The sequence below is a fragment of the Eumetopias jubatus genome, unplaced genomic scaffold, assembly GCF_037043125.1.
Source record: "Eumetopias jubatus isolate StellerSeaLion01/CBP00866 unplaced genomic scaffold, mEumJub1_p1.0 scaffold_6, whole genome shotgun sequence".
Taxonomy (NCBI): domain Eukaryota; kingdom Metazoa; phylum Chordata; class Mammalia; order Carnivora; family Otariidae; genus Eumetopias; species Eumetopias jubatus.
In genome coordinates, this window is record NW_028274812.1 from 103,843,715 (window position 1) to 103,915,803 (window position 72,089).

The following is a 72,089-nucleotide window of genomic DNA, read 5'->3' on the forward strand; positions in this document are numbered from 1 at the left end:
ATGCATTCAAATCTCCTAAGAACCTCTGAATTTATACTATTTCCTCCATATGATAGGTTAGTAAACTGAGGTATGGAAAGCCTGAGAAAATGTCAGAGGGCATCTACTTGATAAATGTCAAAGCTGGTCCCTGAACCCTGGGCAATCTAGCCACAGTGCTTGGGTCCCATGTACCTTGAGAAGGTACATTTTCCCACCTTTGACTAGCTGTCAAATAGAGGATGCCCAGTTAAATCTGAATTTCAGAAAAACAACAAATAATTATGGACAATGAATAGTGTCTCAAATATTGTGTGGCACACACGGAACACTAAAAAATTAGTCGTTATTTATCTGAAATTGAGTCTTCCAACCTTATCCCAGAAGGGGGTGTATGTACCAAGGAAGCAAAGAAAACATTTTGATTAGTTTGAGCTTTGGTCCCAAACCCCAGAGTAGAATTCAAATCACAGGCTTGGCCTCAGCACCAAACTCCTGTTTCCTATCCCAGAACCAGTCTAGAATAACAACTCTTAAACCTGCCTGGAGGTCAGCATTCCTGGCTGGGCCTGGCCTGTCTAAGGTTTAGTAGGGTTTAGGGTGGGAGGGGGGCACCTGTATTTTCTAATGAGCTTCCAAATATTTTCTTTTCTCTCCCTCCTCTTCCTTCCCCACCCTGTCCCCCTCTTCCTCCTCTTGTTTAGAAATACAGCTATTCGTGATTGGCCTACAGAGCAGTGACTGGGAATCACAGGTCTGAAACCCTGACTGTAAGTAATAATTTACCATTTCTAGCAAGTCCAAGGAGACAGCCCAGAATACACCCTCCACCTGGGAGGAAGAGAGGCCAAGAGTATGAGAGAGAGTTTCCTCACAATGCCCAGGCTGTCATCCAGGCCTTCTTGAGTTGGGTTTGCAGCCTCAAGCCTGGACAACAGGAGGGAGAAAGAAGGTTTTTTCAGAGAGAGAGATATTGAGAGAAATGATTGAGAGAAAGAGCCATAAAAGGGCCAAGGGCCAGGCCTTCCATTTGGAAGCAGGCCCTGGCTCAAGGAGAGGGTAGGTCACACCCACATTCATGGTGACGGTTTCCTTCTTTGAAAGCTCCAGCACTAAAGACCATGGTCCAAACAGTGCTCAGTGTCAGGAACTGACATTAAATAGTTTTCCCTGGAAGTAGAGAAAAAGAATGGGGTTGGAAAGAGACAAGTTTCCTCTGCAATGTGGCTGCACTCAAAGAAGGTATTGGTAAATTAATTTAGTAGGATGTGACAATTTACCAAAACCAAAACAAAAAACCCTCCACCCAATAAAATAAAAACAAATATTTATATTACAAAGCTGTAGTGATAAAAACCAGTATGGTACAGACGCCAAAAAACAACAACAAAAAAAGACACATAGATCAATGGAACAGAATAGAAAACACAGAATTGAACGCACAACCATATGGTCAATTAATCTTTGACAAAACATGAAAAAATATCCAATGGGAAAAAGACAGTCTCTTCAACAAATGGTACTGGGAAAACTGGGCAGCCACAGGCAGAATGAAACTGGACCACTTTCTTACACCATACATGAAAATAAATTCAAAATGGATTAAAGATCTAAATGTGAGATAAGAAACTGTAAAAATCCTTGAGGAGAGCACAGGAAGTAACTTTTTTGACATCAGCCATAGCAACTTCTTTCTAGATATGTCTCTTCAGGCAAGGGAAATAAAAGCAAAAATTAACTATTGGGACTTCATCAAAATAAAAAGCTTCTGCACAGTGAAGGAAACAATCAACACAACTCAAAGGCAACCTATGGAATGGGAGAAGATATTTGCAAATGACATACCCGATAAAGGGTTAGTATCCAAAAAATATAAGAACTTATAAAACTCAACACCCCCAAAATGAATAATCCAATTAAAGAATGGGCAGAAGACAGGAATAGGCATTTTTCCAAAGAAGACATACAGATGATCAACAGACACATGAAAAGATGCTCAACATCACTCACCATCAAGGAAATGCAAATCAAACTACAATGAGATATCACCTCACACCTATCAGAATGGCTAAAATCAACTACACAGGAAACAAGAGATGTTGGCAAGGATGTGGAGAAAGGGGAACCCTCTTACACTGCTGGTGGGAATGCAAGCTGGTGCAGCCACTCTGAAAAACAGTATGGAGGTTCTTCAAAAAGTTAAAAATAGAAGTACCCAGGGGCGCCTGGGTGGCTCAGTGAGTTAAGCATCCAACTCTTGGTTTCAGCTCAGGTTATGATCTCAGGGTCATGAGATCAAGCCCTGCATCAGGCTCCACACTCAGTGGGAAGTCTGCTTGAGATTCTCTCCTTCTCTCTCTGCCCCTCTCCCTGCTCTCTCTCTCATAAAATAAATAAATAAAATCTTAAAAAAATAGAACTACCCTACAATCCAGAAATTACACTACTAGGTATTTACCCAAAGAATACAAAAATACTAATTCAAAGGGATACATGCACCCTGATGTTTATACCAACATTATCTACAATAGCCAAATTATGGAAACAGACCAAGTGTCCATTGACTGATGAATGGATTAGGAAGATAAAAGAATATAAAAGAACGAAATCTTGCCATTTGCAATGACATGGATGGAGATGGAGAGTATTATGCTAAACTGAAATAAGTCAGTCAGAAAAAGACAAATACCATATGATTTCACTCATATGTGGAATTTAAGGAATAAAACAAATGAGCAAAGGGGAAAAAAGAGAGAGAGGCAAACCAAGAAACAGATTCTTAACTAATAGAGAACAAACGGATGGTTACCAGAGGGTAGGTGGGTGGGGAATGGGGGAAATAGGTGATGGGGATGAAGGACTGGGTGTTGTAAGGTAGTGCTGAAGCACTGTATTGTACACCTGAAACTAATATTACACTGTACGTTAACTAACTGGAGTTTGAATAAAAACTTGAAAAAAAACCAAGTAGAAATATCTAAGGGCACGTGTCAGAAAGAATTAAGTTCTGTTTCACATAATTGTTCTGTTGTTTAACTCTTCTGTTATTTATACATACACACTGATACATTTTATTATATGTGTGTGTATGTATGCACATTATAAAATATATTTCTTTTTATGGGTCCTGATCAAAATGTTTGAAAAACACTCCTCTGTGGATAAATGTCCATCACTTTTGGAAAGCACAGAGCTGGCTAGAGGAAATAGGACCCAGAGCAGATGAGTTTTGAGAAGCAAGATCTAGAAGAACAATCTGGAGCACAGGCTGCTGCCCAAAGTTAAATCAGTAGATTTTTGAAGGAGCTTTGGCAAGCAGGAAGGTACGGACAGGAGAGGACCATTCACCTAAGGGGAGAAGGGAAACACAAAAGTTGTATGTGTTTCATTGCTTACTTCTCATGCTTCCCTTCTGGAAAGGGTCTCTGCTGACATGTACACCAGGTGAGTGGTAGTCTTTACCCTGTCTCTAATGTCTTTTTTCTTTTCTTGCAGATGAGAGAGCAGAGTGTGGGGCAGTGCTGTCAGGCATGGCAGGGTTTTATGAGGGTTAAGATATACCTGGAAAACAAGGGAAGGCCTGGGAGGGAGGGTCCAGCTCTGTGTTTTCTGTGCTGCTAACCGAGGACATTTATTTTAATGGTGGGTTAGTGAGTTTGGGAATTAGAGTTTTTCATCGTTTCCCATGGAGATGTGAAAGAACATGGAGAGGCCATAGGGACGTATTCCTTCATTTCTGTCATTGCTGTCCAGTACAACTTTTCAAAAAGTGTGGTTAAAACCCTCCATAACGCAGAATGTGCCATCTTAACCATTATTAAGTGTGCAGGGTCAGTAGTGTGAAGTATATTCACATTGTTGGACATCAGATCTCTGGAACTTTTTTGTCTGGCAACACTGAAACTTATACCCATTAAATAACAAGTCCCTGTTTTTCCTCTCCTCCAAGCCCTTGGCAACCACCATTCTGCTTTCTATTTCTATGATCTTGACTTCTTTAGATACTTCATAGAAGTGGAATCATACAGGATTTGTCTTTTTCCGATTGGGTTCTTTTTTTTAATCTAATGTCCTTGAGGTTTATCCATGTTGTATCATGTGACAGGATTTCCTTCTATTTTAAGGCTGAATGCTATTCCATGCCTAATAAAACTTTTGGCAATAATGTAAGTGTTCTGGGACGCCTGGGTGGCTCAGTCACTTGAGTGTCTGGCTCTTGATTTCGGCTCAGGTCATGATCTCAGGATTGTGGAATCGAGCCCTGTGTCCAGGTCCCCACTCAGTGCGGAGTCTGCTTGAGACTCTCTCTTTCCTCTCCCTCTATCCCTCCCTCTGTGCACTCTATCTCTCTCTCTAAATAATGAATAAATATTTAAAAAAAATAATGGAAGTGTTCTGTGTCTACACTGCCTGACATTGGTAGCCACTAGCTACATGTGGTTATTGAGCACTTGAAATGTGGCTAGTGTGACTGAGAAATTTCATTTCTTTTCATTTCATTTTATTGTAATTAAAATGAAAATTTAGATTGCCACATGTATCTGGTGGCTACTGTATTGGACAGAACAGTTCTAACTTATTGTGATATTTTTTGTTGATACCAAATAACCTGGGTGTACATGATTAATTTTGTGACCACGACTACGTGCTGAATTTTGTCCAAATTATTCTGACATAAGCATAACTTGAGGATAATTTGTTGATATTTACATCAACCATAAAGAAAGAAATCTGCTGGGTTGGTTCATTATTATTTTTATGCTTAAACACTCTGATTCCATCCTTATATTCATGGTTCTAAGGATCTTTGGTTATTTTAATGTTTGTTTTTACTGAAATGAAAAGGAAACCGTGAAATATAAAAAGGCTGGATGTTAAATGCATTTGGTTGCAAAGTTAAGCAAGTCATGATTTTAAAATAGCCTATGTTTAGTCAAATGTGATCATTGAGAAAAGAGAACTTACTACTTCTGCTACCGGAGTGGAAGTAATGGTATCTCAGGCTACATAGGTGAAGTGGAAAAATCATCAACCACTCAGGGCTTCTGATCCGCTCAGTTAGCCCTACCGCTGTGTACATTCTTAAATTTTGGCTTGAATGACTTGTTTTTGTGCCTCAGCCTTGCATGGTACATCTGTTGTCTAGCCACAGACTGTGGCCCCAGTTGTTTACGTTGAGTCTGGGAGAAGGAGCGAGGCCAGCTGAAGATGCAAGTCTGCGTGCTCTGGCTCATCTCTTTCTTCACCCTCATTGAAGGCCAGGAAAGCTTCCTGGGGGTGAGTTGGCATATGTCCCGTTTTCCCTCTCTACCACCTCTCTTCTCTCCCTCTGCACTTTGAAAACCCGTCACTGTCTCGGCCACTGAAACTACATAATTTAATAGACTTGGAATCAGAAGTCCTGGATTCTTGTCTCAACATGATCCACATTAGCTATGTGTAGCCTTGGACAAACAGTTTCATCTCTTGAAATTTAGAGGACCTAACTGCAAAATAAGGAACTGAGCCATCATGGAGATTTCCTCTAGCTCGGTACATTCCTTCCTATGGTTTCTTTGACTAAGGAAAGGCATAAAGATTGGCATGGCCAATCCTTGGACTCTCTTCCCTAACTACACTCACTTTCTTGACGCTTTCATCTAGGATCATGGTTTTAATGTTCTCTATACTCCGATGGCTCCCAAATTTACATCTGCATCTTGACCTTCTCCCCTGAACTCTACACCCACGTATCTCCTACCTCCGTGGTATCTCCAGTTGGGTGTTGAATAGGCCCCTTAACCTAATATGTCCAAAAGTAAATTCTTGATTTTTTTCCTTCACCAAACCTGCTTCTCCTTTCCCATCTCAGCAAGTGGTATCATTGTTCTTTGCGATGGTTGGGCAAAAAACTGATTTTCATGTTTGACTCTTCCCATAATCCCTATCTAAACCATTGGCTCTTGTTTTGTTTTGCTTTATCTTTAAAATACACCCAGAATTCAAACATTTCTCACTACCTCTATGGCTACCACCTTGATCCACCCCTTCAGTATCTCTCACAGTATGTCTCACCCGTGTTATTTCAATAACTCCTGAGATGATCTCATTGCTTCTGTGCTTGTCTATTCCTAACATGGCTGCAGGATTGAGCCTTTCAAAAAGTAAAGTAGAGCACTGTCACCTCTGCTCAGAACTCTTCGGTGGGTTCCCATCTCACTCAAGTAAAAACTAAGCCGTTGCCCTATAAAGATCTACACAGCCTACCTCCTTGGAGATACTCTCTGATCTCACTTCCTGTCCCTCTGCCCTTACCCACTCCACTGAGTCACTCTGGCCTCCTCACTCTGTCCTCACACGCCAGGCATATTCTTTCCCCAGGGCCATTGCACTGCCAGGAAAGTTCTTTCTCCAGGGATCCTCACTTCCTCACCTCCTTCAGGGTTGTGCTCAAAAGTTGCCTAAGGGAGGCCTTCCCTAGCCACCTCTCTGCCATCCCTGACTTGGATTTTAGATCCATAATTTCAATTCATCTGGGAGAGCCAACAAGGCCTAGGAAGTACATCTTTATAAAACCTTTCCATAATTATTCTTGTTTTCTTTCAAACAGAGAAATGAAGGCATCAAAACAAAAAGAGGACTCAGTGTGAATAAGAAAAAGCATCCAGGTGAGTCTCCCTTAGGGAGTGTGGTGCAGTAGACCCTGGTGCCAAGGGACCAAGGTTCCAACCTCAGTGGTGTTTCTGACTGGTTGTATGATCTTAACACTATTAAACACGTCGAATCTGGGAAATGAGAATAATAGCAATCCGTACAAACAAAACATTTGTGAAGATGAAATAATACATGAAAGCATAGTATCCCGTACTGTACCTGGCAAGTAGCTATTCCATACTCTTCTTTTCCTTCCTTATCTTAATCCTAACAGTGTTAATTAGTGGGCACAGCCCTTAGTCTAGGAATAGGTTGTGTTCTGAAATTTAATTTGTTGTTCTGATGTTTCAAGCACTGACTATATTTCCTCATGGAGACAATGATGCACACAGATGGTTGTTAGGTTCCTGGATCAGTCCACAAAAGCTTTTTTCCAGGGCAGTGATCTGTCATACAACAGTGTGCTAATAGTGTCATTAACCTTACCACCACGCAGTCCTGCAATTCTTCAGAAAATGAAATAAAAATTCAACTTGGAATGCCATGAAAACATTTTTCCTGACAGTAAAAATACAGTTAGTATTTAGTGAGCTGTTCCTAGGTGCCAGGCACTATTTTAAGTGCATTAGATGAATTAAATCCTCACAATGACCCTCTGATTTAGGCACAATGGTCATCTTTATTTTACAGATGGTGAAATTAAGACACATGGCTAGGGGGCAGGAGGAATGATTCAAACCTAGTTAGTCTGGCTCCAGAACCGGTGCCATGAGCCTCTGACACCGACCGTTCCCGCCCCCCCCCCCCCTCCGCTTCTTACGTGCTTGGGCAGTGGGAGCAGGAGTCCCCTTAGCTTTCCCTACTTGGTGTGGCTCCCAAGACCTGGGACAGAGGTTCCAGGCAGCAAGGAGAGGGAAGAGTACGAGGCAGGGCTGAAGTTCTATTCAGTGAGATGGTGGAAGTTATGGCAGACAGGAAGCTCTTGTGCATGTTCTGGGACATGTCAGACTCAGCCGACTTCCTGCTACCCTCTTGACTGCTTTCTGAAGAGTCTAGGGATTGATCCGCTGGTTTCCTTCTCTATAAGTTTCCCTTCTGCCTGGCTCCCTGGGCTCCTAAGAAATGGGAGAGTCTCAGAGAAGCTCCCCATCTCATCTGTCCCTGCAGAAAGCATGGATGTCTTGAGAAATCTGAGACTTCTAAGAGATGTCACTGCCAGTGGCAATCAAAGGAGACCCAGGATAAGAGTTCACCTCTTCCCTCTTTTTCTCTAAGGTCCTTACGTTCCTAATCTGGGCTGCATAGATGAGCTTGGGACAGTCTGGAAACACCATGAAATCTTGCACTATGTTTTACGTGAATGTGCCTAAATGGGTTCTGGGAGGGAGACTACTCCTAGGATTCATAGTCTCCTGAGCCCAGGACACATAACAGCCTCTCCTTAGGGAAACAAAAGGTGCTGCTCAGGAGTGATAAGGTGGAGACGAGGATGCAGAAACCCCAAGAAAGGTTTGGTTTGGTTTTGCTTTTGCATTTGCATTTCCTATAACGTACTCAAAGTTGGCTATTTATTGAAACCTCTTCATAGGAGAAAAAAAGGCTCTTTGGAGAGGAAAGTGTGAGACTGGGGGTTTTATACTGAACATCCCTCAAGGAGACTGGAGCTGGGAAAGCAAGAGGGAAGAGTGACTAGGATTTTCTCACTTCTCTCCCTTGCATCCTGAGGCATGAAACTTGACCTTGGATGTGTCCTGAGGAACTGTGTAAAGTAGGAGGGTGGTTGATGCCAGGATGGGTCAGGGAGAGCAGGAGAAGCTGTCCTGGCAGAATGCTAGAATAGACATAGGGCCAGGCACACGTGGGGCTATCTGCAAGTGTTCCTCTGGAGGCTCATTTTTACTTAATGTCTGGATGAGCAGAAGTCAGTAACAAGCCATGTGGCATAGCCCATGACCCCTAGACAACATGTGATGAACACTTCCTGGTGGTTTCCTTGGCAATATTTCTCTCCCAGACTGAAAAAGGAGGCTCCTGACTATCTTCCTCTCTTTAGGCCCAGTCCAGGAGTATGAGCTGCTGCTTCAGGTGGCCTATAGAGATTCCAAGGAGAAGAGAGACTTGAAGAATTTTCTGAAGCTTCTGAAGCCTCCATCATTATGGTTACAGGAACAAATGAAGATTATTAGAGCAAAGGCCACTACCTGTAAATCTGCCCTCGGGGACTGGGAGTGGAAGGGGGAAGGTGGGCAGCAGTTGGGATAGGTTAGGTTATGCTATGGAGACAATCATCTCCACAATATGTGTGGCTTGAAAGAACATACGTGTTATTTCTTCTTCCTGCCACATCTCTATTGCAGGTTGGCAGCAGGGTTGTGTTGGTGTGGTCACTTGGGAATCCAGGCTAATGAATCACACACTAGCTAAAATGTACCCAGTTGGAGCCTAAAAGGAAGAGAACACTCAAGCGTTTCACATTGGTAGTTGAATTCTCCAACTTAGAAGTGACACACATGAATTCTGCTCATAACTTATTGACCCAAACTGGTTTCATGGCCCCATTCAACCTCAGGAGGCCAGGATATGTAATCCGACTATGTGTCCAGAAAAGAGCTAGAAGTAATTGACAAACAGCACTAAGGATTACAATGCTGGCTTTCAGAGACATTAAATGATTTGTCTAAAGCAGTAGTTCTTAAATTGTGGTTCCCACGTTAGCAGCAGCAGCAGCAGCAGTATCAGGGATCTTAATGGAAATGCAGGGACGCCTGGGTGGCTCAGTTGGTTAAGCAACTGCCTTCGGCTCAGGTCATGGTCCTGGAGTCCCGGGATTGAGTCCTGCATCGGGCTCCCTGCTCGGCGGGGAGTCTGCTTCTCCCTCTGACCCTCTTCCCTCTCGTGCTCTCTATCTCTCATTTTCTCCCTCTCAAATAAGTAAATAAAAAATTAAAAAAAAAAAAAGAAATGCAAATCCTTGGCCTCATCCCGGACTTACTGAATCAGAAACAAGACAAAGTTTGAGAATCATTCACTATATATCATAATGCATATTTTCACAAAGATGTCTGGTGACTTCATCCCAATTTTTTTGTCTATTATAAAGGAATGCCTCTTGATGGGTGTTTTACGTCAGTCAGTAGGGAATGAGCATACAGAATTGGCTGATGGAATTTTTCTTCATGATTCTCAAGAAAAGAAATTCTGTCAGTGTTTGCCATCTTGCTTATGGGACCTACCCGAGAATGGTGATAGGTGGATGGGAGGAGCTTCCAGTAAAACAGTGGAAAAATACCTTCTAGAACTCTCTTAAATAACTGTCAGGTTAACACACACTCTTCTGCTTCTCTTTCCCATTCCAAGGGCTATCTACTGGGCATCCATCCTTCTTTTGGATGCTAGACCCAGCCACTTGATTTTATGTTTGCTGGTCTGGTATCAGACTCAGAATCTATTGAGTTAGACATATCCTTACCTTAAACCTATTGCCATCCTAGTTTAATCCTTCTAGCTCTTGATGAGACACACTTGGTTCAGATTCTAAGTAAGAGCCAAGGATGAGAACTCAGCGTTGGTCAGTTTATAAACCAGATCCTGTGAGACCAAGCCCTGTTTTTCTGTGCAGACTGTGGCAACCAGAATGGGGTTTTGCACTGTGCCTGTGAGGACGGCTACACCTGGCTTTCTCCCTCATGCCTTGATCCCCACAAATGCTACCTTCACACGGCTGGAGGGCCCCAGAGCTGTCATTGTCATCTCAGCAACCTCACCCAGAGCATCAATTTCTGTGAAAGAACAAGTAAGCACAGAAGGGTGCCAGGAGGAGAGCTCTGGTGGGGGTGGGGGGAGGGATGCCACAGGGAGGGAACTCTAGCTCCTCACCCATGTGTTAACTCTTTGTCTCCCTGAACAGAACTAGTATTTGCAGGGTCATCAAAGGACAAGAAAATATACCCTACTAGGCTTAGCTAGACACAGCGAGAGCTTCACAAGTGCAGAAAATTAAGAAATGTGAGTTGATGATCACTTCAACCTTCATCCAGCTCAGCTCTGCAATTCTATGATTTTATTGAGATTGAGGGGGATTTATGAAAATCTCAAGTAGGGGAACTGCTTGAGTAAATACAGTTTTTTTTTTCCTGCCTTCTTTTCATGGCTTTTGCCAACATCTATTTCCAGAAAAGAGAAGTCTAGAGGTGTGAGAGCAGGGAGGAACAGAGGGTGATTATACTGAAATGTATGTTCTAGATGGCCAACAAGTATGTGTACTGAATGCATCACCAAAACAAAAGAGAAGTTAAAGGTCTAGCTTAGGAAACCAGTGGAAGCTGAGGGAGCTAAATTTCCTTAGGTTTATGTTCAGTGGACGAAGAAGTGAGCCAAATGACGTGGGCTCCAGGGCTTGAAGGGCTTTAGGAAGGTTCCTCAGAGACGACTCCAGTTATCTTGAAGCTCTGGATTCTGGTAGAGCAAAGAGAGGGAGAAACTGAAATAACCCAGCTTTCCTGAACATTCCTGGCTCCCCTTCCCAGGACCATGCCAATTCGTGATGGTCACCCATATTTATTGAACACCATCTTTATACCCAGATCTGAGGCAAGTTCTGGGAGGACACAATGAAGCATTTCCCTTTCTCTGAATTAGCAGCCTAGCTGGGGAGGCTAGGCTGTAATACAAGAAAGAAGACAGTGTAATTTCTTCAACAAATTTGAATGAAAGCCTACCTTTTGAAGGGTGGTCTGTGTCTGATGCATCTTGAGGAGATACAAAAATGGATCAGACAGGGATTACACTCACAAGGGTCTCCCCAAAGTGCAGTGGGGACATATAAACATGAGAAATGTTCACAAACAGATATGTTGGTACAAGAGGTTGTAAAGGGATATGAAAAGAATAGGAATTTAGAGGAGGGAAAGAATCTGCATTTGGAGATCAGGGGAGGTCTTGCAAAGGAGGTACATTTGACTAGGTCCTGAATGAAGGATAATTGGGGTTTGTCCATATGAAAATGGGCAACAACCTGTCCCAGCACAGAAAAGCACCAGCGATGGGCAAGCAAGGGGTATATTGGAATTAGCAAGTAGTGTTTTAAGGACGGTGTTTCAGCTCAATGCCTAGATCGGCACACATTTCAGTGTTAAGTGACTGCCTTTCTTAACCACATGTGGGTGGCCACACATTTACCTACTTATAAGGTTGTCTTGATCACCAGCACCTTCTCATTATATTCCAAATCCACAACTGAAAAGTCTAGTTTTGTGTATGCTTCCTATATTATTTAAGGTGAACATTCATTACAAGAAGTAATTGAAACACTGCTGTTGAATAGATGGGTTTCAAATGTACTTCTGTAATTTTATGCTGTCATAAATTCAAGTGAGTAATTATTATATCTATAAACTTCTTTTTATTTCCCATAGAGGTTTGGGGCACTTTCAAAATTAATGAAAGCTTTGCCAAAGACCTTTTGAATTCATCTTCTCCTTCATACTCCAAATATGCCACTGGAATTGAAATTCAAGTAAGCTTTCTACTTACTACATAAGAAATTGTTGGCTAGACATAAGTTCAGATGTTTTCAATTCAGCATGTTTATTTAATACATATTCTTAATTATTCACGTTCAATGAGTTATTACAGAGCAGTTAATCTCATTGCCCACAACTGACGTATGTTGAACATTTTCTTTCTGGGAGAGTTTTAGCAGTTGACTTCTTTCAATTTCTCTTAGGTTCACTTTTGCTCATTTATGCGAGTCATATTCTAGCAAGGCTTCTTGGTTATTTTCTGTTTTTTATTTGTCAAAAGAAAATTTTTCATGCTCTGAGCTCAATTGTCAGCATTTGGGATTCGTTCCATGAAGAAGCCTCGCTTATTAGGGGCTAAAAAGAATTACAGAGCAAAATTCTGGACTATGTAATGAAGTCTCAGAAAACCTAAATCAGTGTCCGGTCTGCCTAGGATGTTGGTTCAGGTGTCATTTTCACTGAAGCCATACACACAAATACTTTCCAGATAGATTCAGTTTAAATGCATATGGAAATGTATGGCTTATTTTTGTGAAGGAGAAAACAGATTTTGGATATATTTATATTATCTGGCACCCAATCCCCTATTCTAAGCAATTGGTTCTTCCATCTTTATTAGCAAACTCAAAATAAATGACGTGTGTTTGTGTGTGTGTGTGTGTGTGTGTGTGTGTGTGTGTGTGTACAATTCTTAACTGTCATTTGAACTGTATTTGTGTAATATGCAGCTACGTGCTGTGGTATCTCTTTTCTTTCTCCAGTGGTTCTGTTGGTTTATTTATCTTCATCAATTTTTTTTTGCTAAAATATCTTTCTTGTCTGGGGAAAAAGATCAACATGTTGCCCCTTTTTTCTCTTTGTAAGCTTAAAGAAACATTCAAAAGAATTCAAGATGTTGAGTCAGTTCGTGTCACCCAATTTCGGTAAGTAACACAATGACCTTAGAAGGGCATCCTCAGAGCGCCGCCTGGGTGGCTCAGTCGGTTGAATGCCCGCCTCTTGATTTCAGCTCAGATCATGATCTCAGGGTCCTGAGATGGAGCCCTGCATTGGGCTCTGAGCTCAGCAGGGAGTCTGCTTGAAAATCTCTCTCTCCCTCTCCCCCTCTCCTTGCATGCTCTCTCTCTCCTTCTCTCTAAAATAAACAAATAAATATTAAAAAAAAAAGAATGGCATCTCCAGAATTGTACAGCCATCCTGCAGAATGCCTAGTGCTGTTCCCAAATGACCTTGACAAAAAGCAGGGAAGAACTGGTCTTTCTAGTAGGATTCTTACTAAAACTGGACAAAAGTCTGTGATGCTTCTTTTTTTTTTTTTTTTTTAATTTTTTTATTGTTATGTTAATCACCATATATTACATCATTAGTTTTTGGTGCAGTGTTCCATGATTCATTGTTTGTTCATAACACCCAGTGCTCCATGCAGAACGTGCCCTCCTCAATGCCCATCACCAGGCTAACCCATCCCCCTACCCCCCTCCCCTCTAGAACCCTCAGTTTGTTTTTCAGAGTCCATCATCTCTCATGGTTCGTCTCCCCCTCTGACATACTCCCCTTTTCTTCCTCTCCTGTTATCTTCTTCTTTTTCTTTTTTCTTAAAATATGTTGCATTATTTGTTTCAGAAGTACAGATCTGTGATTCAACAGTCTTGCACAATTCACAGCACTCACTGTAGCACATACCCTCCCCAATATCTATCACCCAGCCACCCCATCCCTCCCACCCCCAACCACTCCAGTAACACTCAGTTTCTTTCCTGAGATTAAAAATTCCTCATATCAGTGAGGTCATGTGATACATGTCTTTCTCTGATTGACTTATTTCACTCAGCATAACACCCTCCAGTTCCATCCACGTCGTTGCAAATGGCAAGATCTCATTCCTTTTGATGGCTGCATAATATTCCATTGTGTATATATACCACTTCTTCTTTATCCATTCATCTGTCGATGGGCATCTTGGCTCTTTCCACAGTTTGGCTATGGTGGACATTGCTGCTATAAACATTGGGGTACACGTACCCCTTCGGGTCCCTACATTTGTATCTTTGGGGTAAATACCCAGTAGTGCAATTGCTGGATCGAACGGTAGCTCTAATTTCAACTGTTTGAGGAACCTCCATACTGTTTTCCAGAGGGGTTGCACCAGCTTGCATTCCCACCAACAGTGTAGGAGGGTTCCCCTTTCTCCACATCCCCGCCAACATCTGTCGTTCCCTGACTTGTTAATTTTAGCCATTCTGACGGGTGTGAGGTGGTATCTCATTGAGGTTTTGATTTGGATTTCCCTGATGCCGAGCGATGTTGAGCACTTTTTCATGTGCCTGTTGGCCATTTGGATGTCTTCTTTGGAGAAATGTCTGTTCATGTCTTCTGCCCATTTCTTGATTGGATTATTTGTTCTTTGGGTGTTGAGTTTGATAAGTTCTTTATAGATTTTGGATACTAGCCCTTTATCTGATATGTCATTTGCAAATATTTTCTCCCATTCTGTCGGTTGTCTTTTGGTTTTGTGGACTGTTTCTTTTGCTGTGCAGAAGCTTTTTATCTTGATGAAATCCCAATAGTTCATTTTTGCCCTGGCTTCCCGTGCCTTTGGCGATGTTTCTAGGAAGAAGTTGCAGCGGCTAAGGTCGAAAAGGTTGCTACCTGTGTTCTCCTTTAGGATTTGGATGGACTCCTGTCTCACGTTTAAGTCTTTCAACCATTTGGAGTCTATTTTTGTGTGTGGTGTAAGGAAATGGTCCAGTTTCATTCTCCTGCATGTGGCTGTCCAATTTTCCCAACACCATTTGTTGAAGAGACTGTCTTTTTGCCATTGGACATTCTTTCCTGCTTTGTCAAAAATAAGTTGACCATAGAGTTGAGGGTCCATTTCTGGGCTCTCGATTCTGTTCCATTGATCTATGTGTCTGTTTTTGTGCCAGTACCATACTGTCTTGATGATGACAGCTTTGTAATAGAGCTGGAAGTCCGGAATTGTGATGCCGCCAGCTTTGCTTTTCTTTTTCAGTATTCCTCTGGCTATTCTGGGTCTCTTCTGGTTCCATACAAATTTTAGGATTATTTGCTCCATTTCTTTGAAAAAAGTGGATGGTATTTTGATGGGGATTGCATTGAATGTGTAGATTGCTCTAGGTAGCATTGACATCTTCACAATGTTGATTCTCCCAATCCATGAGCATGGAACGTTTTTCCATTTCTTTGTGTCTTCTTCAATTTCTTTCCTGAGTATTTTATAGTTTTCTGAGTACAGATCCTTTGCCTCTTTGGTTAGATTTATTCCTAGGTATCTAATGGTTTTGGGTGCAATTGTAAATGGGATAGACTCCTTGATTTGTCTCTCTTCTGTCTTGTTGTTGGTGTATAGGAATGCCACTGATTTCTGTGCATTGATTTTATATCCTGCTACTTTACTGAATTCCTGCATGAGTTCTAGCAGTTTTGGGGTGGAGTCTTTTGGGTTTTCCACATACAGTATCATATCATCTGCAAAGAGTGAGAGTTTGACTTCCTCTTTGCCGATTTGGATGCCTTTGATTTCTTTTTGTTGTCTGATTGCTGTGGCTAGGACTTCTAATACTATGTTGAATAGCAGTGGTGAGAGTGGACATCCCTGCCGCGTTCCTGACCTTAGGGGAAAAGCTCTCAGCCTTTCCCCATTGAGAATGATATTCGCTATAGGTTTTTCGTAGATGGCTTTTATGATATTGAGGTATGTACCCTCTATCCCTATACTCTGAAGAGTTTTGATCAAGAAAGGATGTTGTACTTTGTCAAATGCTTTTTCTGCATCTATTGAGAGGATCATATGATTCTTGTTCTTTCTTTTGTTAATGTATTGTATCACGTTGATTGATTTGCGGATGTTGAACCAGCCTTGCAGCCCAGGAATAAATCCCACTTGGTCGTGGTGAATAATCCTTTTAATGTACTGTTGGATCCTATTGGCTAGTATTTTGGTGAGAATTTTTGCATCCATGTTCATCAAGGATATTGGTCTGTAATTCTCTTTTTTGATGGGGTCTTTGTCTGGTTTTGGGATCAAGGTAATGCTGCCCTCATAAAATGAGTTTGGAAGTTTCCCTTCCATTTCTATTTTTTGGAACAGTTTCAGGAGAATAGGTATTAATTCTTCTTGAAATGTCTGATAGAATTCCCCTGGGAAGCCATCTGGCCCTGGGCTTTTGTTTCTTGGGAGATTTTTGATGACTGTTTCAATTTCCTTAGTGGTTATAGGTCTGTTCAGGTTTTCTATTTCTTCCTGGTTCAATTTTGGTAGTTGATACATCTCTAGGAATGCACCCATTTCTTCCAGGTTATCTAATTTGCTGGCATAGAGTTGCTCATAATATGTTCTTATAATTGTTTGTATTTCTTTGGTGTTGCTTGTGATCTCTCCTCTTTCATTCATGATTTTGTTGATTTGGGTCCTTTCTCTTTTCTTTTTGATCAGTCTGGCCAGGGGTTTATCAATCTTGTTAATTCTTTCAAAGAACCAGCTCCTAGTTTCGTTGATCTGTTCTACTGTTCTTTTGGTTTCTAGTTCATTGATTTCTGCTCTGATCTTTATGATTTCTCTTCTCCTGCTGGGTTTAGGCTTTCTTTGCTGTTCTTTCTCCAGCTCCTTTAGGTGTAGGGTTAGGTTGTATATTTGAGACCTTTCTTGTTTCTTGAGAAAGGCTTGTATTGCTATATACTTTCCTCTCAGGACTGCCTTTGCTGTATCCCAAAGATTTTGAACAGTTGTGTTTTCATTTTCATTGGTTTCCATGAATTTTTTTAATTCTTCTTTAATTTCTTGGTTGACCCATTCATTCTTTAGTAGGATGCTCTTTAGCCTCCATGTATTTGAGTTCTTTCCGACTTTCCTCTTGTGGTTGAGTTCTAGTTTCAAAGCATTGTGGTCTGAAAATATGCAGGGAATGATCCCAATCTTTTGGTACTGATTGAGACCTGATTTGTGACCTAGGATGTGATCAATTCTGGAGAATGTTCCATGGGCACTAGAGAAGAATGTGTATTCCGTTGCTTTGGGATGGAATGTTCTGAATATGTCTGTGAAGTCCATTTGGTCCAGTGTGTCATTTAACGTCTTTATTTCCTTGTTGATCTTTTGCTTAGATGATCTGTCCATTTCAGTCAGGGGGGTGTTAAAGTCCCCCACTATTATTGTATTGTTGTCAATGTGTTTCTTTGCTTTTGTTATTAATTGCCTTATATAATTGGCTGCTCCCATGTTCGGGGCATAGATATTTACAATTGTTAGATCTTCTTCTTGGATAGACCCTTTAAGTAGGATATAGTGTCCTTCCTCATCTCTTATTACAGTCTTTGTTTTAAAATCTAGTTTGTCTGATATAAGGATTGCCACCCCAGCTTTCTTTTGGTGTCCATTAGCATGGTAAATGGTTTTCCACCCCCTCACTTTCAATCTGGGGGTGTCTTTGGGTGTAAAATGAGTCTCTTGCAGACAGCATATTGATGGGTCTTGTTTTTTAATCCAATCTGATAGCCTGTGTCTTTTGATTGGGGCATTTAGCCCATTTACATTCAGGGTAACTATTGAAAGGTATGAATTTAGTGCCATTGTATTACCTGTAAGGTGACTGTTAACTGTCTGTTGTCTGTGTTCGTTTCTGCTCTTTGCTGCTTTTAGGTTCTCTCTTTGCTTAGAGGACCCCTCTCAATATTTCTTGGAGGGCTGGTTTCGTGTTTGCAAATTCCTTTAGTTTTTGTTTGCTCTGGAAGCTTTTGATCTCTCCTTCTATTTTCAATGATAGCCTAGCTGGATATAGTATTCTTGGCTGCATATTTTTCTCGTTTAGTGCTCTGAAGATATCTTGCCAGTCCTTTCTGGCCTGCCAGGTCTCTGTGGATAGGTCTGTTGCCAATCTAATGTTTCTACCATTGTAGGTTACATATCTCTTCTCCCGAGCTGCTTTCAGGATTTTCTCTTTGTCTCTGAGACTCGTAAGTTTTACTATTAGATGTCGGGGTGTTGACCTATTTTTATTGATTTTGAGAGGGGTTCTCTGTGCCTCCTGGATTTTAATGCCTGTTTCCTTCCTCACATTAGGGAAGTTCTCTGCTATAATTTGCTCCAATATACCTTCTGCCCCTCTCTCTCTCTCTTCTTCTTCTGGGATCCCAATTATTCTAATGTTGTTTCGTCTTATCGTATCACTTATCTCTCGAATTCTGCCCTCGTGATCCTGTAGTTGTTTCTCTCTCTTTTTCTCAGCCTCTTTATTTTCCATCATTTGGTCTTCTATATCGCTGATTCTCTCTTCTGCCTCATTTATCCTAGCATTTAGTGCCCCCATTTTTGATTGCACCTCATCAATAGCCTTTTTGATTTCGATTTGGTTAGATTTTAGTTCTTTTATTTCTCCAGAAAGGGTTTCTCTAATAACTTCCACACTTTTTTCAAGCCCAGCTAGTATCTTTAAAGTCATGATTCTGAACTCTAGGTCCGACATCGTACTAATGTCCGTATTGAGTAGGTCCCTGGCTGACGGTACTACCTCTTGTTCTTTTTGCTGAGGTGATTTCTTTCGTCTTGTCATTTTGTCCAGAGGAGAATAGATGAATGAGAGAACAAAAGGCTAACAGGTTTACAACGTCCCCAGCAAATATACTGTATACAAATCAGAAAAGACCTGAAACCAGGGGAAAAGAAAGGGAAAGAAAGAAAAAAGAAAGAGAAAAAGAAAAAAAAGAAGAAAAAAAAGATAAAAACAAAAACAAAACAATTCAAAAAAGGCAGAATATGATCAAATATGATCAGGCTAGTGCATAGATCAGTGCCACACACTAGATTTTGGGCGTATTTTGGTCTGTTAGAAAAAAGTGCCTCCTAAAATTTTAAAGGAAGAAAGACATATATGTACAAAATAAGGGTTGATACAATGAAGGGATGGAAGATGATTGTAAAGATGAAAATTATAAAAGATTTTATAAAAGGACTTGGTAAGATAAGTTGTTTGTAAAAAGAAAGAAGAGATAAGGAAAAAAAAAAAAAAAGGAAAAAGGGAGAGAATGTGATCAGGCAGGAGACTAGAACAAAGCCATACACTAGTGGTTTAGGGTATATTTTGATCTGTTAGAAGAAACTGTACCTCAAAATTTTAAAGAGAGAACAACTTATATATATATGCCAAAAACAAGGATAACTACTATGAAGGGATAAAATATGACTCTAAAAATGAAAAAAAAATAAAAAATGTTTTTTTTTTTAAAAAAAAGGGATTTATAAGATGTTGGTTGAAAAAGGGAAAAAGAAAAATAAAAAAAAGTCAACAAAAATTAACTTCGATGAAATAATGAATCATGGTAAAAAAAAAAAAAAAAAAAAAAAAGAAGCCATGTGCAGTATTCCCCTAGCGCTGGAGTTCTCCTATTCTCCTTGATCGATCAACTTGGTCTTGGCTTGCTGGCTGTTTGTGTTGATCTTCTGGGGGAGGGGCCTGTTGCTGTGGTTTCCAAATGTCTTTGCCGGAGGCGGAATTGCCCCGCCCTTGTCGGTCCGGGCTAAGCAAGCTGCTCCGGTTTGCTCTCAGGAGCTTTTGTTCCCTGCAAGCTCTCGGTACAGCTCTGGAGGACCAGGGCGAAAATGGCGGCCTCCCAGTCTCCGCCCGGAGGAGCCGAGAACTCGGGGCCCCACTCCTCAGTGCGCCCCCAGAGAAAAGCAGTCACTCCCGTGTCCCCGGTCTCTGGCTGCACTCCGTGCTCACCCGGCTTGTGATCGAGCGTTGCTATCTCTGGCACCCGACCCCGCTCGGAGTCTCCAAACCCAGCAGATCCCTGCAGTGCGTTCCCGCACCGCTCCTCCCGGGGGAGGAAGGGGAGTCTCCCCGGCTCTGCCGCTTGTTGGGTCCTTGCTGGGGGAGCCGTGCCCCGACTGGGCCGCGGATCACAGTTTATGGCAACCCCGAGCTGAGAGCCCGCGACTCTGCTCCGTATCTGCAGCCGGCTTCCCCCTCCCCGACACCTGGGAGCTCTGCCGCACTCAGGCACCCCCGGTCTCTCTGTGACCCCAAGGGTCCTGAGACCACACTGTCCCGGGAGGATTCCACCCCCCGCTTAGCCACTGCAGCGACGTCCCTCCGCCGAGCCAACTTTTAAAAGGTCCGATTTTGTGCTCTGCGGCTCTAGCACTTGCCAGAAGCGGCCGGCGGAGGCCCCTCCCCCGCCGTCTATCCTCCTGAATATCGCCTCGGATTCACTTCTCCGCACGTCCTACCTTCCAGTAAGTGGTCGCTTCTCTGTTCAGAGAGTTGTTGCTACTCTCCTGTTCGATCTCCTGTTGAGTTCGTAGGTGTTCACAATGGTTTGATCCCTATTCAGCTGAATTCCTGAGACCAGACAAAATCTAGGTCTCCTACTCCTCCGCCATCTTGCTCCGCCCCCTGTGATGCTTCTTAAAGTCAGAAGAGGAAACTTAAAAGTTGAATGGCATTCTCCAAGCTATAGATCAGAGTCTAGAACTGCAAACCCATAGTTGCAGAACTTGGAATGAAGCAGGAGATCATGGTATGCATGTAAGGGAAGGGATGAGGGGTGGAGGTGAGGGTTGTGGGTTGCAGAGGGATGGTTTTTCTCTGTCCACAAGCACAGGGGGGGGAATGATACAAAGTTGTATAATTGGGAGCCATGAGGGGATCCCTAGGGTAAACTATTATATTCTTGTGTAGATATGTGGTATGTATGCGCCATAGCTCAAAACCCAGTAGACATTGTCTACAGCAAATAAAGAGATATTTAGTAAATTATCCTTTTGCTTATGCTTTCATTCCAAAAGTTATTTGGTTAGTTAGCCATGTGTGCATTGATTACTATTAATGGTCTACTTGATAGAGGAAGTGGCTTAGAGGTCAGAGAACTTGACTTCTTATATATATATATATTTTTTTCACAGTTAACTTAAGGAACAGCTATAGGAAATTTTCAACAGCATTGCTATAAATATACCGTCCTGGATATTATCCTTCCAGTTATCTCATGTTCTTATATAAAGGCCCATGTGTATAATTTTCTTTACAATTCAATGCTAGGAAAAACACTGCTTTTTTCTTATACCAAGGACTATATGATGAATTATATTTTCCTTTCTGACTTTGCAGTCACTGAATGCGTAGGCAAACTTGAAACTCAATCACAGTAATTTTTGTATTCAATATTCATATTTTTCTTTACCTTTGTCTGGGCTTTCCATTTATATTTCTTTTTTTTTTTAAAGATTTATTTATTTATTTGAGAGAGAGAATGAGATAGAGAGAGAGAACATGAGAGAGGGGAGGGTTAGAGGGAGAAGCAGACTCCCTGCCGAGCAGGGAGCCCGATGCAGGACTCGATCCCGGGACTCCAGGATCATGACCTGAGCTGAAGGCAGTGGCTTAACCGACTGAGCCACCCAGGCGCCCTCCATTTATATTTCTAATGCATATTTCATTCCATATATCTTATGAGCTCTCTCCAATAATTTGTAGATAAAATTATAAAGTAGGCATAAGTCTATAAATTACAATTATTTAGGTTTTACTCTTTATGTGTATGATTTAAAGTAAAACTTAATATCTTAGTGTCTCAATTTACGTCTCTGTTGAACAGGACTGTTAAAGCCTGAGGAATCTGATTTCAGTCATTAAATCAAATGAAATAATAGGCAGGACAATATTTTGTAAACAGTGTTTTGTTGATAGAAAAGTCATATTAACACAAAGACACTATGACTCTCACTACATAAAAGAGTATTTGGATCTGTACCTCTGAAACAAATAATGCAATATATGTTAAAAAAAAAAAGAAGAAGATAGCAGGAGGGGAAGAATGAAGGGGGGGAAATCGGAGGGGGAGACGAACCATGAGAGACAATGGACTCTGAAAAACAAACTGAGGGTTCTAGAGGGGAGGGGGTGGGGGGATGGGTTAGCCTGGCGATGGGTGTTAAAGAGGGCACGTTCTGCGTGGAGTACTGGGTGTTATGCACAAACAATGAATCATGGAACACTACATCAAAAACTAATGATGTAATGTATGGTGATTAACATAACAATAAAAAAATTTAAAGAAAAAAAGTATTTGGATTTATTCAAACACAAAAATTGTGAGTGGTAGTTCAATGTAGTGATTAAGAATTTGATATTTGGAATATTAGAGATTCTAATCCATCAGTTAATAATTAATAATTACCTGACCCAACTTCTCTTTGGGACTCCAGCTCCCTTATCTACAAAATGGGGACAATTCAATGTTTACCTCATGGAATTATTTCAGGATTTACTTAATATATGTGATCTCACTAGTTTTCATGACTTCAAACGCCATGTGCATACAGATGGTTTCTAAATTTATTACTTGACCTTGGCCTCTCTCATAAAGTCCAAACCCAAATATCCAACTGCCTGTTAACATCTCCACTTGATTTTCTAGTAGGCTTTCAAACATTATGTGTCCAAAACAGGGGTCCTCCAACTTTTCTCCTTAAAAACTTTAAGCTACTTCTCCCACTGCTGTGTCCATCCGTTATAGGGATGCTAGTCTTCCAGTGACACCACACCCAAACTTGGAGTCATCCTGTGTGATCATTGTTTATTGAGGTATAATTTACATACAGTGATAGCTCAAGCCTTATGTATACTGTTTCATAAGCTTTGACAAATGCTTGTACCAGCCACCTTTTAATGAGACAGAACATTTTCATCACCCCAAAAGTTCCCTTTTGCCCCTTTCTAGCCAATTCCATGCCCACCCCCTACCTCCTACAAGAAATCACCACTGCTCTTATTTCTATCGTAGGTTAGTTTTGTCCATTCTAGAACTTCATATAAATGGAATCACCCAGTGTGTAGTTTTTGTGTGTGTCTGGCTTCTTTCCCTCAGCATAATGTCTTTGAGAGTCATCCTTGTTTTTCTGAGTGTCAGGGGTTTCTTCCTTTTGTTGTTGTTGTTTTTTTAAGATTTATTTATTTATTTTAGAGAGAGAGAGGGAGAGAGAGCGAGAGTGGGGTTGTGGGAGAGGGGTGGAGGGAGAGGGAGATAGAGTCTTAAGCAGATTGCCCACTGAACACAGAGCCCTTTTGGGGCTTGATTTCACAACCCTGAGATCGTGACCTGAGCTGAAACCAAGAGTCAACACTCAACAACTGAGTCACCCAGGTGCCCCTGGGGAGGGGGGTGGTGGTTCTTTCCTTTTTATTGCCCAGTGCTATTCCATTGTATGAATACACAGCAATTTGTTTTTCCATCCCTTGCAGTATTTCTTGACTGGTTCCTTTCTCCATTCCCAGCATCCTTTGTAATTCCTATGGCTCAGTCTTCAAGTACAACCTGACTACTTCTCCCCACAGGCACTGCTGCCAAGTTTAAGCCACCATCACCTCTTTCCTGATGGGTCCGCCTGTTTCCCTGCTTGCCTCCTTTCAGTCCATTCTCTGCAGCAGCCAGAGTGACGCTCTGAAGCAATAAACCTGAACATGCCACTGACTTTTACTAAAGAAAGAAATCTTTTAATAAAAATAAAATTCAAACTCTAAGGCCCTACCCGATCTGGCTCCTGGCACTTACCCGGTATCATCTCCTACCATTTCTCTCCTGCTCATTGAAACTTAGTTATGATGAAATCAAATAATTAATTTTTTTCTTCTAACTTAAACTGATCTCATTGAACTCAATTTATTCGCCCCGGGAAAATTCAAACCCACGTTGAAGCCTTTCAGCATTGAGAAGCAACTCCGGTTCTTGACCTGGCAGCTAGTCTTTAACTTTAACTCATAGGCATTTTCCTGCCTCAGGACTTTCACAAATGCTGGCGTGCTACATAGATGTTCTTTGTAACACTATCCTTTTCTTCTCATGGTTTGGGCCTCACTTTCACCCTCTGCACAGAAAAGCCTTTTCTGACCAGCCTTATTTAAAGTGGGCCTCATCGGGACACCTGGGTGTCTCAGTAGGTTAAGCGTCAGACTCTTGTTTTCACCTCAGGTCATGATCTCATGGGTCTTGAGATCGAGCTCCGCCATGGTATCTGCGCTCAGCTGGGAGTCTGCTGGAGATTCTCTCCCACTGCCCCTCCCCCTACTCATGCATGTGAGCTCTCTCTTCCTCTCTCTGAAATAAATAAATAAATAAATGAATAAATCTTTAAAAAAATAAAGTGGGCCTCATCTCCACCTGCTATTCTTATCACTGCATCTGTCCCTCATAACACTTAACTAAATTTATATATATTTTATATACAATTATATAATACTCATGTGTGGTGGTTACTGGTTTCTTACTTGCCTTGTCTTCTCTGCTAGAATGTAAGCTCCATGAAGGCAAGGACCATATCTATTTGATGTGTTCCTATGGACCCAGTGACATGCCTATACACAGCAGGTCCTGAGTGACTGACTGAATGAATCTCATTTTTCTTTCCACATAGTCATTATAGAGATGGAAGCATCATGGCCGGGTTTGAAGTGGTGGGTTCCAGCAGCACATTTGAGCTGCTGTCAGCCATTGAACAGGTGGCTGAGAAGGTGAAGGTGGGCCTTCACAAACTCTTCCTGCTAGAAGACGGCTCTTTCAGAGTATTTGGAAAAGGTAATTCTGAATTCCCATCCCCTGCTGAGGTTACAGGAGTCTAGCTCATTTGTGTCTTCAGGAAGTAGACTGGACATGTTTCTGATACAGAATTGTTCTAAGACTGACTTTTAGAAGACAGAGGCAGCTGTTTCCCCCCCAGCCCCCAACCATGATGAAACTCCATTTCAGCTGCCTATTTCAGATCCTTGAGGACCGGCCATGTGGTCTCCAGCTCCCAGGGTAACACTGTGGAACACTGACTTCTCTGCAGGCTCTGATGGAAATCACTCAGCAGTAGTGTACTGCGACACATGCTGAAAGAGCCCTGGGGCTGACATGTTCCTAAATCATAATCCAAGGAACCCTAGAAAGAATGCATGTATCTAGATCTTTAACACACACACACACACACACACACACACACACACACACACACTCTCTCTCTCTCTCCACTACTTTTCTTCAGATTTTTTTCCTCTTTCTTTTTTACATTCAATCTTAAGCCTCTTGTACCTGGATATGTGCCACTTTCAATAACATTTATTCAACAATATTTACTAAGTGCCGAAAGTGTCTTGGTCCTTAGGACACAGTACTGGGAAAAACAAGCAAACATCAAAGCCCCGGAGGATCTTCCATTCAGGGTTTCCTTCTCCTGGTCCCAGTCATGGTCAGAATATACTATTTGAGGGCCAGCTGCAAGCATAACTAGTGGCTGGTCACAATGTGAAAAGCTTTTACAAAGGGTAAAAAGTAGGATGTGTCACCCTAAAATGGTGTAACCATATCATTATTGTTTTGTTCCATAGCTTCTTGCAGATTTTCTGATTTTCTAACATTTCCTGTAGACTCTTTCCTGAGAGTGATCATACCCTGTTTTTTTTCCACCTGATGCTTATTAGTTTATGGCTCACTAAAAGCAAAATTGTTGGCACAGGTCAGACCCCTGAGGGCAAGGAGAGGCCCTGGAGAGAGGGCATCAGAGAGGAGAAAGGGTACTGAGAAGAATGAAGCTGGGCATCAAGGACAAATTTCTACTCCTGAATTTTGCCTGGGTTTTGTCTCCGAAAATATGACTTCTAAAGCACTGCTGTATACTTTACATAGAGTGCCAGGATATTTATACATTTTTCCTTTTTGTTTCCATTTTTTTTCCCAGCCCAGTGTAACAGCATTGTCTTTGGATTTGGGTCCAGGAATGATGAGTATATTCTTCCCTGTAGCAGTGGCTACACTGGGAACATTACAGTCAGGTGCCAGCCCTCTGGGTGGCAGATCCTCAGGGAGATGTGTGTGTACTCTCAGCTGGAAGAACTGAAGAAGGTAAAGCATCTCTGTCTTGTGTTTTAAGTTTCACTGTGGGCATCTCCCAGTGACATGGCTAGGTGGAGAATAATATATCAATTTGTTTGATTGGTCAGTGCACAGAAGTCAAGGGTATTATCAGACCCTGGAAAACATAGGCAGTGTTGGCATGAGTAGCAGAGTCTAGCTAGAAGCCAAGAGAGTCAAAAAAAAGTCAGAGTTGGTGGTTCTAGTGGGGAGGGAACTACAGAGGAATGAATCAGTGCTGAAGACGTCTATGATAGATGGTAAAACAGCAACTAAGCTGGTCTTAGAAGTCCAGAAAGCCTGGGAAACAAAGATCCAAGTAGAGGTGTGAGTCAGAAGCTGTGAACTCAGTACAAGTAAGGATGTATATATATCAGAAATCTGGGCAGGGAGTGGGTCAGCCAGAGATAAGCCGTATACAATGACTGAACTACCTTGGATTTTAAGGGTCATCTGGCTTATCAACCTGTTTTTATAGATCAGGAAATGAAAGACTAAGAGGCTAATGGTCCCTCTGGTAGCAACAGTGTTGAACTAGAAACATGGTCACTTGATTTCCAGTCCAGAACTATCACCTCTACATGATGTTTTCTTAGGAAGGTTCAAGTTCTTAAGGCAAGACAGATACAAAAATGGAAGCAGTGGTGAGGAATTTGAACTCAAGTCAGGGAAAAGAGGGACTCTGAGACCAGTTCACAGACACTGTTTTGCAAATGGATGTCCAGGTTGAGCAGAACTTCTCTCCCAGCCAGAGACCCTACTACTATAGGTGAAACTCAGAATGGTATTTCTGAGGTTTCTGAGGTTTACTGCTCCCTTTCTGAGGTTTTTCATCTGTAAACTGGGTGGCGGAGATTGGACCAGATGGCTTCTGGAGTCTATCCTTCCTCTTGCTTTCTTTGCCTCGGTTCCAGACATGGACCATAGCTGGGACTAGTGCAACCCAGGTATGAGGGCAGGCAGATCCCATGTGCTATGAGCAGAGAATACTACTGTCAGCTGAGAAGAGCAAAAAGAAAAACAAATGAGGGGCACCTGGGTGCTCAGTTGGTTAAGTGTCCAACTCCTTATTTCAGCTCAGGTCATGATCTCAGGGGCATGAGACTGAGCTCCCATCAGGCTCTCTCTCCCTCTCCCTCTGCTCCTCCCCACCCCTCTCATGCTCACACTCTTTCTAAAAAAAAAAAAAAAAAAAAGGAAAACAGATGGGATCTGGTTCCTGGGTTGACTTGTTTTGAACGGAAAGGAATATCCCTTTTTGGCTGCCTTCCAAGATAGCTCAGTGTAGTGAAAGCAGAGAGGAGCCTCAAGGAAGCAAAACTCCAAACCCAATGACAAAGTGTGGTCAGATCTCCATGTATCTTCTCATCCTACAAGGATTTCTCAGCAGAGTATAGTGGATATAACAGGACCTAGTACCAGTAGACCCTACCTTCCCACTTCCTAGCTGGATACTGTTTGGAAAGTCACCAAATCTCACTGAATATCACTTTCTGTATAATTAGGATAATAATTTATATGAAACACAAGCATTTCCTTGTTCTGTGGAACTTAACCATTTTTATTCCTAGAATTTCAGTGTGATCACAGGCAATGCCACCGAGACAGCTGTGTCATCCTTGGTGCAAAATCTTTCCGTCATGATTCAGCAAAACCCCTCAACCACAGCTGGCAATCTGGCTACAGTGGTGTCAATTCTGGACAACACCTTGTCCCTGTTACTGGAGAGCCATTTCAAGGTGTCCAATTCCACAATGGAGGTATGGTCTCTGCTTATAGGACTCCTTTTAGAGGCTCAATCTCTCAGGAGGAATGACAAAAGCCCGAGTTGAAGTCTCACTAATGGGAAAAGAATGAAGGGTTATGGAACAATCGTTGTGTGAGCCTTATTGCATCCTCCACAATGTACCAAAAACTCATGGAATCAATTATGTGAGTTCAAAGCAAGAGGGAGCCACCTCTAGGCAGGCTTAGAGGAAGGGGTGGGTGAGCATCTGCACCAAATGACACTGTTTGATACAGGTTCCCACTGTTTAATGTCTTTGTAGTTGTCTTTCCTGTGGCTAAGAGCTCCGACTTTAGTAGTGTATATTTTAAGAATTTCCTCTTTTCGACTGGGGAATTCATGATTTAGTTGGGTATTTAAAAGTTAGCTTAAATTTTATGCAAATAAAACTTGCTTAACTAAGAAATGCAAATAGGCAAAAAAAATGATATCATAATCTGGTCACCCTAGAGTAAGCCACTGCTTGCATTTTAGGTATCACCTCAGTGCCTAGAAAATGAAAAGTAGCACAAAGCAGGCACTCAATAAATATTTGTTAAATAAATGTCCTTCCAAACATTTTGGACATGTGCATTTTATATGTTAAAGTATATAATATTTTTGCAAAAGTGGATTATAGAATTACACTGTTACATATCACACAATTATACTTTAGCTATAGAAGTTGACATTATGTCAGAGATGACATTAAATATAAATAAGTTAAAACTCTGTGAATCAAAGAGAAGATGCTCAAATTTGTTTTGTTTTGTTTTTTCAAAAGCCTGACCTTGTGTTGTTTACAAGAAACCAACTAAAACAAAATGACACAGAAAGTCTAAAAATAAAATGAAGGGCACAAACAGAGCAGGCAAACAGAAACCAAAAGAAGGCAGAGGTTAGAGGGCAGTAAAAGAAGCATGCTATGGGATTCGGGGCCAGAAGCCACAGAGGGCTCACTCTGTGAGCAAGACTCGGTCAGAGTGATGATGCCTGGGGCAGAATGCCTGGGAACCAGAGCCATAGGCCAGAGACAGGGCCCTGTTGGGGAAAGCGGCATGTTTCAAGGACTTGTTTGGAAAAGGAATTTCTTAAACTAAGACTGACTCTTTTTTTTAAATTTTTTATTGTTATGTTAATCACCATACATTACATCATTAGTTTTTGATGTAGTGTTCCATGATTCATTGTTTGTGCATAACACCCAGTGCTCCACGCAGAATGTGCCCTCTTTAATACCCATCACCAGGCTAACCCATCCCCCCCACCACCCTCCCCTCTAGAACCCACAGTTTGTTTTTCAGAGTCCATTGTCTCTCATGGTTCATCTCCCCCTCCGATTCCCCCCCTTCATTCTTCCCCTCCTGCTATCTTCTTCTTCTTTCCTTTTTTCTTAACATATATTGCATTATTTGTTTCAGAGGTACAGATCTGTGATTCAACAGTCTTGCACAATTCACAGTGCTCACCATAGCACGTACTCTCCCCAATGTCTATCACCCAGCTACCCCATCCCTCCCACCCCACCCCCACTCTAGCAACCCTCAGTTTGTTTCCTGAGATTAAGAATTCCTCATGTCAGTGAGGTCATATGATACATGTCTTTCTCTGATTGACTTATTTCACTCAGCATAACACCCTCCAGTTCCATCCACATTGTTGCAAATGGCAAGATCTCATTCCTTTTGATGGCTGCATAATATTCCATTGTGTATATATACCACTTCTTCTTTATCCATTCATCTGTCGATGGACATCTTGGCTCTCTCCACAGTTTGGCTATTGTGGACATTGCTGCTATAAACATCGGGGTGCACGTACCCCTTCGGATCCCTACATTTGTATCTTTGGGGTAAATACCCAGTAGTGCAATTGCTGGATCATATGGTAGCTCTATTTTCAACTTTTTGAGGAACCTCCATACTGTTTTCCAGAGTGGCTGCACCAGCTTGCATTCCCACCAACAGTGTAGGAGGGTTCCCCTGTCTCCACATCCCTGCCAACATCTGTCATTTCCTGACTTGTTAATTTTAGCCATTCTGACTGGCATGAGGTGGTATCTCATTGAGGTTTTGATTTAGATTTCCCTGATGCTGAGCGATGTTGAGCACATTTTCATGTGTCTGTTGGCCATTTGGATGTCTTTTTTGGAAAAACATCTGTTCATGTCTTCTTCCCATTTCTTGATTGGATTGTTTGTTCTTTGGGTGTTGAGTTTGATGTTCTTTATAGATTTTGGATACTAGCCCTTTATCTGATATGTCACTTGCAAATATCTTCTCCCATTCTGTCGGTTGTCTTTTGGTTTTGTTAACTGTTTCTTTTGCTGTGCAAAAGCTTTTTATCTTGATGAAATCCCAATAGTTCATTTTTGCCCTTGCTTCCCTTGCCTTTGGCAATGTTTCTAGGAAGAAGTTGCTGCCGCTGAGGTCAAAGAGGTTGCTGCCTGTGTTCTCCTTTAGGATTTTGATGGACTCCTGTCTCACATTTAGGTCTTTCAACCATTTTGAGAAACTAAGACTGACTCTTAAAACCCACAACAGTTCCATGTTTCTCAGTCACTCGTCCAGTGTTTTAAGGATTTTTGCTTTATATCCTCTTCTCCTTTTGCTTTATATGCTCTTCTATTAATTCATAAATCCACGTGAATTTCACTTGAATGTCCATGACATGAATTTAGAACTTCTGATGTTAGTGAAACAAACATAATGTTGGAAAGCAGTTGAGAATAATGTCCCACTCTCTGAGCCTAAGCCTGAGCAGTAAGGCAGGTGTGTTTGTCATCTCTGAGGAAGGAAGTCGGCCCTGATGCAGCGCACATCACAGGATTCTTTCTCAGCTATGCTGGAACCCCAGTGTGCATAGGAATGCTCTGGGAAGATCACTCTGCAACTTATATGATTCCACTGACCCAAGTTTCTTAACCCAAAGCTTCCACCATGCAGAGTGACTAAACTGATTTTGCCAATGAGTTTGCTGTGGTCCTCATCTGGGTGAACTCTCTGGGCAATTTTGCTGACCTTAATACTAATGATTATCCCCTCCTACTGCTCTGACCTGCTTATTCAAAACACAAACTGACTTTCATCCTTGTATTTCAGGATGTCATCAGTATAGCTGACCACATCCTGAATTCAGCATCAATAACCAACTGGACAGTGTTACTGCAGGAAGAAGAGCATGCCAGCTCACGGTTACTGAAGACACTGGAAAACATCAGTAGCCTTGTACCTCCAACAGCTCTGCCTCTGAATTTTTCTAGGGAATTCATTAACTGGGAAGGTATTCCTGTGTCCCAAAGCCAACTCAAGATGGGTTACAACTATCAGACCGAAATGTTCCTCCCAAATACCTCCATTCCCATCAGAGGCCATGTGTTAATTGAGTCAGACCAATTCCGGTCGTCCCTTCCAGAAACTATTATCAGCATGACCTCATTGACCCTGGGGAATATCCTATCCATTACCAAAAATGGAAATGCTCAGGTCAATGGGCCCATGATATCCACGATTATTCAAAACTTTTCCATAAATGAGATTTTCCTGACTTTTTCTAAGATAGAGTCAAATCTGAGCCAGCCTCATTGTGTGTTTTGGGATTTCAGTGGTTTGCAGTGGAACAATGCAGGCTGCCACCTGGTGAACGAAACTCCAGACACAGTAATATGCCGATGTACTCACCTGACCTCCTTCTCTGTACTGATGTCACCCTTTGTCCCCACTACCATCATCCCTGTGGTGAAATGGATCACCTTTGTGGGACTGGGCATCTCCATTGGAAGTCTTACCTTATGCCTGATCATTGAAGCTCTATTTTGGAAGCAGGTCAAGAAAAACCAAACCTCCTACACACGTCATGTTTGCATGGTGAACATAGCCCTGTGCCTCCTGATTGCTGATGTTTGGTTTCTTGTCGCTGCCATTGGAGGCTCCACCCTAAACCTTTCCGGAGTCTGTATAGCTGCAGTGTTCTTCATGCACTTTTTCTACCTCTCCTTGTTCTTTTGGATGCTCACGCTCGGCATCCTGCTGATGTATAGGATCCTCCTCGTGTTCCATCACATGGCCATGCCTTCAATGATGGCTGTCGGCTTCTGCCTGGGCTATGGGTGCCCTCTGGTCATATCTGTCATCACGATTGCAGTCACACAGCCAAGCAATGACTACAAAAGGAAAGACGCGTGTTGGCTTAACTGGTCTGATAGGAGCAAACCCCTCTTGGCCTTTGCTGTTCCTGCACTGACTGTTGTGGCTGTGAATTTGATGGTGGTGTCCTTAGTTCTCACGAAGCTCTGGAGGCCCACTGTTGGAGAAAGACCCGGTCAGGAGAACAAGGCCACGATTGTCCGCATGGGGAAGAGCCTTCTCATCCTGACCCCTCTGCTGGGGCTCACCTGGGGCTTTGGCATAGGAACAATAGTGGACAACCGGAATCTGGCTTGGCATGTTATTTTTGCAGTACTCAATGCATTCCAGGTGAGAACAATAAGAATAACTTTTTTTTTTAGACTAACTTCTTATATCATCAGGTGACTGGAATCATTAGAGAGAACTGAGGTTGGTAACACCACTCTGGAGGCTATTGCGTCTCCCCATCTCCAACAGGCCTGTAACCAACAATGCCTGGCAACAGTGAATAGAAAATACATAAACAGAAAGCAGGATCCGTATTTTCCAGCAGTTATTCTCATACTGAGGCAGAATATGAGGATTCTTCAGGAATCCATCCAGGATTTTAAACGTTTGAGTTCATAAAGCTAATGTTAATGCCTCTTGATGCCGACCTAGTCCTCTTTCTCTTGGGCAGACCTCTGCAAAAGCACACAGGGAAAGGGAAAGAACTCAGGAGCGCTTGTTGACTCTGAATGGTGTGCAAGAAGTCTCTAGAGCACAACAGAGCAGGATCTGGCAAACTGTAGCCAGTTCTGTTTTAGTCAATAAAGTTTTATTGGAGCACAGCCATGCCCATTTGTGTAGGTATGGTCTGTGGCTGCTTTCTTTACCCTAACAAAGTTGAGCAGTTACACCTGTATGACCTGCAGAGCCTAAAACATGTCCTATCTGGCTCTTTGCAGAAAAAGTTTGCCTACACCTGCTGCAAAGCATGGGTTTTACATTCCACAATCAAAAAGTGTTCAGAGAGTAGGTTGACAAAGTAATCTTTAGGTTTCCCTGAGTCAGGAAGAGAGCCTTTAATCTTGGTTCAATGAAAGTTTGCTGATCACCTCTGCACAGTGATTCAGGGCAGGGGTGGTTAAACGTTTGAGCTGTGGAGTTAAATAGGTCTGAGCTCAAATATGTCACATTATGTACTGTGACCTCTAAAAAATTACTTAATCTCTCTTTCACTTCTCTCATCTGTTAGACAGGGATAATATTATTACCTATATCATAAAGTAAATTAAATGACATAATTTAGCTCTCAGCACAGTGCCTGGCATGTAGGAAGTGCTAATCTGTCTTCTAAAAGCATATTGGATGGAGCACTGTGTGTTATACGCAAACAATGAATCATGGAACACTACATCAAAAACTAGTGATGTAATGTATGGTGATTAACATAATAAAATAAAATTAAAAAAAATAAAAGCAGCTGGTTCTTCACCTACATCAGCACACCAGTGAACGTTTCGGTGGTAGGTACAGATGGCAAACAACGGGAGCACGTGCCTAATGGTGGCAGGTGTAGGGAGCTTCTGCCTAGAGCAGGTCCATGGTGAAATGCTGTGGGAACAGGTACCCACTGAGGGTGTTCTGACTGGGAAGAGGATCTCCAGGTCTAAGAAAGCCTCTGCCAAGAGTTCCCCAAGGGCTGGACTTGATGAGAAGGGTGCAGATATAGGTCCTCTTCTTAGGGTTGGACCTCAGTGCCCGCTGCCGTCACAGATTTACGTGCACTTAGTAAATGTTTATTTAATGCCTGCTCTAAAGAAAGACTAAGCTATAGAAGCAAATGGAAATTATTTGTTTGGCGTTTAGGATGACACAAAGGGGAAAAGAAAGCTCTGCATGCATTTAAAACCTTATTCACCCATTTATTTGTTTATACCTTCAACAAAAACATTTTTTTTTTTGAGTGCTTTCTTTGTGTTATGCCAGGCATGGTGGAGTCAGCTGGTGTCCTTGCCTTTGAGGAGTCCATAGTAGGGAGACAGGCAAGAAACCAACGTTGGGTGATAGAATAGTATTACACAGCAATGCTTTCTTCTCTGAAGAAGAAAAGACCACACAGGTGATTTATTCCTTTTTTTTTTTTTAAGGGTTTTTTCATCTTATGTTTTGGAATGCTCTTGGACAGTAAGGTAGGTGTGTTGATTTCTCTCTTCACCTCCTTCTTCTAATCCAGGCATCCAGCCCTTCCCTTTCAGTTCTAGGCTCTTACTCACATATAAGAGGTGAGACCATGGGTACTCTTGCCATCAAATTCTATAATTTTATAAAAGGCAGACTCAGTGAAAACACACTGTTGGTAGGAAAACTATATAGAACTAATCACAAACATATAATGTGCTGATAAGAAAACAATATAGAACTAATCACAACATTATAATCTAAACATTATAGAAAAAAGGGAAATTGTTTTTACTTTTCATTTTGCGACTTTAATCTATGGTTTGGCAATCATCAAAGAGCAAAAGTACTTTCCGGAGGGGTGGATTCCCTTTTGCTCTTTTATTAAATGCATGCATTTACATAGAATATGCTGAAAGACGTTTCTACTTCTACATTTCTAGAGTTTTATATAGTAAATATAAATAGCCTTTAACATTAAATAAAATCTCTAATGAAGGATGACAAATATAAGGAAAAGATGATAGAAAAAATTTATATAAACTTGTTTCATTATTTTTCCCAAGCGTTGAGCAATTCTGTTGAGAGAGGCAAAGACAGTAAGCAAACTAAGTGATAGAGACTTTGTTTTTAATAAGAAGATAAGAAGATTTTATAATTAGCACAATTGTAGCACATACACAAAACCCCTGTTTACAAAGAAGCAATTTGCTGTTCTTAATTGGACTAAATAATTCTCTCAGTGGCACTATTCACATGGTTAGGAAACTCTTTACTTCAGAGATAAATTTCAATTTAGCAATTATTGCCAATTACTATTGTCTAGAATCTGAATTACTATGGCTTTTGATACTGTTTTTTGTTTAAACCTAGATTTGTTTATAGGTAAAGCAAACAAATAAAAGAAATCTTTTTTTAGCCATACTGATGGTCTATTAAGTGCTTCCAGGAAATACCTCTATTAAGTAACAATCCCAATCTGCAGTTTTGTTCTGGATTTGTCTATTATGATTGTATATGTGCCTCTCCTCAATATTTCTTTGTTGCCTTCTAGCTGCGACAATTGCTGTTTAGCAAATTGTCTCCTTTAAGCTCTTGGAAGCAAGCGTCCAAGGTAATTATCTCCTTCTGCTATAGGTCCAATGCATGAAGTTCCGGTTTTACACTTTTCTCTGTGTGCAGTCCCACAGTCAGCCCACTTTTGTGTTACCCTACCCCCTGAACCTCTGTCACCATTTTATTTTGTCTATCTGGCGTGGTGCCCAGCACAGGGTCGCTACTTATAAAGTTGAGTGAGTGAGAAAATGACCCAGGGAACGAGTGAATGAGAAGCCACGGAAAGGGGCAAAGATGCTCAAGCATTGAGGTCTGTGCATGCTGCCGTGGGCAAAAGCCTTTGAACTGTATCATTTGCTTTAGTTGGACTTGCCTTCCAACATCTAAAGTCAGTGAGAACCTTTTCTCTGCCTGACTTTCTGGACCTCCTGTAGATTATTTTGCCTTCGCAAAAGGAAAGGGTGAAATCTTGGTTAACTTATAATATGCGAGATGTTCTCTGAGTTTTCCCCCTTCAGCTGGCATAACTGACTCAGACTCTTGCAACTTGAGCTCCTAAATCTACCAACTGAGACATTTGGATGGAGACAGAGGATTCCTGTTTCATTCTTTGCCATGAAAGTGCAGCCCGTTGAAGGAGAGTAGAGTTAGCAACAAAAGCGCCTCGTGTTCATATTTTGTATTTTCGAAGTTGATTTAGACTTCTGCCCTTCAGCAAAACACTGAAGGCCTTTCAGAAGGAGCTCTAAGGCAGAGATTTCTGGGTCTGATAAAAGTCAACTGACTTAAGTGCCTGAAAAGCTACATGGGTGTTTAGAGATTTTTACAAGGGACAATATAAACTTTTGAAATAATAATTTTTAAGAAGTGAGGAAATTAACCTTTGACCTTAAAAATTTTCTCTGGGTCTGCATTTCCTAGTACGGGGCTCTGCTGTGAATTAGGGAGCAGTGGCCCCATCACCCACAGACCTGTCCTGTTATTTCTGACTCAGTAACCGATTGGCTGAGTGATCCTAGGAGAGTCACACGGTACCATTCAGTTTTCATTTCTTTCAACTGTCGACATTAACTGTTGGACTAGTTACTCAAAGCAGAAGTTCTGACTTTCTGTGATTTGTGAGTTTATGTCTTGAAGAACTAAAATCTCTTGAACCGGAGAATGTGAAACTAATAAATCAGTCACTATGCATAAGAAAAGGAGGGAGCCACAGCCTATGTGACTGCAGTATAGAAAAACCTGTTGTTAATAAAGTGAGAAAGACACCTCCCACCCTGCCAGGAAGTGAGGGTTTTTCTCATTTGAAAACCGAAGAGAGAAAAACACCCCAAAGTAAATTAAAACAAGAACAAAAGTAAGGGTGCCCGACAGTGTTTTTTCTCTCCGTTTCTAATGTAAAGTGTTGACACTTTTCTTTACATCTTCTGGATTTGTACTCCTTTCCCCATGTCATTTTTAAATCAGATGACAAAAATGGGACTTTGTTTTCAGGTTAGGTGGCTCATTTGCGTTAAAATAAATGTATATTTGGCAAAAGAGAAGATGGGTGTTTGTAATTTTCTGAGGGAGTTTGAGTGTAAAGCAGGAAACCAAATTATAGTAGTTGAGGAAGGAGAAGGCGAGGAAGAGATACCTCAGTGGGAATGTTCCTGTCAAGAAACTTGTTGTTAGAGAAAAGAGAGTGAGGGTGGAAACCAGACACAGACTTGGGACCAGCAGCGATGGTACAGCTGAGTCACGAGGATGTGAGCAAGTCCATATGCTGGGAGGGATGAGCCAGCAAAGAGAGTCTGAGAGAGTCTGAAGACAAATGGGGGTTGGCGGGGGGAATGGCTGAGGGAAGAGGATTCCTGGAAAGGCAGATGGAGTGGCTGGACTGAAAATGGAGGGATCAGCTTCTTCCCCAGACACAGGTAGCATCAGTCTGATGGCAGATAGAGCAACGTGTGCAGATTGAGTCACTGTGTGAGACAGTTCAGACCTGGATACCTTTTTGTTTTCTTTTGTTTTAAAGTAGGAGAAAAGGCTGTCCACTAAAAGATGGGAAAATGGATGGTAAAATAGAGGTCTTAAAAGGGTAGTGAAAATTTGGGTTGTTGAATGAAAGGAATTAAAGAAGCCAACAGTGTTCTCCACAAGGACCATCCCTCAAGCCACCATGACACTGTGTGGACCTACAGTGTGGTTTCTCCCCAAATCCTCTTCCTGCTGGGGGCTCAGGGCCCCTTCCTGGCCCTTCCATTGTCCCTGGCCATGTTCTCTGTAACTCTTCATCGAGAGACAGACACTGGTGGCTCCTACTGACTCTCTCCCCAGAGAGAAGAGATTTATTTATTAATGGTTCCAATGACTCAGGTCTTGTTATTTGACCAGCAGCTTAGCCCCATGTCTGAAGAGGCTGCTTTTCCCCAGACTGTGTAGAGTCCCTGAGTGTGTTGCAATCTAAGATTCTTCTCTCCAAATGGTGCAGGATGCAGTTTTAAATGCAATGATAACGACTATAGAAATTTTCTTTAGGGTTGTAGTATTATATATTTCCTGAGTCCTGAATTCTAGAAAATCAGTTATTTTGCTTTGGAACTTTTGGACATTTCTCATTCCTGTCTCTATGATAATTTTTTTCCCCAGGGCTCAGTGTGGGGTAGCCATTTATGTATTTCAGTGAAAATCAGGAGCTATCACCGGGCTGTCCACTGCATATGACAAGAGTCTATTTCTCCTGTCTTGATTTAGCTTCCTCATGACACGGACTATGGCAGGAAATGGAAGCTAATTCTTTCCAATATTCCTAGTGTCTAGCACACGGTGGTACTCAATAGGAGATGTAAAATTAATGAATAAACCAATTAACAAGTGGACAAAGACACAATGTATCTTAAACTTCTCCCTTTCCCCATAAGTACATGTTTTTTATTTAAGTATTTTATTTCCATTAGATAATTCAGTTTTCAAAATTTGGAACTCCGTTTAGCCTCTGTTCCAGTTACTAAAAGATTATTCACAAAGGGATTTGAATGCTAAGATGAGTGAGAATAAGGCGAAGTTTTATTTGAGACCATTTTTATAGAACTATTGTTTTTTTCTCAATGGGCTCCTCTTCTAGAGATAAATGTGTGAACCAAAGAAATGTAAGCACGGACATGCAAAAAGATAATGCTTTCCTTAAAACTGCTTTCTAGTTTGTTGTTAAAAGTTGTGAGAATAAACAGGAACACAAGATTCACTTAGAAATACATTCTTAGGCATTTTAAAAAGATAAAAGCTGGAGAAAGGGTAAGAAAGGAGTACTCTAATTTCTTGAAAAGAGAATAGGGCACCACATAAGTGAAGTAAAGAATCGCTAATGACATTAAGATGTTGGGAAATGCAGAGCATGACTAAAAGAATACTACTAATGTCCGAATGACTTGTTTTTCTTTGATGCAGCAAGACTCATCAGATGTATCTGCCAAACCCAAATTCCCAAAACCTTTCAACCCATTGCAGTGCAAAGGTGAGTTAACAGTAAGCCAAATGTTAATAAAAAGTGGAAGAATGTGAATATATCGTATGAGGAAAACTGAAGGGCTACTTTTAAATTTATTTTTATTTATTTTTTATTATTTGAGAGAGCGCACAAGTGGGGGGGAGGGGCAGAGGGAGAGGGAGAAACAGACACCTCGCTGAGCAGGGAGCCTGATGCAGGACTCAGTCCCGGGACCCTGGGATCATGACCCTAAGCTGAAGGCAGACACTTGACCAACTGAACCACCCAGGCACTCCTGAAAGTCTACTGTGTTTTTTTTTTAAATTTCATTTTATTATGTTATGTTAGTTGCCATTCATTACATCATTAGTTTTTGATGTAGTGTTCCATGATTCATTGTTTGTGCATAACACCCAGTGCTCCACGCAGAACATGCCCTCTTTAATACCCATCACCAGGCTAACCCATCCCCCCACCCCCTCCCCTCTAGAACCCTCAGTTTGTTTCTCAGAGTCTGTAGTCTCTCATGTTCGTCTCTGCCTCTGATTTCCCCCCCTCCATTTTTCCCTGAAGGTCTACTGTTAAAAACCTCATGTGAGAAGTGCAGTAGAATCAGTTGGCCACGTTTCTGGAGCTCATCTGGCTGGTGCTCAGGGCTGATAGAACATGGTCGGGAAGTTGATGCTCATGGAGACCACTATTGTCCCTTTTAATTTCATCACAAATGACAGTCATTTCCTCACTTAGACATTCTATAAATCGGTGACATTGATCGTTGGGCTCATGGGGTGCAGGAGTGTGGTTAGATGAACACCAATTGTGTCTTGACTGGAGAGTCACCCTTCTTGTGTCAGCTGCTGAGCAGTGGGCATGGGCCAGGTATTTGTCCCCCAACAGACATACCCTCTCAAATGTTCTCGCCATGGGAGAAGCCACCACCTGCTATGGGTGAGAAAGCACCCTCCCCTCCACCTGTGACATGCATTGCTTTTATGCTCATGTATTGGCTGTTGTTAAAGTCAATGATACTCAGCTCCTGGAAGACTGCGATGTAAGCATTGCAAATAGTCGCCCTATGCCTGGAGGAGAAGAGTGGAGCATGGGAGGTGAGGAAGAGTCCCTGCATTACAATTCAAGCTGAAGTCATCTTTAAGTGCCGGAGTTCCATTTCATGTTAAATTATGTTAATATCTTTATTAAAGCAGGGAAATGGGCCACTCATTTTAGATTGCAAGAAAAATTATTTGACTTCCAAAATAAAGTTCAAGGTTCTGAACTTGAAAAGGCACTTCCCTCCCAAAATGTTCAGCATGCTCACCCAGAAGACATGGGTCCCGTTATCACTGTCACCAACCAGCCTGAGTGCTTTTTACAAACCTCTTAACTTTTCGGATATTTGTCCCTCATCAGTAAAATGAAAAACGAAGAGACCACGGAATTTCCTTCTAACAATAACATTTTATGATCTCAAATCTACTTTATCTCATTTCCCAGCAGTATCTGAAAGATGTGATGGTTCTCTTCTCAAATGAGAGATGTCTGACAAATGCAGGTCTCTTTGGCGTTAATGAAATACTGTCAACCAATTGCCTTCTGTAGCCTTCCCATCTTCCCAGAACTGGCCAGAGTTGTAAGAAGTTGCACAGGCTTATTTTCATTTTGGTCTCATGCTTGATTCCAACATAGAAACAATAACTCTTATCCTCTCTTTCCTCTCTTAGGCATTTATGCATTTTCTCACACTGGAGAATCCTCAAATGACATCATGCTAACTCAGTTTTTATCAACTGAATAAGGCTGCGAACCATAAAATCAAGAAAAATTTTTTGGTGCAACTTGACATTTAGAGCTAAATGTCAGTGAAAAAATTAGCTCAATCTTAAATGGAACTTTCTGATTTAGGAGTCTGGAATAAAATAAGAAGGTTTCAGCAGCTTCATCACTGCTCTTTGTATCTTCAGTTAAATGGAACAATTTATTTCCATGTGGTTTGATCCAAAGGAATTGCTTCATAAGTGTAGAAAAGTAGGTTTTATTGGAAATTGCGTCAGTGGTACCAGCTTTTCACTGCCACAAACTATGATTTCCTTTCTTATAAAATAGCATTATTCATGTGGCATTTCCAGTTATCTGAATTGGAGTAAGAAAACATCATAAAATCACCTTAGATAAATTGATGGACCATGTGTGCTTTCTATCAAAAAGTCATTGGTGCAAATTTCCTAGAGAAAGGGCATTTCCCTCCCAAATTTTTCAGTTGAATTATATGCTTTTTTTTGCCTTTTAGGTTTAATCACTTAATTTTGAAATTTAATCAGAAATAAAATAAAAAATTCCATTTCAGACAGCTTTGTAGGCATTAGTTGGGATGTATAATAATATGATTTCATAGGTAATGCAGTCTTTTTCTGTCTACAAAGCGCTTTCATCTGGTCCGCAGTCCAGTGAAGTAAGGTGTCTAGGCTGATCTAGAGCAGAGATGAGGAAACAGATGTTCAGAGAGGTGGGGTGACTTGTGGAGATTGGGAAACCGGTAAAGGGGTCCTGGGGACTTTTAGGATTCTGGATTCCTAGTCCAGTTCTACAGCCCAGAATGGCCTTTGGAAATCACCTGAAATCCTAACAACATTTATAAGGTCAGAAATGAGATTCATTACTCCCAGAATTCTATGTAAGAGGCAAATTGAAGGAGATTGTGGTTGTCACCTTCCAGGGAGCTACCCTAACACATCCTGGTTTTCTTTGATAACCACTGTAAGTACTTTGGGATTCTTTGCATGTACAGCCAGTGCCACTGTTAGATGAGACACAGAACAGCAGGTGGATAGACACCACATGAAGTGACATTTCCTTTCTATACTTTTACCCCTTGGGCTCACCTGAGTTTTAACCCTGACTATTGAGCCCAGAAGAGCTGAGCCTTTTGATTCATCCCCACTTCCAGAAATCTTAGAAATCCTAGAAATTTGCAGAGGTAGTGTTTCAAGCAAGTGTCCACTATTCTAAGTGCCTTGCCTATATTAACTCATTTAATCTTTATAATAAGCTTGTGAATGGGGGGCATTAGTGTCCCTGCTCCACAGCTGCAGAAGCAAAGGCACAAAGAGGTTAAAGAATGTGAGCAGGGCAACATGGATGGTGAATGGCAGGGTCAGGACAGTAGCTGTGGATGTTGAATTATAATGGGAAGCGGGTTATATAAGTCAGACTAGAAGGAAATGGCATTGTTTATGTACTTGTAATTAAAATCCTACACTCTTTGGTCTGTAGAATCCTCTAGTGATCTTGCATCATCTAGTTACGATTTTGCATGTAGCCCTGATGGCCTGAGTCTCAGCAGCCTGTGATTACAAGATGAAGTCATGTCCACTTTTAATGGCTCTCTATAGAAGTATATTAACTCAGACTGCCATAACAAAATACCACCAACTGAGTGGTTTAAACAACAGAAATTCATTTTCTCACAGTTCTGGAGGCTAAGACATCCACGATCAAGCTGTCTTTAGGGTTGTTTTCTGATGAGACCACTCTTCCTCATAGACTGCCGCCTTCTTGCTGTGTCCTCACATGGCCTCTTCTCTGTGTGTATGTAAATAGAGGTCTCTGGTGTCTCTTCTTCTTTTATAAGAATGCCAGTCCTGTCAGATGAGGACCCCACTCTGATCATCGCATTGAACCTTAATTGCCTCCTAAATGGCCTTATCTCCAAATACAGGCACATTGGAGGTTAGGGCTTCAACATACAAACTTTGCGGAGACACAGTTCAGTCCATAATAAGCAGCTAGAGTTCTTATTTGTCTGTTTAATTGAAATTAGGGTCTTTCAACAAGTCCTCCCAGTCATTTCTTGAAGTCCCCAAGGGAATGATGAAGAACAACCTCACAGGTTCCCCACATATGGCTTCACAGGCTGTGTACTGAAGAGGATGACATTCTCATACCTGCACTATTAATGGTGCTACCGAAAGTGGTCTAGGCCATAATCTGCACAGTCATTTGTGGTGACCCTGACTAGGGCCACCCACCTTGGACTCATTTCCTGGTTCTGGTACATTCATAGTTGCTGCTTACAGAATCTCTTTGGTGAAGCATCAGCCCCACACCTCTCTCTCATGGACATGCCAATGCCCACGCCAAGAGTTCTGGTCCTAGAAGTCTCTAAGGCTCCCAACACTCATGGCATCAGAGTGGCTCGGGATAGCTTCCTCCCAGTTTCTGCCTCACTTGCCTGTGTATAATGACAGTCAACAGTTCTGTCTTTTAGGCTAGACGGGTCCGATGTGAGTGCCAGCACTTAGTGACGAGCAAGCCCATAGAGGTCAAACTCCAGGCTGGATAGTCCCGGCCCCACATTCTTTCACTGTTCTCTTACTGACAAGAGAGGAGACGTGGTTGCATTTTCATGATGCCCATTTGGAGTCACTGCTGGAGGATGGCAACAGAGTATGTGAATTTGTGCCAACCATTTGGTACTCAGGCAAGGCTCTTTACCACGACATGTCCTACTCAGGGCAGTGCATCTGAATTCAGTCCCATGGACACATTGAACATTCAGTAGGCATATTCAAGTAGGACAGAGAACAGATTTCTGAATGGGCTATTTTAAGAGTTATAAAGTCTTTTTTTTTTTTAAGATTTTATTTATTTATTTGACAGAGAGAGACACAGTGAGAGAGGGAACACAAGCAGGAGGAGTGGGAGAGGGAGAAGCGAAGCAGGCTTCCCGCAGAGCAGGGAGCCCGATGTGGGGCTCGATCCCAAGACCCTGGGATCATGACCTGAGCCGAAGGCAGACGCTTAACGACTGAGCCACCCAGGCGCCCCGAGAGTTATAAAGTCTTAAGTATCTGTTAGCCTCCCAACATGAATAGCCTTCATACTACTCAAGTAAAGAGAACAAGGGGGAACTTCTAGTTAATGGTGGTGGATGAAATAGGCATACATACAGCAAACGAAAATGTAAGGTTCCATGTGGCACCAAGACGCAACACACATGAAATACTAAAATGATATATTCAAAGGAAATGATGGGGGACCAGTAGATGGTTTCATACTCCACAGAGATACACAAATCAAAAGAATTTTTTGAGAATTTCCTTGGAGAAGGCTGCTCCATGAACCTCCTCAACTACTACAAAAGGTGAGAGAAGAAGAAATGCTTGTCCCCTGACCTCAAACCTAATGAAAGATTTCTACTCCTTCTATTAGATCACATGGCTGACTGGGAGGAGGAAAGGGGGGTTCTGATTCTTACCTGGAACTCTGGCCACAGCTCTGATAGTGGGGCCCTGAATGGTCTCTGCCTAGGTTTTGGCAGGGTGCTTCCCACACACATGGTGGATGGTGAGACTGGCAAGCAAGAGAGAGACAATATGGGTTTGTCTTGGGTACTGTGTGATATAGGGCCACCCAAAGTGGTGGAGGTGGAGCAGCAAGAAGCTAGAGATGAAGCCAGATTAGGAGATGAGGAAGGAGCCACAAGTGAGCACCTGCAATACAGATGAATTTGCATAAGTTAAAGGAATTACATGTGAGAGAGGTCAGGGATATAGAATTTCTGAAGAGTTTCTGAATGCACCTTCCCTTATTATCCAGAGATACCTGACACCATGTGAAGGCAACCCCATTTTGTAATACAAACATCTCTTCCCTGGACTTGAGGGAAAGGAGGTCAGAAACCTCAGTGCCCAAGATGGGGTAGAAGGAGAATAAGAAAAGCTAAGCAAAAATGTCCATCAGCAAAAATGTGCCAGTGCAAGCAGCCAACCCAAAGCAGGACTCAGCTGGGGGAGAAGAGAAATTTAATGCCAAGTTATTTGTAGTTATTACTGTTACATGAGATTGGGCATCCTAATCACCAAACTGAGAGCATGTTGGCTATTGAAAGTGACCACAATGCTGCTATTGCTGGAGCATGTTGCAGTAATATCTGGAACATATCTCGTGGGAAGGAAAAGTTTTCCCACTGAATGAATTTTATAAGGATGATGAGAGACAAAAAAAAGTGTGTTTGATCACATGTCATATGCCGTATTTGTCTAACCCATTGATTGCACACAACATTCACCTCAGCTCCTTTCCCAAATGCTACTAAAAATGATAAAAGAGTCAGAAAGAGTAAGACATTTTGCAATATTTGCTATTGCTGAATTAAAAAATTGCTACAAACTTAGGAGTTTAAAACAACAGACATTTATTATCTCACAGTTTCAATGGACCAGGAGTCCAGGTCCAGCTAACTGGGTCCTCTGCTCAGGGTCTTACAATCAAGGGCTGCATTTTCAACTGGAGGCTTGATTGGGGAACTCCAACTTCTTCAGTTTGTTGACAGGATTCATTTCCTTGTAGTTGTGGGAATGGGAACCTTGATTTTTTGTTGACTCTTGGCTAGAGGTTACCCTGAGACCCTAGAGGCCATCTATACTTCCCTGCCGCATAGGATTCTCCAACATGGCCAATTATGCCCTCAAGCCTGCAAAAAGAGTCTCTCACTGCAGTCTGCTTTTAAGACAGAATATGACATGAGGTAATCAGGGGAGTGACATCTCATAGTTTTACCATATTCTCCTGCTGGAAGTAAGTCACAGGTCCTGGCCACACTCAAGGAGATGGTAGGTGAAAACAGACCCACAGTTATGTTTGTGTCCCTCCAAATTCATGTGTTAATACCTAACCCCTCTAGCTGATAGTAGTAGGAAGTGCAGCCTGGGATCATGACCTGAGCCAAAGGCAGACGCTTAACTATCGAGCCACCCAGGTGCCCCGGGACTAGTGTTCTTATAAAAGACTCCATAGAGCTCCCCAATCCCTTCCATCAAGTGTGAACAAAGCCCAAAGTTGGCAGTCTGCATCTTCTAAGATGGCCTTCACCAGAACCTGACAATATTGGCCTCATGATCTTGGACTTACAGGCTTCAGAACTAGGGGAAATAAACGTTGTTTATAAGGCACTCAGTCTATGGTATTTGGTTACAGCAGCCTGAACCAACTAAGACAACGTCATTGTGAAATTTCAGGTCACAGAAGCAAAAAATAAGATCCAAACATTTTCAGAGAAAAAAAAAGTTTTATGTAAAAGGTCAAAATCAGAATATTATCGAACTCTTCACAGTGACATTGTCAGCTAGATAACAGTGGAGAATGGTTTCAAAATATTGAGAAAAGATTATTGCAACCCAGAAACAACTAAGTGCGAGGAAGAAATAAGATCTCTTCAGACACAGAAATTCTCCATAAATTTTCCTGCAATTCTTCCTTTCCCAAAAGCTGTTGGGAAATAGAGTATACCAAGTGTGGCAATAAGCCCAGAAAGAAAAAGACTTGGGACCCCAGAAACGAAAGATGCAAAGATGCATTGGAAGAGAGAGGCAGGGAGAGCATCCAGGGTGGCGGTAAAAGGACTTGCTACCTGGACAATAGCCTGGGGCAGATCCAGGCTGGATCTGTAGGGAGATTGCTCAAGAAGATGAAAATAATAGGACACCTAATAGATACGAGTGTTATTTAGAAGAGATTTATGTACTTGGGGGTGGGTTGGGATGAATTTTTGATAAGAACACAGAAATCCAAACAAGTGAAAAAAACAAACAAACAGTGTTACATCTAACAGAAACAAAATGTGCCAAAAAGAAAAAGTAATTAAACAAACTACCTAGCCCTGCTATGAAGAGAGTATATAGGATACCAGTCATGCAAAGTGACTTTGTTATAACTGACATAATAACAATATAAGTATTTGGGAAGATAGAGAATAGGATGTCTATTTGGGGGGACAGCAGAAGGATCTAAATCTTCTTTCTTTGTGTTTGAAAATCAATAAAACTGAGAAACCAAGATGCAACACTATAATCATGATACTTAGAAATATGGAAATAACTATCACAAGAATAAGATAAAGCAGGTAACAGAGATTTTCCCTAAGAAGCAGGAAATTATAGTTTTTTGAGTCTTGAAACCATATCCAAGTAACCATGGTTAAATATAAATAAATGTGGTGTGTGTGTGTGTGTGTGTGTGTGTGTGTGTGTGTGTAAATTGGAGAGGGCATGGGATATCTTAATATTGGAAGTCCCCTTGATTCATTTCCTTGAACTCAGAGGCCCCAGGACTGTCCAAGCCCATGTGGCTTTGGCCCATTTTTTCAGTCTTCAAGATGCCTATGAGACCTCCAATTTGAGATGTCAAGTTGGCCACTGGGTATACTAGTCTACTGGGCTAAAGATGGTGCTTAAAGCTATGGCACCCGATGAAATCACCTAGTGAGTACAGGGCAGAAGTGAAGAGGTCCAAGCACTGAGCCTGGGCACCTCATCATCTAAAGGTAGGAAGAGGAGGAAGATCCAGGAAAGGGGAATGAGAAGGAGCAGCCTGTGAAGTAGGAGGGAACCCAGGAGAATGAGGCAATTCAGAAGCTAAGAAAAGCATTTCAAGAGAGATTTCAAGGATGCAAGAGTCAAGGAAGATAAAGACCCTGACTTGCTCATTCCCATCTTGTATCAAGATATAAGAATATAATCAGCATGCAGAATAAGAAATCCCACTGTTGGAAAGTTTCACACTGAATATATAGAATGGAATGATGTTTAGACTTTGCCTGGCCTTATATTGCATCAGCTCTTCCAGATCTGTACCTAGCAATTTTAGAAAGAATAATTTTCTCCAAGTTTTCCTGTTGCTTTCAGAACAACTAAAGGGGCTGAGGAATAGTCATTCTGTAGCACCTAGAAGGTTTCTCAGACTGATGCAGATTTTGGCAAGATTCCCAAGTCTGTGTCCTTTTGAGAGATTCTTAAGTGGAAAGACAAATTGTCTTTTGTTAAGAAGGCAGCGGGGCTCACCATCACACATGTGAACTGTGTAAGACTGATGAATCACAGACCTGTACCTCTGACACAAATAATACATTATATGTTAAAAAAAAAAAAAGAAGAAGATAGTAGGAAGGGAAAAATGAAGGGGGTGGAAATCAGATGGAGAGACAAACCATGAGAGACTATGGACTCTGAGAAACAAATAGGGTTCTAGAGGGGAGGGGCGTGGGGGATGGGTTAGCCCAGTGATGGGTATTAAGGAGGACATGTATCGAATGCAGCACTGGGTGTTATACACAAACAATGAATCATGGAACACTACATCCAAAACTAATGATGTCATGTGTGGTGATTAACATAACATAATGAAAAAAAAAAAAAAAAGAAGGCGGTGGCGGCCCCGGGGCTGTGCTGTACTTACCTTTATCAAACTTCAGGGGGCGGACTCTGACCAAGAAATAATCCTGGACAAATGTCTCAAAGCTTAAATACACCTGACATGCACTCTGGAATCTGGGGGAATAAAAGGCATTTTAATCCAACTACTCTAATTAGGAACAATTTACAGTGTTTCTGCTGTGTTTTGAACAGTAAAAGAGATTAGGGAGCTAAGAACATACTAGCTCTGTTTTGAGATGGCAAACAATACCTCCGTTTCCTGGGTTTATGCCCAAGGGTGCTGGTGAATAGTGAAGGCTGCCTGCTTCTAAGCCAAGCAGGAATTAGCCACGGTTGGCTCGAGATTTCCACCTGCTAGAAAGGCAGTATTTTATTTAAATTTGGGCTGCATCCATGGGCTATCCTTAGGTGCTTTGGGCAAATACAGAGTTAACTCAAGCACATGGTACAAAATAGATTGGGAATGTTCTGGATTTTTTGGATTCATCTCTTCCTTTGGGAGGAAGCAGTTTAGCAAATTTTATCATTTTGTCAGATATGAGCCACGCACTCCGTGACTGAGCTATCCACTCTACAGATTGCATTTTGTACCCAACGTCTTAGGGGCAGAGGGAACAAAATAACACAAATATCAAACTGACCGTATTTAGAGCCGGGATTTACTAGCCCTCAAAGCTTCCTCAGGAACGATCAGCCTGCTTGCAGGGCACTCCTCAGCCCTCACCTTACTGCTAGCGCTCGCCTTAGCACTCAGCTTGCTATGAAGAAAGGGTGGAAGAGGGAGAAGAAACTAGCAAGCCTTCAATATCCAGTTTCTGTGCTAGACTCAGCATAGATGACCTCCTTTGATCCTCAAAGAAACACAGTACGTTATATATCATTTCCCCCTCTGTAGAAGGAAGCAGGGCCTCAGGATCTGGGTGACCTGCCTGTGGTGAGAACGAACACGGAGGGAGGAGAATCTGCTCCAAGGTGCCCTACTCTGCCTCACTTCCCTTGTTCAGAAAGCCTCCCGACCTCCGTCCACACAAGCAGCAAAGGGGCCTGATACTTTATGAACAGAGATTTACCCCTTTGGGATAAATATTGGGCCCCTGAGGCTGTCTTTTAGAAGGATACCACGGGACCAAGATACCATGATGTTGTTTTTCCAGAAACTTTAGTCCAGTTTCTTCTGATCACTTGAGCAAGGTTGGGGGAAGGTCTGGGACTTGGCAAAAAACCAAAACCATAAGCGACGGGGGAAGAGTCCCCTGTTCACAGATGACAACGAATTTTCTCAGAATGGGTCTACGTTTCACCTGGCTTAACCCCAACCAACGGGCTAGTTACATTTCCTTGATGGCATCCTGGGACGGATGTGGAGGTTGTCTCTGGGAAGGAGTCCTTAGGAGGCTTAGCCTCCAGATGCCTCAGGCATTTCTCTGAGCTTCGGTTTCCCATCAGTAAAACCACAGAGCTGCATTCATTAGATAAGCCTGGACAACCCTGCCAGTCCTGCCTTTCTCTGATTCTGTGTCTCTTCACAAGTCACAGGCTGAGAGAAGAGAAATTTATCACCAAAGAGTACCAGTCCAAGTGGGTTTGGCAGGACCTTATCTAGCTGGGTAGGAATCATAGATAAAGCATTGCCAACAGCTACATTTATGCCAACCAGATGGGAGGCAACATCCTTTTGGAATTCTGACCTGATGCCTGAAACCAGAGCAGAGGAGTGCCCCAGTGTGATGTGTTGCCAAGTGACACATTGCTTTTGTGGATAAGGTTTCCTGGTTCTTAGATGTCAGCCATGTCCCCCAATAGGGTAGGAGCAAGGCAGCTGTGAATTCCATGACATTGTGCCACTGGGCACCGCCAAGGACAACTCTTTGAGGCATGAGAGCTTCGCTGGCCCTGGCGATAATATGGGTTTGTTTTCCTGAAGTTGCCTGGATCCGGGAGCCAGCCCCACCTGTCCTCTGCTTCACCTGACTGGGAAGACTGTTACATCAATTTTAAAAGGAATAAAAACGAAGTCGCATTTACGAAATCATTTCCAGAATTTATGTTGATAATTGTTCACACATCAAAGTCTGCCATGACATGAAGTGCCCAAGCCCTGCTTTCTCTCCGACCAGGGCGATGATTCTCCAAGCATATCCCCAACCAGCAGCATCAGCATGACCAGGAACTTGTTAGAAATGTCAATTGTTGAATCCACCCCGGACCTCCTAAAGCAGAAACTCTGGAGTGGGGCCCAGGGACTTATGGTTTAACAAGCCCCGCAGGTGACTCTGATGCACACTCAGATTTGGGAACCACTGACTTCGAGGACTCAGAGAGGGAATGTTCCAGATTGAGGCTGGAGATTAGCATTCCCAGGCTCTGGAAACTCCCCTTATGTGGGAGGAGTGTAGGTCATGAGAATGAGGATTTTTTTCAATTTTATTTTCTATTGCCAACACTTCTGAGCAGAGAAGTGTTTAATGCTGGACGGCGGGATTCTGGATAATATAATATAACTGTTAAGAAAGAAAGGGTTTGAGGTCTGGCTCTAACACTTACTAATTGTATTAACTTGTTAAATTCTCAAACCTCAGTTATTTCATCTGAAAACAAAGGTAGTAACTCCATGTAAAGTTAGTGCTGGGAGCACATGAGAAAAGCTGAAAATTCGTGGGTGTTTTTTTTTTTAAGATTGATTTATTTATTCGAGAGCGAGAGAGAGGGTGCATGCATAAGTCAGGGGAGGGGCAGAGGGAGAGAACCTCCAAGCAGACTCCTAGCTGAGCGCAAAACTGGAGGCTGGGCCTGATCCCACAACCCATGAGATCATGACCTGAGCTGAAACCAAGAGTTGGAGGCTCATGGGATTGAGCCTCCCAGGCACGCAGAGAAGCTGAAAGTTTTTAGCATACTGCCTGGTATTTGCTAAACATCCAACAAATGGTGGCTATTAATGGCATTTATAATGCTAATGTTAATAATGAAGCATGGATTCCATATGACATTGTTATTGCTTCAAAACAGTGCACTGGGAGGAAAGATGAACTCTTCAGGAACCATAGACAAAGCTTCAGATCTCAGTTCTGCTACTGACCACCTAGGCCAGGTTATCTTATCTCTCTTTATTTGTAAAATGGGAAAGATCCAAGGTCCCTGGAAGGCTCAAATGAAGTCCAGAAAGCAGCTTCTTTAGTACTGCACCCTATAGGTGTTAACTTTTCTTTTTCCTTCCTTCCCCAAATTTTAAGAGTATGAAGATCACTGTGCCAGGGATTTAATCAAGCAAAATATTCGTATTGGGACATTCTATCAGGATGGTATAGAAAATACTTGTATAAAAGGGAGGGGAGGGCGTCTGAAGTGTCTGCCTTAAGCTGGCTCAGGTCATGATCTCGGGGTCCTGGGATGGAGCCCTGCATTGGGCTCCCTGCTCAGCGGGAGGCCTGCTTCTCCCTCTGCCTGCCACTCCCCCTGCTTGTGCTCTCTCTCTCTCTCTCTCTGTCAAATAAATAAATAAAATCTTAAAAATATAAAAGGGAGGAGAAAGACCAGAGGAGGCCATGAAGGAGAGGGTCCCATTATGTGTATTTCTTTTTCTTATTCATTATCCTATAGAAAAATTTAATGACCCTTGATTTGTCAAAAGAAAAAATCCCTAGGCAAAAGAAAGCCTTTAAAAAGAAGAATACCAAAGAGTTACAAACCAGAAGAAAGTTGTAATGATTTTATTTTGCTAACATAAAACAGACTTCAAAAGTGTGTCAAAGAGCATTACTATAACTCCTAGTTAGGATTTCGAATGTGTGGTGCTCTCAGTTTCGTAAATTACAAGATCTTTCTAGCTCGTCTCTCCCTCTGCCTTTTGTTTTCTACTTTAAGGAAGACCAACCAGCAGCCTCAGATATCTTTTTCTGGGCTCTCTTGTTTTCTACCCGTTCCCCCCCACCCCCCCGCAAAGGTGCGCATTGTCCTCACCCTGGCATGGTAGGTGCTGGGAAGGGTTTTGTAGCCAGTAATACACACTTGATTGAGTGTTGAAATGAACCAAACTTTACATTCCAAGTATAAGTGTGAGATGTATGGGAGGTGTGACTATGAGGTAGTGAGATTGGCTCTTTGTTCCCCAAAAAGGAATTTTAATTTGCATTTATTCATTCGGTTGAGGATGTTTAGTATGGTGGCCAGAAGTACAGAATCTGGACTCTACATTTGCACTAAATCTCTTCTACTCAGCCACGTGTCCCTGGCAAGTGATTCAGCTCCTCCAAGGCCTCAGTTTTCTCAATGGTGAAATTGAGGCGGTGATGTTACCTGCCCACAGGGTAATTAAAAGGATTAAATAAAATAGTGCATGTAGCAAAATTCATGGAACATAGTATGTGTTCAGTATATGTTAACTCTTCTTACTTTTAGCTTTTATTTTATTATAAATATAAAAAGTATATAAGATAGAAAGTAAAAAATCCTTTCCTTATTATACTTTTGCCCCCCCCCCCCCAAGTCCCCCGTCCCTTCAAGAAAGAATCATTGTTAAAGATTTGGGATATATTTTTTTAAGACTAACCTTGCCCACAAATGGGACCCACTGTATATATTTTCCCTTGTAAGCTTACGTTTGATGTTTATTTCAAAAATTCACATAAAGGAAGTTTGGAAATTTTCTATGAGATTGAACTAGATATGAAATACAGAGGGAATAGCTAATTTTCAAAATAAAAACTGCCTTGTTTTATATGGCTACTTATATCCATTAAAGTGGTCTGGCTGACTTTTATTTTCTCAAAAATTTCACACACCTCTCAAAGCTGCTGATTTTGTCATCATAGCAGATATTCAGAAGATTGTGATGCTGACCCTGAAGATAACTCCAACAGAAGTGTTAACTCCACATACACACACACACCCTCTTCCTCCTCCCATCTCCATTGCAGCCCAGTAGTGCAATGAAGTTCCAATTCAATATATTAACTCTGGGATTCCCCCTCTAGTGCAGCTGATAAACCAGTTTCACATGTAAAAAATCATAGCAGACATAGATGTGGGCAATGAGCAACTTTGATCAAGATCTGACATCATCTACACCTTGGCAGGGGCCAGCAACTTTTACTGCCAAGAGGTGAGACTTCATTACTGAATTCCAGCTTTTTCTTTGCAAATGCTTCTTCTGGATAAAGTACAATATACGTGTGCTCAGTTATCTTACGACATTTCCAGGAGGAGGTAGTGGGAGCAGGGAATCCTGCTGGGAGCAGGATAAGGCATGCATGGGCACAGACGCACATGCACACACCCCACTTTAAGATACGGCTCTGCCTCCTGGTTGGACATGTGCCTAGGTACAGGTATATTTTCCTTGTGCCACTACTGACTGGACGTTCATGGTCATCATCTCCACCTTGTCCAGAAAGAGTTCACTCAAATCAACTTATTAAAGATCAGCACCATTTAGACTCAGTAAGCCTTCTATTGCAAATCTCCTGCCTCCCATTTACATGACTCAACACGAGATTCTTTACACAGAGAATGCCACTTAATTATAATTATCCTCTCAGTTCTATAGATGAGGATACAGAGACCAAATTTACCTAGAAAGTAACAAAAGTGAGATTTAAGCTCAGAAACTCTCTCGCTCCAAAATCCTTGTTCTTTCTGCTCCCAAACTACTCAAGATCCAAGAATCGCTGAAACACTGGTAAGAGAGAGATTACCGAGATGCCTTCTGATATCTATCACATTATTCTACTTTGGTTAATGTCTTTCTGTCAACTGTTGATTTAGCCTTAGCAAGTAATGTCATCATTTAACCACTAAAACACTGACCACAGAATTCACAGTTGGTGGTCTTCTGTTGGGTCTACCTACATCCTTCACGGATGTGTAGCCTTGCCAGACATCACAGCCTCCAATTTTGGCTTCCCCAACCTTACCTCTCACAATCCATGGACAGACAAGAACATCAAGAAGGTTGAATGTCCTCTGAGGAGCGTGAGGACACACTCTCAGGAAGCCAGGCTTCCAGGCTGAATTTCCTGAATAGGAATATAACTATGGTTCTTTCCTCTCCCAGTGGAGGAGTCAAAAGGCGGGTCATTGAGGAGCCCTAGGAAATAGTCCATGTTCATTCTCTGCCCTTCTCCCTGGATCCTGGGCACAGGGGAGACCTGCCAGCAAACAAAGGAAAAACAAACACATAAGTAAAAATCCTTTTTTGGGTGTTGGAAAGCATGAAGTCATGAGCGGGAGAAAAAAAGCCAAAAGAGGGAGAGAACAATGATTTATATTCCTACTGCTGCTGAGAGTATGTTGTGGAGAAATCATAAAAGGTTTCATATTCCTAGAAGAAAACAAAGTGCAGACATCGAAGGTTACTCTATGGGGGGCATGATCTTTTCCTGAAGGGCTTGTGAGACCACAGAAGAAGAAAGAGATGTGTACTGGGGAGTCTCTTTATTTCCTTCTATGTGTCAGAAGTAAAAGGTCTGGTTGGAAGAAGTGGAGAGCATGAGGGTTTGAGGACAGTGTCATTTTCAGAAAATACTGAAATATCAGTTACCCTTAGTTGTAGGATAAGGAATAAAACATGGTCTCCTTTTTATTTTCATCTTATGAATTGACATATCAACTCATTCCATGTTTTCTTAGTTGGGGCATTTCTTCCTTCTGAATATATCCCACAAATCTTGGGACAGATCCTTTCTTTGTGTTTAGTTGAAGCTAAATTGGAAACTTGACTAGATTTGAAGCCATTATGCACAATAAACTCTACCACACATACTCAGTCCTCAGAGTGCACACATGGCACAGGAAAAATAAATAACTGACTCGTTTGTAAAGGGCTGAACACTTTTGTGACCTTTATTAACACGGGTAGTCATGCAAACTTTGGAATGAGCAATCAAACTTCATTCTTCTGGGCCTGGGTGTGGAGTAGGTCAGCTTAGAAAAGGACATTTACTTTCATGCACTTCTGAAGGGAAGAGAAAGAACATTCTCTGAGGGGTTTTTTTTTTTAACCTTTACTCTAATGGAGAAATGATCTGTGTTTTTAGCAAATACTACTGAGACCAGTCCATTCAGGAAAACAAACATAGCACTCACTCTGCAGGTTTCTAAAAATGGTTCTGCTTGGAAGTATACAAACCTGAGACTCACTGTGAACCTTTCCAAGATTCATTCATTCATCTACTCAACAAAAAGTATGCTGGGCTCCTATTATTGGCCAAACACTGTTGTAGGTATCAGTGAGCAAGATGAACAAGGCAGGTGAGGTTCCTGTCCATATGGAACCTATGTGTTGCTCACCCATCCTGTATTTCCACATGATTGCCAACCCATTGCAAGCCTACAGCTTCGCAGCTTGCCTGGTCAGTTTCTTGCTGTCTCCTAGCCTCTGCCATCTTGCAAGGTGTTATTTTTATGGATCTGGAATACGTAGGCCTCATCAATAAATAACATAACCACTCACCATGTGGTTTCACTCACCTAAAAAGCCCACCCAGTCTCTTCCACCGTGGCAAATCTCCCTGGCTCTTCATGGTGTAGGTGGCACCCACATCCTGAGTGAGGACATTCCTGCTGCTCATGCCTCTGTCAGCTCCCCTCTCCCCTGAACCTTGTAATACTCAAGTAGCCACCAAGATGTTACAGGGGGTTATTTATTGCATACCTTTCCTATCATTTGCTGTTCTTCATCTCCTTTAATCTTGTTCCCCCCCCCCCCCCCCCCCCCCCGGGTTACTCACTCCTTCACAGCAAGGACTGTGCTTTATTCTTTGTTAGTAGCTAGCCCATTGTATTAGATTTGCATATGAATTCTATACACTTGAAATATATCTTTTCATTTGTTAATTAAAATCTTTTGATAATTGAGTTATGTTCTGAATCATTCATGCATATATCCATTTAACATATTCTGAGTTCCTGTTAATGTCCAAAGTGATGTGGTGCTATGGGGGATAGAAAGGAAATTGACAACACAATGTATGCCCTTGAGGAGTTCATATTTTCCAAAATGAGTCAAGAAAGGCCAAGGAACTATTCAACAATACTGAAATTAAAAATAACCCCATGTCGTAATTCTTGGTTCTGATTATCAGAAGTTGCGTGTGTGTATGTACGTATGTATGTGTGTGACTGTGCCTTCATGAGTGTGTGTGGTGTGTATTACACTTGGTTGATAAGAGGAAAGGCTAGCTTTGCCCTATTTTGGACAACTTTTATATTATGCTAAAATTGTCTACAAGAAAACCAGGTGATTGGATAAAAGCTAAAAATGATTCAGTTGATCATTAGATGCTGGAAATGTAGAAAAGAATCCACTAGAAGATTGACCTGTATTTTCTCAACACTAACCAATTAATCTGTGGACTAGTCCTAAGTAATTATCCATTCATAGATATTTCCCTCTTCAAGCAACCGATCAAAATGGTTTTGCTTTCTGTATTATTTGTAAATCTGGTGTAGGAAAAAAGTAGCTCTGCGTGTGGCAGAAAAAAATATGGTCAAGGAGATGAAAAAAGTGAGACCCTTTCATTTAATGTGGCTATATATCTACTTCAACACACTGTGATCCAGAGCCACTCACACCTCCCTGTTCTTCTTTTAAACACGCAGATGCATGCTTCAAGCAGCTTTTTGGTATTTTCCCATCTCAATTCTCTCCAGTGTTTGCCAAGCCCTTCAGGACAAGCCAAAATGTAAAGCATTTCCTTCTGGGTGGTTGGTTGGTCTGTGGACCTGTGTTTGCGTGCACTTGTGTGTGCTCTGCCTGGCTTGTAGGTAGAGATTTCCCCCACGCCCTTGGGCTTTGAATGGAGCAGAAAGGTGGAACTTGTTTTTGAACTTAGCAATAACAATGCTGACTTTTGGAGTGCTTAAGAAAACCCCTAACACTGTGTGGAAACAGCTGACTTAGATATTAAACACAGCAGCTGTGATAGTCATTAGAAATGGTGCCAAAGAAAATTTTTAAGGGTCCTAGAACCAAATCATATTGGGGGTTGAGGCAGATCTGTGTATAAAGGGGAGGGGAGGGGATATTTTATTTCCTCAAGTCTTACAGTCTTTTTTTCTGGTGTTATGGTATTTTCCACTTTGTGTCTCTCTGTTATACTTGTATATATTAAAGAATATTTACCATTTATTCCTTCAATCAATCACTTATGTTGATGGAAAAAAAACATGTATTTTTATTTTGTTCTATCTTGTCATTGTTTTGTTTTCTTGTTTTGCTCCAAAACAAGCAGCAAAGCCAGAAATGGTGAGAGGTAAACCACTGTGAAATCACTGAAGATAAAATGTGGGAACCCTGGCTCCACTTGAGATGTCTCCTGCAAACGTCCGTCCTGCCTTCCTAATGGCTTGGATAGCAATGTAATGTGCCTTTGAACACGAGAATTGAAAGGATGGCAAGAGGTCAAACTCCAAAGTAAATAGAATAGAAATAGAATTCAGATTCTGTGTCCATAAGGTGACAGATACTTGAGTCCCCCTCCTAATATTACATCCTGGGATCTGGTTGTGGCCTGAAAGCTATAGCATAGGATCTGTGGAAGAAGGACCGTTCAATTGTAAATGCCTTACCTCTATGGCCCAGCAAGAGTAAACTCTCAACTATTTTCTAAGTTTCTAGATTGGAACATGCTGGAGCACTTGGGTTTTCGTGGGGTGAGAAGACACCTTTGTCATTATGTGGTAGCTTATCCTTTATATGTTTCTTTCTGTCACCAGATTCCCAGCCTTTTGGTTGTAAGATTTGATTTTAATATATTTTGATTGTAATATATGGCTCACTCACCTGTATAGCCCCTGGTCCTAACACAAATTCTATAAGGTTTGTTCAGCAAATGAAGGGATGAAAGATTAAATTTAATAGGCAGAGAAACGGAGAATTCTTACCAAGAAACTCTCTTCTCTGTACGACTGACTTTCCAAGGTAAATTTCCATTCTTTGACTTTAAACATTGACACAAGGCCTGGTATGGGGATAAAGGTAATAGGAAGGAAGGAGAAGCCTTTGTTATCCTGTAAGGAAATGCAAAACTTGAATGGGAGAATAAAAAAATACATTTCATGGAAACTGAATGTGGGCGATGGAAAAAATCATTAACACAGAAAAATGTAAATAAAGCACAGGTGAGCTAAAAGACATCACACACATACGTGCGCACGTACACACGCACACATGCACACGTGCACACACACGCATACACACGCACACACACAATTTAGAAGATATACACAAGACTGTGTTCTGCAAATTTCCCCGTGTCATAAGTGGGTTTCAAAACATAATTGCAATGAGTTGCATGCTCTTCCATCACGTTGCTGTACTGTACTTAATAATTTAACCAACCCCTCATTTGCAGGGCTCTGTAGTCATGAATTAATCTTACCCAAAGAGAGGTTTGGCTTTTACTTTGGCTACTGGGAGATGTTCTCTTGGCCTTTGGAATGTCCTGCCTGATAAGAGTGTCTTTGTTTACCTTGGGGATTTGTGCCACACTGCGCAGTCTAAGAATGTGATTTATGACGGAGGCTTTAGGGCCATGTGGCCTCTGTTTTACCTCCAGAGGGGCTGAACATGAAATAGGATGTGCCACACTGTCACATAAGCAGTCAATCATGTATTTGTGCTTGAGCCCCAATAAAAATTCCGGACATTCAAGAATCAGGACGCCTTCTCTAGTTGGCAATACTTTGTCATATTATCACACATTGTTCCCAGGGGATTTCATGCTGACCATGATTCTACTGGAAGGAGACAAATAGAAGCTTCATATTTGGAATTTTCTGGAACTCTGCCCTCTGGTTTTCACCTGTATTCTTTCATTGTAATAAAACATTACCATAAGTATAACAGTTTTTGGTGAATTCTGTGAATCCTAGTGAATTATCAAAACTGAAGGTGGCCTTAAGAATCCCCAAACTCTACAGTTGGCATCAGAAGTGAGGATGATTTATAGTAATATATAGGATGCACATCTGTTTGTATCTTTCATCATTTCCTTTCATTAAGTTCATGAAAATAGAATTAATGAGGTAAAATACCTGGGCATCAAACTTGAAAAAGTGGAAGCATTTGGACATGTAGCATGAGATAGGGAAGGCAGGGAAGGCTTTCCACGTGGGCCAAGGAGAAAAGGCAAATGCACTGAGGCAGGGAAGCATAAGGTTCTTTTGGAGGTCAGTGAGGGAATGATCTGGGTTGCACCAATAAAGCTTGGACAAGTGAGTATTTGAAGAAAAGGATTAAGGTGACTCCCATTATGACAGGCCTTCCAAGAGTCTAGCTGCCATGGAACCTCATTGCACAAAGGATTTGAGGGAGCTGAACCCCCTATAAAAGGTTAAGTTTAAAAGTTGATTATTCCAGAGGAAGTCAATAGCAAGCAGATTATATGTCATATGGTCAGAATCTAGACTCAGAGCCTTCTTTTTTTTAAGATTTTATTTATTTGTTTATTTTAGAGAGAGAGAACATGAGAGCGAGTGGGGGGTGGGGAAGAGCAGAGGAAGAGGGAGACAGAGAATCTTAAGCAGACTCCTCACTGAGCATGAACCCAACATGAGCTTGATCCCAGACCCTGACATCATGACCTGAGCAAAAATCAAGAGTTGGATGCTCAACTGACTGAGACACGCAGCCACCCCAGAGCCTCCTTAAGTATTTGATACTTAATATAAGGGTACCTACTAAGACCTCAAAAGTCTATAGTACTTATGCACAATTTGAAACAATGCTAGTCTTTCTTCTGAAAATTAATAGTAAGGAAATCGTTCTAAGCTTTCCCATGAGAATGTATTAACAATTTTTTTTTGTTTGTTTATTTACAGATAGAGAGAGAGTGAGTGAGACCGTGGGGCGGGAGGGGCAGAGGGAAAGAATTTTTTTTTTGATTTATTTATTTATTTTGGCAGGGAGGGGCAGAGGGAGAGGGAGAGAGATAATCTCAAGCAGACTCCCACTGAGCATGGAGCTCTGCACAGGGCTTGATCTCACAACCCTGAGATCATGACCTGAGCCCAAATCAAGAGATGCTTAACCAACTGAGCCACCCAGGTGCCCTGTATTAACACTTTTAATGGAAACTTCCAATTGACTCCTCAGCTCCCAGGATAGACTCTTGCACACAGCAGGTACTTGATAAATGTTATGTCAAAAAATAAATGGATGGACAGATGGATAGATGGATGGATGGAAGCTATTATCCAAATTGTAAGCATGGTATCAGGGAGGACATATTCACCTTCCAAAAGTATAGTGTTCAAATATTGTGAGATTTCCAAAGATTCTTTTCTAGATAATTTGAGAAGATTGATGGAAATTACTATATTTAAGAGAAAGTGCTCAATGGGCCTAGAAAGGGATGGGAAAAGATGTGAGCCTTCCCTGTGATTTCATTCATTTCCAAGGATAATTCTCTGTTCACTACAAATGTAGCGCAGAAAACAATTCTCTTCTCTAAGTACTCCCATCAGGGCCAGCTTCACTGGTGTGTGAACTGTAAGTTGCACAGAGTCCTACATTTTGAAGGGCCTAGGGATGGATTAATGCTCTGCTATCACTGTCTTGAAATTCTTTGAACAAGGAGCCCACATTTTCATTTTGCACTGGGCTAGGCAAATGATGCACCAGTTCCTGGCTCCCATTGAGATGTGATTTCCCAAAGAGGAACTGAAAAGCTGTCAACAGTGGCTAATTGCTAAAAAACATCTCAAAGTTGGTGTAACCACCTGAAGAAACAAATAGCATCTTAACAAAGCAGTTTTCTTTACTCACACTAACACTTCAAAATTTACTAAAGAGGTTTTTTTTCAGTGTCCTCCCTGTCTTATCTCTTCATATCTGAATGCTTTTCACTCTGTGTTTCTCTAGTCTGCCTTCTCCTGCCTTCTTAGATCATGGAGCCAGAGGTTTTTAAGCGGTGTCCAGTGATTAGAGTTTCTGAGAAGTCTTTGAAGTTAAATCTATTTTCAACATAACATTAAAATATAATTTGCCTTTTTTACTCTCATTTTCTTGTATTCATATGATGAGACTTTCCAAAGGCTGCATGACATGTGATATAAAGCACAGGTTGAATACAGAAGTAAATATGAGGATCCAGACACAAAGAGGTTTGCAAAAATGTAAACCAATGCCACTCTTGTCACTCAATTCGTTTTTGTTCTGGAAAGCACAATTATTTTTCATAAAAATGTTATTTTTGTTAACATGTGATGGGTTGATTATTGCCATTTTAAATGATTTACCAAAAATGAAGAACAAAACTGGAGGTATCACAGTCCTAGATTTCAAGATATGCTACAAAGCTGTAGTAATCAAAACAGTATGGTACTGATACAAAGCAGACACATAAAGTCGGTGGAATGGAATGAAAGCCCAGAAATAAACTCATGATTATATGGTCAATTAATGTACAACAAAGGAGGCAAGAATATGCAGTAGGAAAAAGTATCTTCTACAAGTGATGTTGGGAAAAACTGGACAGCTACATGCAAAATAATGAAACTGGACCACTTTCTTTAAACCATACACAAAAATAAACTCAAAATAGATTAAAGACCCATGAAAATCCTAGAAGAGAGCACAGGCAGTAATTTCTCTGACATTGGACGTAGCTAAATTTTTCTAGGTATTTTGTTTCCCTTGCCTGGGAAACAAAAGCAAAAATAAACCATTGGGACTATATCAAAATAAAAATCTTCTGCATAGCAAAGAAAACGATCAACAAAACAAGAAAATAACCTACTGAATGGGAGAAGATATTTGCAAATGACATATCCGATAAGGGATTAGTATCCAAAGTATATAAAGAACTTATATAACTCAACACCAAAAAATAATCCAATTAAAAATGGGCAGAAAACATGAACAGATATTTTTCCAAGGAAGACAGATGACAAATAGACACATGAGGAATGAGTTAAAGACAGCCCTACCTTTCCAGCCCAAGAACTGGAGGAATAGCCATGCTATTAGCAAAAGGGCTAACATCAAAGGAAGTGGCTTCATTAACACATTCAGAATAGGCTGAAATGTTAGCATTGCAAGCAAAATCATTTTAAAGGAGGGGATTTGGTCTCTGCAAAGAAATAGAACTACCACTGTAAAAGCTTATAGTTTTTGCCTTGGTCCTTCTTGATAATTTAAGTGGCATGACAAAATGGCTTTTGTCTTCCAAACATATTTATTTACAGATATAAATTTTAAAATCAAGTCCAGTTGTTTCTTCTTCCATGAGGCTTTAGCTGATCCTTTCAACCAGAGGACACCTCCTCATAAGGGAAATGCAAATCAAAACCACAATGAGGTATCACCTCACACCTGTGAAACAAGTATTGGCAAGGATCAGGAGAAAAGGAACCCTCATGCACACTAGTGAAGATACTGTGGAAAACAGTATGGAGATTCCTCAAAAAATTAAAAATAGAATTACCATATGATCCAGTAATTCTACTGCTTGGTATTTGCTTATTCAAAAAGATACATGCACCCCTATGTTTATTGCAACGTTGTTTACAATAGCCAAATTATGGAAGCAGCCCAATTGTCCATCCATAGATGAATGGATAAAGAAGATGTGGCATGCATATATATATATATATATATATATATATATATATGACATTATATATAATGGAACATTACTCAGCCATAAAAGAGAATGAAATCTTGCCATTTGCAACATGGACGGATCTAGAGGGTATGATGTTAAGTGAAGTAAGTCAGTCAGAGAAAGACAAATACCATTTGATTTCACTCATGTTGGGGGATGGGTGAAACAGGTGAAGGAGATTAAGAGCACACTTATCATGATGAGCACTGAGTAATGTATAGAATTGTGGAATCACTATATTGTACACCTGAAGCAAAGATAATACTGTATGTTAATTATACTGAAATTAAAAAAATAAAATGAATTACCAAATGTATTTTTTCCATTTCTGATTTAATTCCTAAAATGGTTAATATTGATAAACATTAAGAGTACAAGAACATAAGCACAAACAAAGGCTCTAATTTTTAATGTCAGGAGTTCCTGAGACAAGTGTGAGAAGCACTAGTTTCGACAAAAGAAATGTTTCCAGCAAAACTTGATAGGAGAAAATGTATCTTATCACAATGCTTCATTTGGACTGATAGACCTTTTTATTTGCACTCTTAGCATTATGGGGGGAAAAAACTCACTCAATTGAGCTTTCCAGATGAGTGACTTATTAAATACTTCCTCATTCATGGGCTAGAGAATAAAAATGTCATCGGCAGACTGTACTCTTCCTGGAAGGTGCAACCCTGAGAGCCAGGAAGAGACAGCCAGACCACATTTGGAACACAGGTCGAGTTTAAAGTGCTCCTACTTTGTGCTCCTAAGTAACCAAGGGGAAAATTCTCTTCTCAGGCATGTGAGCCCCTTAACCCTAGACCTAGGTCTCAAGGGAAACTGTGTCTCCTCTTTTGTTTTCAGGCTCAGCTCTCTCTTGCTTTTTGAATATATTTCAAAGGGTTTGAGAAGTGATGGCTATGAGGGCTGCGGGCAGAACACAACTGCTTTGTTTTTTTTTTTTTTGGAAGTAATAGCCATTTATTCAATTAAAAAAAACTTTTTTTTATTGTGTTATGTTAATCATCATACATTACATCATTAGTTTTTGATGTAGTGTTCCATGATTCATTGTTTGCGTATAACACCCAGCGCTCCATGCAGAACGTGCCCTCCTTAATACCCATTACCAGGCTAACCCATCCCCCACCCCTTCCCCTCTAGAACCCTTAGTTTGTTTCTCAGAGTCCATAGTCTCTCATGAGAACCAACTGCTTTGTATAAGAAAGTGATACAGCCTTGAGTTTCCCAATTTGCATAGGCACAACAGCATGGTCCAAATGCCAGCACTTACTAACTGTGAGGCTGACTATGGGCAAGTGCTTAACTTTTTAGATCCTCAATGAAAATGTACCTATCCATGCCCATCTTGAAAATTGGCAACGAGCATTTAAGTCAGAAAATACAGTATACGTGAAGGACTTACCAGTGTTTGCTTTGCAATATATTATAACCATTATAATTGTAATCATTTATATTAAAAGAATATATAGAGCACGGTTCTTCATTTTATATCCAAAACCATATTATTCCATACTGCAGGAAACCTGTTTTTAGTATGTTTCAAAAAAAATGAAGTATGATGTGTCTAAGTTTATTTAAAAAGTAAGTAGGGGCACCTGGGCGGCTCAGTTGGTTAAACATCCGACTCTTGATTTCAGCTCAGGTCATGATCTCATGGTTGTAGGATCAAGCCCTGTGTCGGGCTCTGTGCTAGTGTGGAGTCTGCTTCAGATTCTTTCTCCCTCTCCCTCTCATTTACTCTCTCTCTCTCAAATAAATAAATAAAATCTTTTTAAAAAGTAAATAATAACTATAATGATAATTACAGTCAAAAGTATTGAGCACCTACTATGTGCTAGAAACTGGTATAAGGACTTTTACATATATTAACTCATTTAGTCTTCACAACAATTCCATAGAGAGGTTTACAGTGCTTATCCCCATTTTATGGATGAAGAAGCTGAGGCACGGAGCAGTCTAGAAACTTCCCCAATGTCACATGTGCAGTAAATGGCAGAGGTGGATTCCCCCAATGGGCAGCCCTCTTCCTACTGTCTACACAATTCAGTCCATGGTCTTGGTTTTGCATTCCTCCTAGGGGAAAAAAAAAATCAACTTTCTGAAGTCAGGACCTGTGCCTTACATGTCTCTTACCTCTTACAAAATTGAAGGTGCTGTACACAATATCTGTTCTTGAATAATGGACTTTGTCTTGATGTTATATTCAAATTATAATTTAGGAGAAAAATCTGATTTACAAAGAATTATGTTTGGTAGCCTTAATAAGAAATTATCAAACCTAAACTTGGGAATCTTTAAGAGTCTCCCTCCCATTCTTTGTCCATATATTTCTCACAAGCCCACTGTATTAGGATTCTGGTTTATTCCACCTCTGAATTTTGCTCACCATCGTGATGCACATTCCTCTCTTTTTAAATTTTTTTGTGGTCTCATTTCCTGCTAACTTTGTATTCTCTATACCCGTTGAACAAGATAATCAACAGCGCCCAAATAATAGCTGACATTTCTTCTGAAATAAAAGCAACTGAACCATCTTTCAGACAGAAAAAAAACAGCCTTTATGTTTTCAGCCATGGGCACCTATTTCTTTGAAAGCCTAGTTCTCTTTGAGTGTTTACCATCCTATCTTTTCAAACCTCCTTTAGAAGAACTCAATTATTGGCAGTGTTGTCCTTCTTAAAGCAATGTTGCTTTTCCTAGTTCTTGAAAATCAGCCCTTACAGATTCAGTAAAACTATCTTTCTCTCCAACAGCTTGTTCCCGGGAGACTTGCTTCAAAGTATCAGGATGAACCAGTTTCATCAGAAGGTGGCATGGCCTTCTCTTGATGAATTCAAGGTTCAGGGACTGTAGTGCTGGGCTTAAGGCTGAGTGGGAAGGTTCTCTTGTGACTTTTTATCGAACAACAGAGGATCCAATCCTCATAATGGGATTTTAGAACTTGACCTTTAATTGTTTTCTTTCCCCTCTTTATAAATAGAATTATTCACCCTATCCACAAAGCACTTGCTTGTCTGCTCCATCAATTCATCAATTCATCAATTTTGAAGTAGGTAAGTGAGAGGGTTGACGTCAGTTGCCTTGGTCATTCTCATTTGTCTTTAGGTTGGCAAAAGAATAAAATATCTAAATTATCCCACATCTTTTATTTTTCTTCCATTTGAAACCATCCCCAATTCATCTTACTTACATTTTTTCCCTTCACACTCTAATGACTAGCGTAAGGGTTACTACCTTCACCGGGATGCCTGATGGTCATTCAGTCAGCATGTACATACATTTAAATACAGTCAAAATTAACTTTGAAAAATACCTTCATGAGACATAGACAACTATGTAAAAGCCCATATTGACAGGTCACATTGGGACAAACATGACACAGTGTCACAGTGAGTCCAACATGGCCCATGATCTCTCAGGGTTAGACATGATGGCTGTGTCCTAGCTGGTATCAGGTGCAGTAGCTGACTTGCATTCAGAGGCTATATGCTATGAGTAATATGTATCTCTTAATCCTAAAGACACACACAGTGTGGCAATAGTCATATTCAGTGTCAGAGGAACATGGGCACTGAGCAACCGGAGGAAGTGACCAACTCAAATCTCCCTTCTCCAGACCCTATCCTTGCTTTTGGTGAAAACTGGGACAAGAACATAAATAGAGGCCCACAGAACATATGTCTCTATATTTTTGAAGTTATAAATTAAGCAAACAAATTGTGAAATAAAATGTATTTCATCTTTCTTCCTTGACCAGTAGACTTTCATAATAATGATGTGGAGGGAGGGAGGGGCGCCTGGGTGGCTCAGTCAGTTAAGCATCTGACTCTTGACTCTTGATTTTGGCCCAGGTCATGATCTCAGGGTCTTGAGACCAAGCCCCATGTTGGGCTCCACACTTGGTGTGGAGCCTGCTTGGGATTCTCTCTCTTCCTCCCCCTCTGCCCCTCTCCTACCTTGCTCACACACTCTGTCTCACTTTCTCAAAAAAAAAAAAAAAAAAAAAAAAAGCCTGCATGGATAGGCATCTTTCAGACTCCTTAAAGTTTTGTGCCAGAGTGTGGCAGTGAAGAGAGAGGTCATCCTCCAGCCACACCTCTCCTTAGGGCTAAAGGGACAAGCCCCTCCAGAACCCATGACCCATACTCTCTGGACTTGACTATAGCAATCCAGGATCCTGGAACTCTAAAGACCTCAGCCTGGTTTTCTGGGTCTGTGTAGGCTTTGCCCCTAGAATGGATTGTGCCACTGGTGTGCAGATTCCTAACCCCACATGGTGACCAAGCATGTATAGTTAGAGTCTAGATATGCTAACCTGGATGTTCACACCCATATGTGTGAGACCCCTTGTGGAGCAGGAGGGGGCCAGGAGCGTGAGGTGGAGGAGGTCACTCCTGCTCAGATCTAGGGTCTCCTGTACCTCTCTGACTTACTAGAAGTCCTCTGTCAATTGAGTGGGGTGGCCGTTAGAATCCCCTCAACTGTTTAAATTATTTCTCTCTCTTTTTTTTATTCCTCTGAGGATAGTGTATAGTTGAATCACTGTAACTTTAATAGTTAGATGTGCTACAGATGCCCATCTTACTGGGCTGAGGGTACAAAAGTGGTGCCGGTGGAGTCGGAGGTATAGGGAACCTCCCACAGTCTGACTGGAAGGGCTGAGGTGTTTCCTTATACCCAGACTCTATGCAAATGGCTTCTACTGCCATATCCTATGGAGGAATTCGTGATTCTTTCATGATCTCAAACACCAAGTAGGATCCTCCTCTTATATTTCCCTTCTCAGGGAATGTCTCCATCATTGGTCTCCTCACTCCTAGCCACCTCAGGCCTGGTCTTCAGCTCCTTCCTCTTCCTCACCACGCTCTCTCCCCACCAGTCTATTAGCGAATCCTTCTTGCCACCCAGATATTTCTCACACCTGCCCCCTCCTCTTTATCTGCACTGCAACCACCAGTTCAAAGGGCCCTGGAGATAAATGTACAAAGCCTGGCATGGTGTAAGCCCCAGGTGCTCCAAGTGAGCTCTGGGTCTTGCTGGCTGTCCCCAAAGTGGTCAAGGATTGAAGAACAGTTCAAGGTTGTAATGTTCTTGCTTTGTTCCATTGTCCTTTACAGGTGTGTTGTACTGTTGTTTCTGCAAATATTTTGTATTGTGTCAGAACTGTGTGATGGAGTCATGTGTAACTCACACAAGATAATAATTGACTCTAGACAGTTAAGATTTTTAATTTTATATTTAACATTATAGGTCATGCTGTCTCAGAAGCCCTTTCCTCAAACTAAGAATGTTGCATAGGAGGAAATAGCTTTCCTTTCCTAATTTTTACAAAGTTCCCAATGTATCTGTGAATCTACTCTTTCATAGCTTACTTTTCTGGGACTGATATGTATGTGGAAAATCAATTTTGTGTCAATCACAGCCATATTTCCTGATGGCTTGGGTAAATATTTGCCTTCATGTTTCAGAGGGGTAGGAGCAAAGTGTTGAAATAAATGTATCACTTGCCTTCGATGTGAATTGCCCTAGTAAATCTCAAAATGTTTGCTTTCTTGAGGCAGGGACTTCTCAGTTTGGTCAGGTGATTCATATCTTATCAGGAGGTGTCTGTACTTTTGGGACAAATAAGAACACTGGAGAAAATAGCCACATTGGTGAAACAAGAATGATATTTATGAGGAATGAATTAATTATCCTCCATTAACACATGTCCTATTTATGGCTTTGCAAGGCAGTTAGCTTTAGGGAAAAAGATTACTTCCACTTTTCCCAGGCTCAGGCTTTTTTCTTTCTTTTCTCTTTCTAGAGGACGGAATGTCCCTCAGCATGAAAACAAGAAGACCAGGTAGCCAAAATATCTTAGAATATTCCCATTTAAACAAACAGGAACAAACATCCGTAGGGAGGTTTTCTCTAGTTTGATGTTGGAGTTCCGGTTGAGATTTTTCAAACAGAAGTTTTGAAAACAAATATACTCCACAATCTCCTACCCCTGAAAAGCAGTAGTCATTCCTTTTCCTGCAGGTGTTTTCATGCCCACGAAAACTGAGATCTTTTCCTGAATCAGCAATTAGGTTATTAATTACTCTTGTGTGTGTTCTTTTGGAGTCATTAGTCTCCCTAAACTGGAGATGCTAGTAATCAGTAGTAACCAGCATAAGAATGTACGTGAATATAGACGTAGAACAGGAGTAGACATGAAACTGCTCTGTACATTCAAAATTCTGGATTCTAGTCCAGTTTCTGTCCTCTGGGAGCAATGTATCCTAAAACCAGTCATTCCAACTCTGAGGTCCAGTCTTCCCACCTTTACAACTAGAGAGGTGAACTAGATATTAAGCTCATCAAATATAGTGCACACATGCTGTCCCTTCTCCCCCTATATCGTTGGGAGATACAGGTAATCCATCACCGAGCTCTTTACAAACCACTTATCCTTGACTTTGTAATACAATCCTTCTCAATTAAATGCTATAGGCAACTGCTACCAATTGAGTAATTGGGTAGAGCTGGTGTGCTTAAGATGTGACCCATTTATTACTTCAAGGCTAGATATTATCTAATGGCTTTTTCAATCCAGGATCCTATTTTCTTGTGTTAACAGAATAAATCTTAGGAAAAATTTTAGTATATTCTATGGAAATTTTAGTGTATTATTTAAATTTAAGGAATAGTATGCAGCGTGAAGGAAATTAAAAAAAATGCTGGTTCAGTGGGTGGAGTGATGGAATTCTCGCTTTCCATTTACAAATCTATTTTGCTTTTTGAAAATTAGCTTGTTAATACCTAACTTGATTAACTTACAGATGCTCTGAGCATCATTTGTATATGGAAATATTTTGGGATCTCTTTTTTTGAGTTTTTATTTTAAGTCCAGTTGGTAACATATAATGTTATATTAGTTCCAGGTGTATAATATGGTGATTCAACACTTCCATACATCATCCTTGGTCCATCATGACAAGTGCATCCTTCATCCCCAGCACCTATTTCACCCATCCTCCCACCCACCTCCCTTCTGGTAACCCTCAGTTTGTTCTCAGTAGTTAAGAGTCTGTTTTTTGGTTTCTTTCTCTCTCTCTCTCTCTTTTTTTCTTTGCTCTTTTGTTTTGTTTCTTAAATTCTACATATGAGTGAAATCAGATGGTATTTGTCTTTCTCTGATGGACTTATTTCACTTAACATTATACTCTTTAGCTCCATCCATGTCGTTGCAAATGACAAGACTTCATTCTTTTTTTATGGCTGAATGATATTCCATATATCTATATCTATATATCTGTATCTAAAATCAATGGATACTTGGGCTCCTTCCATATCTTGACTATTGTAAATAATTCTGCTATAAACGTAAGGGTGCATGTATCCCTTCGAGTTAGTGTTTTTGTATTCTTTAGGTAAATATCCAGTAGTGTGATTGCTAGACTGTAGGGCTATTTTATTTTTAACTTTTTGAGGAACCTCCATACTGTTTTCCAGAGTGGCTGTACCAGTTTGCGTTCCACCAACAGTGCACAAGTGTTCCTTTTTCTCCACATCCTTGCCAACACCTGTTGTTTCTTGTGTTGTTGATTTTAGCCATTCTGACAGGCATGAGGTGATAACTTATTGTAGTTTTGATTTGCATTTCCCTGATGGTAAGCGATTATGAACATTTTTTCATGTGTCTGTTAGCCAACCGGATGTCTTCTTTGGAGAAATGTCTGTTCATGTCTTCTGCCCATTTTTAGAATGGATTATTTGTTTTTTGGGTGTTGAGATTTATAAGTTCTTCATATATTTTGGATCCTAACCCTTTATCCAATATGACATTTGCAAATATTGGGATCTCTTAAATGAGATAGAATTATAAGGTATTACTGTTATCCTACTCTTAGAGTTGGAGGACTGTAAATCTGTAATAATTCATCTCCACTTCTCTTTGCTTTTTGTAATGTTGAAGGAAAGACAGCTCTAAGTCAGTTCTGCTTATAACTTGCAACTACCCTAATGCATTAGACTAAAAAGTTTGTCCACAGATCTGGATTTGAAGCATTACTCATACAATGGGGAGCTGTGAAGAGAGATTGCCTTCAATTCCTCAGAAGAAGTTCTATTAGAGCCAAACATTTCTGGATATTCCAGACAAAGAAAAATTTTTCATAAAATATTTAATCTGAATAGATATTAAAATAGGCTCATTTAGAAGAGGAAGCTTCTATAAATCTCTGTTTAATTTAATTTAGCAAATTTTTAATGATGCTGTTAGTATATATAGTATCATGTTAGGGAAACAGGGGAGATAAAGAACAGAAAGACCAAGACTTCGACCACAAGAAGTTCATAGTTTAGTAAGGGGAATAAGAGAAGTAATCAGACAACAAAGCAAGAAGAATGTCTTTCCCAGAGAAGATCAGGAGATTCAAGAGGGAGGTATCTTCTGGTTGAAAGGATCAGCTAAAGCTTCATGGAAGAAGAAACAACTGGACTTGATTTTAAAAGAATGTATAGGATATCCACAAGTGAAAATCAGGCTAAGATTTTGAAGAATTAGTGTGGTACCAATGCATGGTTTGACTTGAACAGGAGAGAGCCTGGGAGAAGGGTACATAATTTAGAAACCTATTTAGAAATCTACAGGTGAAGTGATGATGGCCTAAACTAGGGAAGTGTTAGCAAGGACCAAAAGGCAGAGGACAGGTAAGAAGGACATTGCTGAGCTAAGACTGCCAGGACTCGGTAACTGACATCCATCATGAGATGAAGGAGAGGTATGAGTTAAAGACAGCTCTACCTTTCAGCCCAAGAACTGGAGGAATAGCCATGCTATTAGCAAAAGGGCTAACATCAGAGGAAGTGACTTCATTAACACATTCAGAATAGGCTGAAATGTCAGCATTGCAAGCAAAATCATTTTAAAGGAGGAGATTTGGTCTCTGCAAAGAAATAGAACTACCACTGCAAAAGCTTATAGTTTTTGCCTCGGTCCTTCTTGATAATTTAAGTGGCATGACAAAATGGCTTTTGTCTTCCAAACATATTTATTTACAGATATAAATATTGGAATGGATGCTAATGCACTCAATGAGAGATGTCCTTTAAAATTTTAATTTAAAGGTATCTTTGCATGAAGGTTTCTGGGCATTTTAATAAAACCAATAAAACCTCTGCCTTCTATCTAGCTAATTGTTTTTTTAAGATTTTATTTATTTATTTATTATTTATTAATTAAAGAGAGAACACATGGAGGGAGGGCAGGGGGGGAGGAGGGAGAGGGACAAAAGGGACAAAACCTGTGCTGAGCACAGAGCCCAACATGGGGCTTGACCTCAGGACCCTGAGATCATGACCTGAGAGGAAATCAAGAGTCAGATGCTTAACTGACTGAGCCACTCAGGCGCCCCTCTAATTGGTTTTTATACTGTAAGGTCAAAAACAGTGTTTTGATATTACTGGTGTGTGTTGTGCAATCCATTTTCAAGGTCAGCTTTGGCCAATGAAGATATCTGTGGCTGTAAATTCTTAGGCTCTCAAAAAAAGAAAAAAAAGAACATAAACAATGCAACCCCCCCAAAAGCAAATAGCAATTATCGTAACTAAAAAAAAAAAAAAAAGGTTGAATAAATGGAAAACAATTGCTAATATTTCATCACTGAAATCGACCATTAGGCAT

The 72,089-nt window shown here is 41.2% G+C and overlaps 1 protein-coding gene across 1 annotated transcript; it reads left to right on the top strand.

Annotated features, from left to right (window-relative positions):
* The first annotated feature begins 5,178 nt into the window (after window positions 1-5,178).
* Window positions 5,179-40,408, top strand: ADGRF1 (adhesion G protein-coupled receptor F1). The gene is made up of 14 exons (XM_028097475.2): window positions 5,179-5,256; window positions 6,569-6,626; window positions 8,666-8,815; window positions 10,232-10,405; window positions 12,027-12,127; window positions 12,999-13,057; window positions 24,571-24,722; window positions 25,864-26,027; window positions 27,608-27,796; window positions 30,903-32,276; window positions 34,061-34,102; window positions 35,146-35,205; window positions 38,574-38,640; window positions 40,335-40,408. The coding sequence occupies exons 1-14, from the start codon at window positions 5,188-5,190 to the stop codon at window positions 40,406-40,408; spliced, it is 2,733 nt and encodes a 910-aa protein (XP_027953276.2). The 5' UTR covers window positions 5,179-5,187.
* The last annotated feature ends 31,681 nt before the right edge of the window (window positions 40,409-72,089 follow it).

Bases quoted from the DNA above. Each gene is read 5' to 3' on its own strand.
- ADGRF1 (XM_028097475.2), top strand. From the start codon at position 5,188: ATGCAAGTCTGCGTGCTCTGGCTCATCTCTTTCTTCACCCTCATTGAA. The intron at 10,406-12,026 runs GTAAGCACAGAA...TATTTCCCATAG, and splicing joins CAATTTCTGTGAAAGAACAA to AGGTTTGGGGCACTTTCAAA. The intron at 12,128-12,998 runs GTAAGCTTTCTA...TCTCTTTGTAAG, and splicing joins CCACTGGAATTGAAATTCAA to CTTAAAGAAACATTCAAAAG.